Source organism: Thermobia domestica, chromosome 3 (genome assembly GCF_964235325.1).
Source record: "Thermobia domestica chromosome 3, izTheDome1.hap1.1, whole genome shotgun sequence".
Taxonomy (NCBI): Eukaryota; Metazoa; Arthropoda; class Insecta; order Zygentoma; family Lepismatidae; genus Thermobia; species Thermobia domestica.
Window position 1 is genome coordinate 130,205,051 of NC_137456.1, and position 71,132 is coordinate 130,276,182.

The following is a 71,132-nucleotide window of genomic DNA, read 5'->3' on the forward strand; positions in this document are numbered from 1 at the left end:
TGTTTAGTGTATAAAGATCTATCGAACTAGGTATCACTTGACCCGTATTTTCGTTTAAAATTTCTAAGTTGGGCCTGGGCCCCATGAAAGCCGGCCCTGGGAGGCACTGCGACAACATCATTCGATTTGCCCCGTGGATTTAATATTTGAATTTTTGTTTGGTTCATTTATGTTCAACCGTTTTCAAATTAGTGCTACTGGACGTTCATCTGATGCAGGTAACATATCTTGCGGGCTATTTTGAAAACGGTGACAGATATGAAAAATCTTTTGCCACATCGCTTTTTAGTTTTTAAAGACCTATCGAATGAGGTATAACCCGGCCCATGTTTCCATTTAAGATTTTAAAGTTGGACCCCGGACCCCCTTGAAGAGCAGCCCTGGGGGCACCATGACATCGCCATTCGATCTGCCCCATGGTATTTCTTATTTTAGTTTTTGTTCAGATTTATGTTCAACCGTTTTCGAGATATTTCCGTGGAAAGATTAAAATAGGCCACCCTATAGATAGATAGATAGATAGATAGATAGATAGATAGATAGATAGATAGATAGATAGATAGAGAGAGAGAGAGAGAAGACTATATACAACAGCAGAGGATTTTGTTTCGGGAGAGACTTAAGGAACGGGTAACAAACATTTGTGTTGTACAAGCAATGATTACAAATTTATTTCGGGAGGGGCTTGAGCCCGATACCTACCCTCTAAATACGCCACTATACATCAGTCAACCGTTCCCATATTATCTCATACAGCAACTAAACAAATTTTTAGTAAAGGCAAAATAACTATCAATATTCGAGACGAGACCGAGACTTTCGAGACTGAACATGGTCTCGTCTCGGTCTCGTCTCGATTTATAGAGGTCCGTCTCGGTCTCGGTCTCGTCTCGGTATATAAAAGTCCGTCTCGGTCTCGGTACCATCCCTAATTTATGGAGAGGCAAGGGGAAATTGCCCACAGGCGAGGGGTTTATATCGTGACCATCGTCCCTAAAGGACAGTAACCTCCCCATGGGACAGTATTTTTCCATGCCTCCGTAGTCGCCTAGAGAGATAGGGTCTCTTCAATTTCCCCTATGTGAAATCGGAAGAAATGACACCATGTGGATAGTCGGATTTGAAGACAGCGTACTGGGAATGATCAGAGACCGTCCTGAAACTAGCAGTAGTCATGTGTAGTGCGTAAAAGTCCACATGCAACTCTAGTGAACGATCAGCAACAGAGATTTAGTGTGAGCACGCGGTGCGGTATGGTGGATAATTTTGTGGTCGGGCCTTATTTATTACCGGCCCGTGTGTATGGTAGTACGTGCCATTTATTTTTACTAATGTTCTCCCAAAATTGTTAGAACAAGTGCCGTTGAACATAAGACAGCAGATGTGATACCAGCATGACATCGCTCCTGCACATTTTGACAGCAATATGCAGACCTACCTAAATGAAACATTCCCAGATCGTTGGATTGGGAGAGAAGGACATGTGTTATGACTACCTTGCTCACCCTACCTCACGCTCCTTGATTTTTTTAGGGAGTTATGAAACGCCTTTTGTATGCAACACCAGCCACGACAGCCGAAGAACTGGTTGCGAGTTCAGCTGCAACAGTCGTCACCGAAATTTCAGATCGTGGAAAAATTCGCTTCGCCGATGTCATCTTTGCAATCCGGTCAACGGTCGACAATATCAGACTGTGAACTGTTATTCTTCATAGCTGTCTCGTGTACACATACTGCATTGCACAAATACTGACAAGGTACAGTACCTCTGAGTATTTCACAGTTATCCTATTTTGTACGAAACAATAAATAGGTAGTTTGAAACTTTTTTTTTTTTTTTTGTATCATTGTGCAACAAGCGCAACAACTTGTATTTCGTCGAGTTTCATTGCTTGTGCTCGGAATTATTATTCGTAATTACGTATTAAAAGGAAGAAATCTTTAAATACAACTTACATTAGCCCAAAATTGTATTCACATAATTTCTGGTAATCACTGTTATCATGTGAAGATTCCCTTATGCTCTCGTTCATTATACATGATCACCTGACCGTCTTATGCACAGTCTATATAAAGCTAATCTGGATAAAAGTTATTTTTCCATTTTCACACACTCGTAACTTGGACAGAAAGCCGTTCATTTATCATCCTATACCATTAGCCTAGAAGATATTTTTACGTTAAAGACTTCGTTTCATTTAAATTCTTTCGAGAGATAATTCTGTCTGAGATAAAATAGATCAATCACGCGTGTGTATTTCTCTTTCTTCCGAATTCTAAGTGTTCTCTAACTTGAACGTTGTACTATTATTTTTGATTGTTGTTCATTCGAGGCATTTCTACACCCAGGTTGGTCTATACTTTTTGTTTTATCTCGGGGACAGGAATCACCTCCTGACGTTTACTACATTAATTTGATACACCATATATTATAATACGTATTCACGTTTGTATGGGCGCCCTTTTGGTAGACTTGTCCACCGCCCTCGCTAGTATCCCAGCAGGGCCGTGCCATGGGGAGGGCGAGCGGGGCGACGGAACCGGGCGCCGAAGTAAGGGGGTGAAAACTTCGGGAGAAAAAAGGAAAAAAGATAGGAAAAATTGCTTGGAATATATGTATGGGGGCGCCGTCGTATACTCTCGCCCCGGGCGCTGATTTTCCACGGCACGGCCCTGTATCTGTAACTACCTCCTACTCTGTGGCACTAATACTACTACTACTAAAAAGTGTATTGTTACATTGCACGAAGTTCGGAACTACTGGCAACCTTGCTTAAGTTTGATAAGTATTCATACGCCATTTACATGTGATTTTCTTACTGAATTAAAGTATTGTGGATAAAGAAAAAGTTCAGAAAGGGCTTATATCATTTAAAATGAATAGTATAGCTGTATAAGTAGAAAATATAAATAGATTTCTCTTCTGATTTTATTTTTCTATGCGGAAGAAGGATGAGTTTTAAATTCGATGCGAGTAATCGATCTTACCTAATTCGACTCACACTTTCACTTATAAGAAAGAAAGGAAATTGATATTTCGGTGCAAATCTTCGTACTATTTGCATTTGGTTATTTAAAAAATCATTATCAATTTTTATTTAGCAATGGTTTAACAATGGTCCGTCATAAAAATGGCAATTTTACACTTAAACTCCATGAGTGCATACGAAAGAGGATTGTGTAGGATATGAAATTCCACTCGGAGGATTTTTTTTTTTTTTTACTATGTAGTGAACCAGGATTTCACATTTACAAATGTAATCTCACAATTGTGAAAATATTAGAATGCAATAAAGACGACTGAGTTATCATACTTACCGGCGGAGTATTTCTGGACTATTTGGAATCTTGTATTTTATATCTACAAATATATAATTACAAGTGTGAAACCATTATAGATGTTATAACTTTTGTGATTTTATGCGATATCAAGTGGTTTTTCAATTATCTTTGTTTATGCTTGTCCCTCTGTCGTTGACGCGTATGCTCTTTACGCATGCACCCACGTATTACTCTGTGAGACCGGCGCTGCGCTTCTAGTCAGACTCGGTTAGAGAGTATTCTCGCTTTAAGTAACAATGTAGCAAAGTGGGTTTGATACATATTATCAATCTGTACGTAATTATTTGGACATATGCCAATATAGTAACACCTCAGAATGTCTTAGGGAACGATTTAAAGCAAGAAAAGCGAAATAAAAAATATGTTTAATTTGACACACTATTCTCAATCTACACCGTAGTTTTTAATTACTTTCTAAACTTCCAGCCATCTAATTCGTATATGCCAACAAAACATCCAGAAATTTTTCAATACGAAAATACAATTTCATTATATCCAGGGATGTATGCAGGGTGAGTCCTGGGGGTTCGAATTACTCCCGAAATTTCTTCTTTTCTGTAAATTTAGTATAATTTTAGATATAATTTTATTGGGATTCTCCTCCAAAATGCTTTGAATCCCCAGGAATTAATTCTTTCCTGATTTTATCTTATTTTTAAAAATATCATAGAAATTACATGGTTACAATTTATTTCTGCTTTAATTCTGACACCGATTTTACTTTTAGATGCGTTAGTATCTTTGGTTAATTTGTTCATACTCATACGTTCATTTTCGAGACTTGGCAATATTGGTGATGGAATTCTTCTTCCGTTTCCGTTCTGTGCGTGTCTAACTCGTGAGTGAGGTACGAATTAGTGCTAAAAATCAAGTAAGTAAATTAACATCTTTTATATTTTAAGTAGATGGAAATGATAGACAGTAATGCATAATTATATTTTAAAAAAGCTCAAAATTTTTATTGGATAAAAGATGCAATTTCTTGTAAAATGTATTAGAAGCATGTATGTATCCTGAGAAGGGCAGTATGATTTGAATGTAACCTATGTAGTTGGAAATGTTTCTGTAGATAAGTTGCAAAGTAACAGGTGTTGCTTCAATTTTCTGAATTCTAATACATAACTTGGTGTAAGTCTAATACATAAAGTCGAATAAATGTGACTAAAACGTTAAAATATTTTTGTAATGACAATATTTTCCATATTTCTGTCCTGACGTTAGTAACAACTATGTTTATTTTTGTAATGGGACTTAGTCTAGACCTTAGTTTCCTACGTAAAAGTGCAATTAATTTTGTGTATGTATACTAAAATTTTGTGATAGGCGAAAGTGATTTGTGAAAATTATTTTGTGTTGACATTGTGAATGAAGTACGTACGGACTGTTACTTGTGGCACTTCGGGTTTTTGTGTTGAAGTGGTGGATGAAGTACGGACTTCGGCTTGTGAGACTTACGAGTTTCGTTTAAAAATGAGAATATTCAGTTACACTTCAGGTACCGGTGCTGTTTTACAACAGCCCAGCATAAGAATTTTATTTTTGTTGAAATGTAGGAGTGCATTCTAAAGGAGGATTGTCTGGAATATTAATTTCCACTCAGTATTTGCGCAGATGATATGAAATGATAATTTTATAATTATAGTAATGTTATCAGTGTCAGACTATCACAAGGGCTGTTCACTCGAGCAGACTGTTCTATCAGATAAGAAATTTAAAGGCCCGTCTGCTCTAGTAATGTCGTAACGAACCTAACCTAAATGAAAATGTAAGAAGTGTGTCGGAACTTGGTAGAATCTTTTGCTCGTGTAATGCCGCAGCACGAGGACCCTAAGCGAAGGAGGGATTCGCATAAAATCAGGTTGGAGAACTTACGTAACGGTTTCATATGATTCCACTCTAGTAACTATATGTGGACAAAGTTTTCTACATCGTGGAGAAATACTTCGCTGGTTGAAATTAGCATTAATCGTCTTTGATATGCAGTCACTCATTTTAACTCTGGTATAGTTAGTGTGTATATCAAAGACTATGTAATATTCTAATTTCCACCAGCAAACTCAATGTAGGAAACTTTTTGTATACAAATATAGTTACTAGTGTGAAACCGTTACACGTTCTCCGAACTAATGTGATTTTATGCGGTATCATTTTTTTTTTTTTCCACTGTCACTGTTTATGCGAATACCATCCTTCGCGTGCCACCTTTTGCGGTGTCGTTTAAATGGCATACGTCTAGACACTTATTTATACCCGTAAGGGGAAGCACATCAGTTTGCGCGCATATTATCAATTTGTATACAGTTATTTGGGTATGTGCAAGGGTGATGCCCAGAACGTATGAAATCGAAGAAATTTTGTTTATTTAATTGGTTATTGTAAACTACATTGGTTATTGCTTAATACTTAAACTACAATAATGCAGAGGTAGACGTACACTCATGTCCAAAATGATTGTCGCATATCTATAACTGTCTTCTTGTAAGAATATAATTTGATAATTTTGCAGGGTACTTTTAATACCGATACTAGACGCATAAACGGGAAATGTATATTTGTGGTAGATTGCATAGGAAAGGAATTATAAATACGAAAATTAGAATGAGTAAAACAAAATGTTGCCAAATGGACAAGGAGGTTTTATTTTCGGTTTATTGTTCTTATTTACTGCTATTTTGATATGAAATTTTCCACATACATGTCTTTGCCGATTATTCACATACTAACATTAAGAAATACCGGGCGAATTCGTTATCAAATTATATTTCTGCAGCAACATATTTATAGATTTGCGACAATAATTTTGGACTTGAGTGTGTACATAAATTTTCTTTGCGAATGAATTTTCCAGTTGTCATAGTTTTCGGTACAGTACGAGCTTGGTTTATCTTGCCTAGAGTAGGTAATGCTTATGTGGTGGAAGTTGAGGAAGGTATGTTGGGATAGGATAGTTTAGTGTGTTATGTTGACTTATGTTAATTTTGAGAAATTTACCTTTTTGACCCATTTTTGTTGGTGAGTGTATACAATTTAGGAGACTGCGAGAAGTGAAAACTTTAATGAGAATCCTTTATATCGTTTTGACATAATTCCATTGTGCGACACATTGGACTACATACAGAATAGATTGAGAGGTATGATGATCGGATTCTTCGGTGTAGTTTTCAGTGTCGAGACTTGGACCATTCCATAGCGTCTTACCACAAAGCAATGCAAAATTTGCTTTTTGGGGGTTACGTGCCGTAGACGAAGAGTAGGTCCAGAAATGTGAAAAGTACATAAAATGTACAGGAAAGAAAATTTTAATTGGTTGTTTTTCATGATGATAAGAAGTGTAATGCGGCATTTTCAAGTGTTGGCTGAATGAATGCTGTTGGTAGTATTTTGAGTGGAGACCAGGGTTGGCAAAAACCATGGTTTTTATTGAAAAAACCAAAAAGCCAGTTTTTTTTTTTGTTTAAACCAGTTTTTTTTGTTTTGTTTTGTTTAAATAATTTACTCTATGTATTTATATTAAATATGGACAGAAATTAGTTTGTTTCTCCTTGGTGTTATTATGCAACAACAAGGTTATGCTGGAAGGGGTCACATAAGCTTAAAGCGGAATCCAAACCGCTTCTCGGCTTACATCCAAGAGAAATTGTCCATTTGGACACGAAACCGGGATTAATTAGTCACAAATGCGATTGCCGACTCACGACGGACTTCTGATAAAAATACGTTGTACTGATCTTTACATAGGCCTACTTGTTAATATTATTGTCAAGAGTTATTTCAGAAGAACAAAAAGATAAACAGTTACACAAGTGAAAACGTTATACAGAATTATATATAAATCGGGAAGCTACCGCCTTAGCCATTGGGAAAATCCTGTTATTACTTTAAATGTATTTGTATGTGAAATTTTAAGTTCAACGTATCATAATCACTACGCTAAAACTGCGGTATTAAATTACAAATTTGGTATGTATATATCATTCAATAAAATTAAAACCAAGTCAAATCCAAGCTGATGTTGGAAGCTACGTAGGCAGTTGATAAATTTTGCAATTTCTAAAGAAGCCAAGGTTCCTGAAATATATTGATAGAAATTGGCAAACTTTATCGACTGTCTATGTAGCTTTCAACATTAATTTGGATTGGACTTTGTTTTAATTTTATTGAGTGATACCTACGTACTAAATTGGTAATTCAATACCTCAGTTTTAGCGTACTGATTATGGTACGTTGACCTTAACATTTTACATGCTTGCATTTAAAGTAATAACAGGATTTTACGATGGCTAAGGCGGGAGTTTTCCGAATTCTGTATAATGGTTTTGTCCTGAAATGGCTCTTGATAATATATTGACAAGTATGTAAAGATCAGTTCAAGGTATTTTTATCAGGAGTCCGTGAGTGAGTCGTCAGACTCATCGCCTTTGTGGCCAATTAGTCCCGGTTTCAAGTTCAAATGGAGGACAATTTCTCTCGGATGTAAGTCGAGAAGCGCTTTGGATTCCGCTTTAAACTTATGTGACCCCTTCCAGCACAACCCTTTTGCTGCATATCATCAAGGTGAAATAAACTTATTTCTGTCCATATGTAATGTAAATACATAGAGCAAATTAAACCAAAAAACCCTGTTTAAAGAAAAAAAAAAAAGTTTCGGTTGTTTTCAAAAAGAACCATGGTTTCTGCCAACTCTGGTCAGGAAATGAAGCGAAATAATGCAGTAGTGTTAAGGCTCTTGGCTGAGCTCAGCACTACTGTTTTGAAATTAAGCAACTTAAAGACAACGAGAAATACCAAATGTGTAAGAAACGAGTCAGATAATATCTACAAAATACCATTAAATAAAGTAACAATTGTTTCCAAATCTTGATTAATGCGAAATTTGGGTGCCCTGTTTGACTATATAATTGTTGGACCTCTAAATTTATACACTATACGGAGGGTCTTAAACAATCATTACTTCATATAATATCGGTTTGCAGATACTACATGACGTGATACTCCTGATAAAAATACGTTGAACTGATCTTTACTTTTGCTTTTTTGGTATTCATTATTTCTGTTATTTACTAAAAGTCAAAAAAGAGAGGTGACTTTAGGAAGAGCCTTAAGAGGACTGTTAAGCAACAGTTGGATTCAGTGTCCATTCTTATATCCTACGTGTAGCACAATGGAACAGTTCTTAAATAAAATTATAAAATAATAATAGATTTTGGAACTCGAATGCAGATCGTCCGCATTTTGTGCAATTCTGTCAATTGAGCTCCAGCACCACGACCAGTTTAAATCTATTTTGACGTTTTCTACAGATACAGATCAGATCTTTGCAATTTGTGTAAGTAATTTAACAATTGAAGTATATAATAATTAAAGAACGAAAATACAAGATTCTTTTACATTAGGCGTGACATATAACGTCCATGTCGCTGTGGTGGAACAGTTGTCTGGCAAACGAAAGATCGGAGTTCAGTCGTCATTTTTATAACTTAAGGCTGGAGAGAACATGTTTTTGGACTAGATTGAATACTCTTTTGCAAGGAGTTAAGGTGGTTTATTCCAAAATATTTAATTGTAGGTACTGTTTTTTTACACACTCGCACAAAAAAAGTTATCTACAGTATATGGATTTTTTGTAGATTGTAAAGCATCCTTTATTTTGTTAATTTTCATTCATTCACTTTGTTACCTTTTCTTTGTAACATGTTCCTGGGGAAAAATCCCATTTTAATAATTTGAGGGTGATTAAAGTGATATGTTAGTATTGTCAGAAGTTCATAAAATACAGGAATTCATATGTAAATAATACGTATTATGTAAAGCTAGTGATTAGCTCTATCCTTAATCTTACATAATTTAAAAATTATGGATGTTCATATATATGAACTGTCGAAACTTTTCAGTGGCGATTTTGTTTTTTAACCTGTATTTTCTCCGTTTTACTGTTATGAATTTGCACCCTGCCTAAAGTGACTGAAATTATGATTCAAAACATGTAAGATTTAAAACTTTCAGAGGCATTCACATGAGGTCTCTACTTTTCTTTGCATTTACCTACCTGACGTTCTACTATATACAAAATAGTCCCATTGGAATTTAAACTGTACTTAGATCTAATAAAGTTAAGTTGTAATTAATATGTACATTTATTTTTCTTTAGGATGTTGATGCCAAAGAAAAACCGTGTCGCAATATATGAATACCTTTTTAAGGAAGGTGTAATGGTAGCCAAGAAAGACTTCCATGCTCCGAAGCATCCAGAATTAGAAAGTATTCCTAATTTACATGTAATCAAGGCTATGCAGGTATGCTATATCTAGATTACTTCTTGATATAAACTCATATCAGTTTTCCACTGTCCTCATTTTTATCATTTTTTCATCAGTTACAAGTGGGTATTAATAATTTGTAGCTCATTACACCTTGATCAATATTTGAACTACAAAGAGGAACGTAAGTATTTAAGGCTGAAACAAATTTCTGTAGTAATATGAACAACGTATATTGTGCTTTATGTATCATTTAACACCCTTCTGGACTAGTAATGTTATAAAATCAGTTTCTCTTCATTTATGATAACTTGTTTATTTAGTGTGTTGAAATTAGAACATTGTTACAACCGCCTAAGTTTGTTACATAGCTTTTATATGTATAGGCCTATCTCGCATTATGCACAAATTAGTATTCACATTTCAGAATTATAAGTACCTACTTAACTTTAAAACCAGGTGACATTTGAGAATCATTTGCCGTAATTCATATGGGTATCATATACAGTCTAACTCCAAAGTGAATTCGGAAATTCAAAATGTTTTGAGCTACAGGAAATAAAAAGCTTAAATAATTTTTCATTAGAACAGATCATAAATAACTGGTAGCTGCCGTAGAATGCAATTCAAATAGAAGAGAGCACACTTCGCATCCGGTGCTGTTGCATTTTAGTAAAACTTTATAATCTTCAATATTCCAGCCTGCACTGGGGTCATAAACACGAACGCCCCAACTAATGTTGTTGGAGAGTGTAGCACGTCAATTCTGTCGATGTCATGTCCGACCCTTGCAAGTGCCTCGAAATGCCTGACATGATGGATTCTTCTTCTCTAGCGTCCCTGATGGGTTTCTTCACCCTCGTCAAGATATTTCTTTTCATTATTCGTTTATACATTCTCACTGCGAATGATAAAATCATCCTTCTTGACGAGGATGAAGGAACATACTAAGGACGCTGGCGGAGAGGAATTGAGGCGCTTGCAAGAATCGGGACATGACATCGGTAGAATTAACGTGTTACACTCGTGCTCCAATACTGAAAGGGCTGGAGAATTTTATTCGAATTAAAGAAAAATTTTAATACTAAAGTTTACTCTTACGATGGGAATGGGGTATTATTTTGAGATATTGAAAATTCGAGTTATATACACTTAACTGATAGTTCGACATTTGACACAAAGGTAGTGTAATTTAGAAATACGGTATTGATAAAAGTTCATACACGATTTCTCAAAACAGTTTCATTTGTATGTATAGTGGTCTACCCAATTTTCTGTGGCATCTCAGTAGCATAAATCTAATGTAAAACATGTTCAGAAATTCAGTTGCCAAAGCATTTCGTTAAAAGCAGCTACTAATAAATTGATTGATTTAGGCATATTTTGTGACACGTAAAATATATTTTTTGTTTGGTTTTTAGCATATTTATCTTGTTTCAGTCACTCAAATCCCGTGGATACGTCTCAGAGCAATTTGCATGGAGGCACTTCTATTGGTACCTTACGAACGATGGAATAAGGTATTTGCGGGACTACTTGCATCTTCCACCAGAGGTATGTATTTTAATGTTTTTCAGTGTAGTATGCTAGGCCAGCCTAAACGTAATATCGAAATGAAAACACACAGGCTGAAATAACTGTTTCAGAAGCACTTTAGGTTTTTCTTCCATTTTTTTCTTTCTTTCATTTGTAGACTTCCAAACTAAATCCATCCATAAACACCGAGTCTTGCAGAATAATTCACCGTCTGTCGTTAGTTATGAACGCAAAAACTGTAAGAGAGATCGAGAAGTTATTTTTATCAATTGATTCAGCGTCCCAAGAATACGTTCCATCTCCTCCTTTAAGCCTTTACTCAGACCAAAAATGGTAGAAATACGCCATGTTTGGTTTCAAAATTTATCGCCGTAGACCAAAACCGGTAACATAACAATAAGTTATTTTTTTGCAATCTATTCAGTGTCTCAAGAAAACATCACCACGCACAGCACTGGAAACCAGAAGTGGTTTATATTCAGTAACACTTCCGATTTCAGAACTGATTTCCATACGGTTAAAAAATATGGAATTTTTTCTTCAATATGTTTAGCGACTCAGGGATAAGTCTATCTCCTCCACAACTCTGTTCAAATCGAAAACGGAAGAAATCGGCTATTTCCTGTTTCAACATTATCGCCATAGAACGAAAACTGTAACAGATAGCGACAAACTGTTGTTTGCTATCAAATCAGTGTATTAAGAGAATACATCATCAATAAGCTTCAGGAACAGGGCGTAATTAAACTTTACTTGTTCCGTCTTCGTCGTGTTAACCCTCTATTCAAACATGTAATAGTAGAAATCATTTTTGCCCTTTCAACCGGTTGATCGCCATAGAACAAAAGAGGTAATAGTGACAAGCAGTTCTTTGCAATCGACTAAGCGTTTCAAGAGAACATACCATCACCATCACCATCTGCGACACGCCACACATATGTGTTTAAATTAGAAGTGGTGAAAATTATCATTACAACACTAATCGCGTAATGGATAAAACGGAAATAGATTGCGACATGCAGTTTATATATATATTGCAACTTGAAGTGATAGACATCAATTAGCACTTCCGATTTCAATACTGTTCTCCAAAGAATAAAAGCAGTAAAATATATCTTTTTGATGTGGATTAAGTGTGCGATGAACAGCTGTAATCTTTCTTATTCCTCTATTGCAAACAAAAGTTAAAGTTCATTCCGCCAGATTTTCATCATTCACTTTCGTTAAGAGTCTTCACTACAGCGAAATTAAACTACCGCTACTTTTAGTGTGTTTCTCTAATGTCTTCAAAACAAATAAAAATACTCGAAAAACAGAAACGTAGTGAAATAGATAATAGGATTTTGTATGGATAGCGTTATCACAACTCATCTATCTGCTTTCGATTTGCAACTTTAGAAAGATTTTGCATTTTTTGCGGGTTCTGTAAATAGCGAGATACCGAAAGCGGATAGGTGAATTGTGGTAAAGGTATCATATGCAAAATCGTATTGTCTAGTTCACTACGTTTCTGCTTTTCGAATATTTTTACAAAAATTAGCGGTAGTTTAATTTCGCTGTAGTGAAGACCCTTAATCCGGCTCCTTTGGCCTAAAAGGCATAACGGTGGGATGTAAAACTCAATTTCATTTTTTCATGCAATACAATCATCAGAGTGCTTATCTTTGGATCTAATTAGATACTGGCAACTGAATTTAACCCACGCATCATCATGGGTGGAAGTCATACTTCCAAGTTTTCATTGAATTGATGCATTGAAAACATAGCTATGGTCTGTTTCGTGTGGGCTCCCTGAATTTTTTTTTTTTAAAATAAACTTTCAAGAGTTGTACTTATACTAAAGTATTCTTAAACGATTTATTAGTAATATATTCTGAATCAATGTCAAAAGTTGTCCAAGTGTGCAAAAGACCAAATTTTCATATTTACTACAACTTTCAAAAACACTAGCAAACTTAACATCTGCACGCGGCATAGCGAAAATGAATGTCTATGAAAAAGTTTATATATGCATCCAAAACAGATATTCAACTTAAATTTGGTACACAACCATCACTGACGTTTAGAACCTTCCCACCAAATTTCATTAGCTTTGGAAATGGTCGAGCTGAAACCAAGTATGGAATAGGTCCCTTGATATGGAATTACGAAATAGTAATATTATTTTTCAGTGAATTCTATATTATGATTATCGCTATTAAAATTGTAATGGGGTAACGTATTTAAAATCAATGATGATTTTTCCCTGGGTACTTTGAATAACAGGGAGAGGGGAGAGCACTGCAAAAATTTACGTTCAGCTCGATCGAAAAAATGCCCTGGTGCGAATTTCGTAGCTTGGGAGTCAGGGAAAAATACCATCACTGCTTAAAAGTGGCTGTGTTCTTTCTAGAGGAGGAGTAGCAAATGATGATATTGGATAGGGCTTAGTCTGCTAGGGGCAAAGTTCTAAATATGAAAATTTAAGATGAACAATAATTACACATCATTCGATCTATCCTGCATGTTTACGAAATTACCAGTAATACATTAGTACCCTCCCTTCATGAAATATATGGTCGGAATCCAGTTCATCTTCTTTCTATATTTTGAACGTAATTTTTCGTTTGTAAATTTCGCATAAGTGTTGATTTGGGATAATCGTTTGATTAACAAGGTCCTGTACTGCCGAAATTCTTGGATTGTTATTCCGTAAGGCTACTGTTTAGCTTCTTTCACTTCATGGATAGATACAGTTTACAGGTTATAATCATTTGATTTGGTGATGTTTGCAGATTTGCATTAACCATTAGCGCAAGCGTTTGATCTGCTGATATTTCTGATTACTGTCATGATTGTTCAATAAAGTAAAACCCTTAGGTGCCTTTTTCTAAAATTCTTTCAGGATAAGTCCAGTAAAATCTTGATTATGAAGATATATTTTTAATTTTTACTTTTGGCTGACTGGAGTTTATCATTGCAGAAATTAAAGAGATTTTGCTTAGTTTTAAAATTAGTAGCATGTCTATGTGAGAATTTGGTATTGTCGGATGATCTGCAAAACGTTTGCTTTAAAGATTCCAACCAATTTACTCGACAAAGATGAACAGCAGTACTAAAAATAGAACTGAATTGAGTGTGCTTAATTTTCTTTAACTTAAGAGTGCTTAATTTTGTATTTTTGAAATACATTGAAACGTGGTTCTTAAGAGGTTTACTTTAGTCAGTATTAAGAAGTGCTTCTCATCGTGTAACAAAAAAATATAATACCTTTAATTGGATTCGAAGTGATTTTGTGCTGCTAACAAAATTTTGACGAACTAGGATACACACTACTTTATAAATACTTGTTTATTTCAGTTGTCACTGTTTCTAAAATTGATTTACCAAACGGAATTTATTAAACTTTAAACTAGTTTTTAAGCGTTAGTGTATATACGTATGTTCAGTTGGGCGTTTATTATTTGCAAATGTGAACAAAATAGCTTGTTGATATGAAGTGCTTTTATTTCTTTGCAGATCGTGCCGGCAACATTAAAGAGACAGACGAGACCAGAAACTGCAAGGCCGCGCCCATCCGCTCCTCGCGCTGAAGGAGCTAAGCCCGCAGAAGACAGAGCTGCATACAGAAGAGCGCCTGGCGTTGGTGGTCCAGATAAGAAAGCAGACGTTGGTGCAGGAACTGGCGACCTCGAATTCGTAAGTATCCTTATTTTAGATCATGTAAGGTAATATAGTAGTATCGGAAAGAATGAATAAACATGAAGGATTGTCGATCGAAGGAAGAAAGTGTTCGTGCTTAGTGCAATTCCATGAAACTCACGTGTTATACCTAAGCAGCAATGCTGAACATAGAATTGAATAGCTTAGGCCTCAATTCACTTTCATTTTTTGACTGTAAACAGGATATGCTAACACACAATACCAATATTTTGCTCAACAAACGTTTCTATGTAAGATTTCATTTTTACACTGTGTCGGTCATCTCTATGACCATGATCATGTGCATATGCTATGTAAGTATAAACTATCACTTTAATTCCATTGATATAATGTACCGTTTCTGTAAAAGATTGATTTGATTTGATTTTTAAGTTTAGCGTCCTTTCAGCAGCGAGGCTATATGAGACTTGGGCCTAGGCCTACTGCAGGTTAATGTAAGATCCGAACTACATGAGCTCCCACCGGAAAACGAAACCGGGTTTACCACGCGAAAGACGTGTATGCTAAGCACTCAGCTGCAAGGGAGCTGTCCTGTAAGAGAAGTGTCCTAAATATTTCACGAAACTTTTTTTTTATTATTACAACAGGAAAAGGGACCCTTTTTGTTCTTTATCTTTTCAGGAATGTTTGTGGTACTGTAATATTGTTAGTTTGTGCCACTGAATAATAAATATCTTATTATAAGCTTTTGTTTAACATCTAAATTTCGAATACGTAACAACCTGGTGTAGTGCCATTTCGAGTAAAAGGTACGGACCACCGCACGAAACTTTCTCTCCAATTCCTTAAAATATATCATCTTGTTCTGCAGTTATTAATGAACTATTTTCTTGTGAATTACGAACAAAATTCCAAAGAGTTTTCGAGAAATTTCACTGAAAGAAAATTCATCCTCAAAAGTGAACTATCCCCTGTAATTTTTTCTATACAATATAACTTATGCCATATGTTAGGGCTATTGATGAAATATTGGTTATAAAAATCAGGAAACCAAAAAACTTCGTGCTGTTTTTGACAACAGTTACTTTGTCGCGTTAGTGTGTTCAAATTGATTCTGATGACGTCATATACACAATATTGTAGAGTTATTAATGAAATATGAATAAAATGGCTTGACTGGTTATTGAGAAATCGTACGTAAAACTCGCCCCCGAGAATAGACTACCTTTTGTAGATATTTCAGCACAAATGAGTTATGCTATATTGTCAGATTAATAATGAAATATGAACAAAATTGCTAGGGTAGTTGTTAAGAAAATTGTCCCAAGAAACGCCTCCAAAAACAAAACTACTACTCGTAGAGGTTTTCAGGACAAATAAATTGTTAGGTTATTAATGAAATATTTATCTATAAAATAAGAAAATAGCATGAGTAAGGTTTGAGAAAATCGTCCGGGAAATAATCATTTTCAAGAATAAAATACCTCTAATATTTTTTCAGGACGTATAAGTTATGCCATGTTGTCATGTTATTAATGACATATGAAGAAAATTGTCTGAGTCGTTTTTGAGAAATCGTCCGAAAACACTATCTCGAAAAAAAAAAAAAAAAAATCTATCGTATGTTTTTTTTCAGGACAAATGAGTTATGCCATTGTCAGGTTAATGAAATATTAACGAAGTCGCCTGAATCATTTGAGAAAATCGTCCCTCACTCCAAATAATAAACTACCTCATCTCGATTTTCCTAGAGAAATGACTTATACCACAGTATGGGGTTGTTTTTTAGGTAATTGATTTATGAAATAAAATCGTTGAAGCCGTTTTTGAGAAAATAGTGATTTTTGATTTTTACCCTTCAGTAAATTACCCTTATTAACGATAGGAAGAAAATTTAAAAAAAAAACAAAACCCTCAGGATGATTAAATCAAGACCGTAAATTTAAAATTGAGACGTGAAACTGTATTGGACTCTAGGTCAGTGTGCATCACAATGGACAGATGTCGAAAAACACTTTTTCGGTATCTATGGGCCATGAAAGAAAGGAATTCCTAAGCGGGAAAAAAATGAATTGCTTGAAAATAATGGAAACTAGGTCACACTGTAAGCGTTCCCATTAAATTTTACAGATTAGAGAGGAAGAAGTAGTAAGAAAGGTCTTCTTTGCGAGACGTTTAGCGCTCGATAGACCTTGATGTATTTTGTAGTAATTCTTTACGTACGAGTGGGGAAGTTAAATCTAATGTAATATATATATATATATATATATATATATATATGAGAAACTAGTATTTAACATATTTAATGTCATCAGGAAAACCCTACTTTACTACGAGCACAAGCACATAGACTTGATCCTCAACGTCAAAAAGGCTCCGCCGAGCATTATGGCTAAAGCGTTCGCATTCATGGGAATTCAAGCCCAAGAGGTAACACCAAGTAGATTGTACAGTCCCTTCACTCTGAGGCTTAAGAAACCTCAAGGTTGATCGTCGCAAAAACAACAGTAAATCTTACCCATTTAGGTTAATCCACACAAGATTATTACGTCGCTAAGTTTTGTTTTAGACTTCAGACTTTGATGAGTATTACCTGACCAGCGAACGAGTGCGGGCGGCCGGTTTTGGAACTAAAATGCAAGCAGCAGTGTTTCTAACTGGGATTGCTTGTAATTAATCTATCACAGTTCATTTTGTCCTGTTCATAATAAACCAGTTCACGCATATGCTTAAGTCAGGGGCAGATCCAAGGGGTGGGGCGATCAGGACGATTGCCCCCCCTCTAGAAAAGGATATTTTTTATTTTAAAAATAAAACTTAAGAATTTTCACCTTTGTATAATAAATGTAAAATAAAACTTAAAATAGGCGGGCCGTACTTTTTTTTTTTGTTTGTTTTACGTTGCAGAAGTCAAATAAAGCAAGAAATTACCTACATTGGCGTTCTTGCTCAAAAAAATGTCCACCTTCGAAATCGCAGGTGGCCATTTTTGTTCTAGAAATTGCAGACAATAGCTACTTCTCCTTATCTAAAGTTGTTTTACTTTTTTTTTTTTTTTTTTCGCAATACTCTTACGTTGATTTGACTTCGAACGACAGCTTCCCCCCAAACATTCATCCTGGATCCGCCCCTGGCTCAAGTTAAGACAAACAGTTTCAAAAGTTATTGAAGTTATTTCACATCATCTTAAGTAAGAAGCAAAAAACAAGGACAACAAAAAATATACCCTCCATATTAACTTGCGAACAAACTAGCGAGAAGCGTTTTACAGGCTGCTCCTGTTTTATAATGACATCGAATAAAATGTAATCAATTTTTATACAGTCTGCTTAATACACGGTAGAAGCTCACTGAATTGTCAGTTGTGCTATGTTGTTCTTAAATTGGTAATTTCCATTCATATATCACTGTTCACAACACATCTGCATTACTGCAGAAATGGTTCACTACAACCACATAACTTACGGCGTTCTTTATTAAGTGGAAAGAGATTAGGCTCTGCATAACATCCAGACTGCAACTTTTAGAAACCGTTGGATACACTGCAGAGTGAAACTCTCCGCTCCCCTGACCCACTGCGCTTGCCAAGAAACTGCTGTAAACATAACAGCAGCGCCATCCTCCCAAAACCGCACTGCTATCCTGGTCAGGTAATGTATAGAACTGCTATGTCCGTCTGTCACTGTCTATTTAGTGATAATAGAGCATTTTAAATATGTGCACATTTGTATATGGTGCCATTTCAAACAAAATACTTTTATACTGAGTTGGCAACACTTTTTCAAATGTGCACATATTTAAACGACATTTTTCGATACGACATTTTTGTTTTCATATTGTGCACCTTTGCTTTAAGTTTTCAAGATATATCATTCTACGATATATATTTTTTTCGATATTCAAATGTTGAAGCCCCGTAGGTCCTATTCATCTGGTTCATTGGCACCTTGCGTTTTGCTCATTTTCATGATGCTTTATCAGATGTGCAATGTGGCAATCAGATTTGAGCAACAACTTGTGGTTTCTTGCCTTGTGAGATTATTAAACATACGAAATTGGAACAGTAGACACCAAGAGGCATAGGAATTGCGAAGATCTAAAGTTAACATTGTAATCTATGAAAACTTCATAAGCCATCCTTGCTGGTCAAGTAGCTAGCATGTGTGCCGTGGTTGCACGTAGTGAGACATTAAAAAATATTTTTTTCAACTCCTAGTATACTCCTCTTGAAATCAAGCTTTATTATCTATTACGTAGAACGGTGACCTGGGGGTGCTTTATTTAAAATATAGATGTGAAGTTGGATGTTCGAACACATGTGGGATGAAATTCTGTATATGCCACTAGTGTAAAATATATTTTAGTGGCATATTTCGTTTACATAGGATATTCACGTGTTGAGGTCGCGTGATTTGGTTTGCTTTGGAATTTAATATCCTCAAAACCGACGGAAGCCTATAGGTTAATATAGGATACGAACCACATAAGCTGTTACCAGGAATCTGAACCTAGGTCACATGTTAACAATACAGTCACGAGGAAGTGTCCATATCGAGTGAATATCTGTCAACGTACTAAACGTATTAAGTGTATACGATAACGCTTAATACACCAAAATCAGGCGACACCTACGTCCGACATAACAAGCAATTGCTCCGATCTTATTTGTATAAAAGTGTTCCATTATCACTCTGTATAGCAACTGCTAACTTGTATATTCGAGCTTTAGGTGCATGTAAGCCCCATACCGATATATATATATATATATTTTTTTTTAAATAATTCGAAAATAAAAAATAATTAAAATTGTTCAATTTTCTAGGGAACAGAAACTACTACTAAATAAACTAATCAGTGGTTTTGCGATTGTCTTCGTACTTGCTTAGTTTGCTATCTAAGCCAGTGAAATTATAGTTGAATTGTAGGCATATTGTTTCAGAAAACGGAACATATCGATAACACAAACTATTAAACTAAGTGATACTTTCTAACAAGGGATGTTCGTGTCCTCGAACGCTCAGAACCGCACGAAAATTTAATGAGTATAAATCGTTCATCCCCCAAAAAACTGGTGTTGAGCCATTCACATGCAAAACTACGCGTCTTACCACTAAAAAAAATTAAATGATCAGCTATGCAAAGTGTGAGAGAGGAACTTTGGTAACGCGAAGAACCGAAATATGGGTATGATAGGACCAAATATATACATATTGCAATGTAGTAACCGATTGCTATATTTCCCCTCTGCTTAAAATAATTAGGCTATTTGAACAACAAACGTTTTCCATTGACCTAATAGTGTTGCACCGCTATTCAGTTCTCAAAGTGCAGGGGTGGAATTTCAATGAAATGGAACAGAACAAAGTGCACATCTGATTAAAGCCACTTTTTCACATTCAACAGCACTTCTGCATTCAACCAGTCAAATATCAAATCCACATTAATTACATTTTCAATGATATTGGTATTTCACAATCATAACCTGCCACGCATATTATAACATAAGCTTGTACTTCGTGGGGGGAAATAAAAAGTTGATTGTGTAGCATAAAGTCTGGTGAAATGACAATCGTATAACTTTATTTCTAGTTTCTCACATTGTGGTCGTACAAAATCGGCGATCCTTCTCATGTAGAGCTTATATTACTTAAAGATGTACACATCAAGAGGTTGGCAATATTTTATCATCTTCAGCAATATCTTGAGCGTAATATCCTTGTTCGGAAAACTTTCATCTAACGGAGTATGATCTCTCTCTCTAGCCTTAGCAAGAAATCGCACAATAGGCTCTTCGCATCGTCACGTACATGTTCACCAAGGACGGTGGTTAAAAAAAAAAAATCATATGCTCTTTCGCCATTTTGCCACTTTTACTTGCCTTCACACGAATGTTTCGTGGACATATTGCTTGAAGTTTCTTTGAAACATTTGGACCAAAAGTGCCTTGTGGCTAACATTTAGGCCAAAAGTGCCTTGATATAGAGCAGATACAGATATATCTATCTATCTATATATATATATATATATATATATATACCGGGTGCACCATTTATAATGTCCCACCTTTATAACAGAGAAACCAAGAGAGAGAGGTACGAAACTTTGCACAAAGTAACTACAGGAGGGGGGACATCTATCCATATATTGGGTAACATTACCAGGTGAACAGTGTTGCCAACCCAGTATAAAGTTGTTTTTTTTTTAAATGGAATGACCTAAATTTAATTTCATAATTCGAATCAGCAATGAAAACAATGACGAAAGAGATGACACTCGCAGATCAGTGTTGCATACTTTTTGAGAAATAACGTTAAACATGTTTCAAATTTAAATGCCTTTAACACACACAAGGATTGAAGTAGAAACTATTTGTGCACATTAAATGAAATACTGGGAAGAAGTCTTTAAAGTGACTTCAAGTTAGGAAGCATCAGTTAAACAGTGTTGCCACAAGAGAAGAGAGAAAAGTTGAATTTGGAAATAGTGCAATAACTTGGAAAAGTTCCCTAGCACAGTATGGTTTAAAATTCATAGAGCAAATCAGTATGTCATAAGGAGCATTTTCACGTTTATTTGAGATCGATAAGTCAAGTACTAACCGAGATATACGGTACTTTGTAAAAGCTGAGAATTTTGTGCTGTACAAGATGATAACGCTGTTCCAAAATTCCCTTTTATCCCTCTGCGTTGGAGAAATAATAAAGTAGTAATCTGTGACATGCTGAAGTAAAGCAAACTACTTACAATAAGGAAACAGAATATATTTTCTGTTTCACGAATTTTGTTATGTATGTTACGAATAATTGTTTCTTGATAATTATAAACATATATTTCTTTAATTTAATTTCTTTCTCCTGAAAATAAGTTAGAAAAGACAATAAAACGTAGATATTAATAGTTGTCAAATTTTACTTGAAAATACATAGGCTAAGTTCTGCTAAATGGTAGCAAAATTTTTCAGATCATCCAATGTTTATACGTACTGTCAAATTTTAGGGAAACATACACTACTTATTTTGTATTTCATTCACCACGAAATCAAGTACTAATATTTTTTTTTTAAAGTACAGCACATAGAAATATGCCATAAAAGCTATAGTGGAACAAACACCAAACAACCTGTGTTAGGTGCACATTAAAAACAAGAAATGTATCTGATCAGTTAAGAAAGGGAGAACCTGATGGGCCCATGAACGTTTGGATCCGTATTGAGCTGACGAGTAAACGAGTACAGTATAAAGAAAGAACATGATCAAATCTGTGCTAGATGGCCACAAAAAGCAAGTAAGTATTTAACCAAGTCAGGGCAGGGCGGAACTAGTGGAAACTCAAGGTGTCTATAGGAACCAGGCGCGTTAACACTGTGTAAAGAGTATTTCATAAAACTTCTGCAAATTATATGCGACATTGTATTCCTTAGCGCAGGTAACTTTCGGTATAACGTCCCACGATTATGCCATTTAGGTTAAGGGGGACAATAATACAATGATTAAGGCAAGTGACTTATGATACAAGAATTAATGGGATGAGAATGTAAGAGAAAGCGAGAGTACCTTACAACTCCATGAACACCATGTTATCGACCACAAACTTACTGGATCGGGAATCGTATCAGGGACCCTACGCACCAGAGGTAAGCGCTCTACCACCGAGCAACCGTGCCCTCGCAGTTTAACTTTAAGATGGCATAACCACACAATTTTCCTATTATAATCCAATCAAAATCTTTTGCTTTTTGTACAGTCCACAGCAAAAAACCTGCAACATGAACATGTAAGTTTATTATGAAACTACGCCTAACAGCCCAGGGAATCAACATAACGTCTAAGTGGCACGAATCACGCCAGGAGAAATCTCGGTGTCCTTCCCTGCACACTTATTTTGGAGCAAAAGACTTCGTCGTTTCACAATAAACATATATGCTCATGTTGCAGGTTTTTTTTGCTGCTGATTGTACAATGCTTCACAATAATTGAATACAGATTTATAATACACTGGAAAATGATATGTCTGAAAAGTGATTATTCTCGAAAGAATACGTACAAACTTCAAATCATAGTAGGAAACTCACACGGGCTTTTGTCCGTATGGAGGAGGCATGTCAGCGACAGTGTGTTTGCGTGTAAAGGAAGACAAGGGAAAGAAACAAGCACAATCCTGTGCTACGTAGTAATTATGATGTAACATATTCTTGGAGCTCAGGATAAGCAAACGTGGGACTGTGTCCGTAGAAAACAAACACGTCACCACTTGAAAGTAAAACCGAAATGCTTATTTCCGCTTCGTCTTGACGCAAACTATTACAAAGTGAGAGGGTCCAGGTATAAGTACGAGGGTCATTTTAAAAGTTCTGCACACAGCCTATGCACGACTGTTTGAGTCACTTTTAGGTTAGTTGCGGATCAGAGTTTGGGCTTGACGATTGTTTCTGTGTTTTGTAGTTTGCGAAACTGTGTTGAGAAATTCAGTGGTGAACCTAACTGAGGTTGTGTTGCACATGATGATAAGCGTTCCAATACAAAATCAAAACTCTATGTGGAAAGAATCCAGCTGAAATTTACAATACTTTGCGGGAAGTTTGTCGAAATAGTGTAGTGGATCATAGCCCTAGTGAAAGACCATCAACTGCAAGCAAGGATGTTATAAAATAGAGGATCTGCCCATACAACAAAATCGTGAAGCCAAACGTCACAGCTTCGCTACCCATACTCTGACCATTTCGCAACACTAAGATCACAATGTTTCGAGCCAACAATCATGGCGGAAACGAGAGTAGCCAATCAGACGTGCCGGTTGAGATGATGCTTTCTTTTTTTTCTTTTTTTTTTTCTTTTCTTCATTCAGTTCATATGTTGAAGATAAATATGGGCAGATCCTCTATTTTATAACATCCTTGACTGCAACAGACTACACCCATGAGATTATTGTAAATGGCATTTTGAGAGAGGGTCGACGAAAACATGTAAGAAAATTGCATATGAGGCCAAAATGTTTCTCACTTCACTTTACATAATCATTACTGAGAAGCTGAAGATGAACATGAGATGGGTTCCGCTGCAAAAGATTCCCAGAAAAATTGCTTCAGCGTTATCAAACAGAAGGAGATAAGTTTTTCCAAACGACTGTTGCAATTCATGAAACCTTGATACAAGAATTTGAACCAGAACTGAAGTTTCAGTCGTCACAATAAAACAGTTCAGACTCTTCACACCCGAAAAAATTCCGACGGCAACAATCAAACGTTTAACTCACAATGATCTTCGCGTATGATACGAATGGAGAGATGGCTACAATAGAGTGGTACAGGGGACGTCTATATCAGACGCATACTACAAGCTGTTTCTGCAAAATGTTTTGCGCCCGAAAATTATTGAAAGAAATCCTGACATGCTTGCAGCTGTTGTCCTCATTTTGAACGATAATGCAAGGCCGCGTACTGCTCTACAAGTTAGGGTGATACTTAACAAGTATGAATGGGAAATACTTCCCTTCCCAATATAGTCCTAATTTTAACCTGCCAGACTTTGAGTTGTTCCCCCAAATTGAAAGAACCACTCTGTGGAAAACGTTTAGATTCGATTGACGAAATTTTCAGTGAGGTGACCTGAGTGATCAGACACCTCAACAATGAAGGTGCCGTATCCAGAATACAGAATTTGCCAAATGTTGGGAAGCTGTCATAAACAAGTATGGATATTGTATTGAAGGCCTGTAAAGGTATTTTGTACAATGAATTATTTACTTGCATAGCATCTTTCAGTCTGCAGCGCTTTTGAAATGGCTGTCGTACAATATATTGCAAAAAATATTCCGAACAGCTGCTAGGACATAATATTGTACGTAACGGTACATCTAAACACTAAATGCAAACATTAGAAACTATTGGTACCATAACAAATAAGTTTATGTGCCACGCTAAATAACAGTATATGATCTAATTTTGTAATAATGTTCGTAAAATTTGCGGGTCGCAAACGAAGGCAAATAATACAATAAATGTTATAATTGCATACGAAAAAAAAAAAAAGGCCAAACTAACATTTCGTTAACACAATATACTGCAGAGTGAAGCCGTATAAAACATTTTAAGACATTCATTAATTACGACCAAGCAGCTGTGTATGTAAGAGAACTTGAAGCTGTGATTTTTGTGATATTAATGCACAATTCACAAATTTTTACGTTTGCCACAGTATCATAGGAGTTTACCAAATGTATACTAAACTAAGCTAATCAAAGCCAACCTACGTATCTTAACTCATATTTTATGTTCAAGGACAATAAGAAAGAAAAAAAAAACACCTAAGTTTTTAGTGAACCCCTTCAGCACTATATTACAAAAGTTAAACATATCAACTATTGTTGTGCGTGAGCCTGTGTATAGTACCTTACGTCAGTCTTACTACTTTCATTTTGATCAATTTATTTAGCTTTGAATTTATAGTATATGTGGTGCTGGTTTACTTTTGGCGCACGAAATTTTGAAAAATTTACAGGTAAAATTCCGTACTTCGCATGAAAAGACATATTTATAAAGAACAATTTTCTGCAAGCGATAGAGTTAAATACAAAGTAATACACCTGTATTTTATGTTTACAAGTGTAGGTTACTATAGTTCGAGTCCCTCGAATTGGCGTGTGGCATCAGCCAACAAGCTCGCAGTGCGCTGTTACTATACCTTCAGGGAGGAACCTAATCATTCATAATTGTCTACAAATACGAACAAAATTAATCATGAATGATTGCATTCCCTGAAGGTTTAGTAACTGCGCACTGTGAGTTTATTGGTTAATGTCACACGTTAATTCGGGTGACGCCGAGTATAGTGTAAAATCCTTACGAGTACTTTACTACGGATAAAATAAGTGAGTGCATATACGAGGGGCATTCAATAAGTAAAGAGACAAATTGCTATAGCTCAATAAAGATTTATTTGAATCTTTCAAAACTAAGGCTATTTTTCAATATAATCACCCTTTACAGTTATGCATTTGTCCCATCTTTCTTGCAGCTTCCTAATTCCCTTGGCGAAGAAATCTTTCGATTTACCCCGAAGCCACCTTTGCACCGCTGCCTTAACTTCCTCATTGTCTGGGAACCCATCTAGCACACGTTTTTCTGTACTTTAAAATGTTCCTAATGACATTGTGAACAGTTCCAACACTTACTTGAACTTCCTCAGCTATCATTTCAACAGTAATTCTTCTGTTATCACGAATAAGTCCACCAATCCTCGATTCCAACGAAGAACCAGAAACTTCCACTGGACGTCCACATCGGGGTTCATCATCTACACTTGTTCGGCCACTTTTAAACCGATCAACCCACTTGTACACATTCGCACGGTTCATACAACTGTTACCGTACTGTCTCAACATTCGAGAAAAAATTTCACTTGGTTTTACACCTTCTGCGACTAAAAACCTAATGACTGAGCGCTGTTCTTCTAAGGTGCAATCTTCTAGAGGACTTGCCATGATGAATTGATATTTTTGAAGTTATGTTGACATAAAATTACGAAACGGCAGATCAGAGCATATCCCAAGGTTGCTAACACCCCTGAAACAAACAAACAAACAAAAAAAAAAAAAAAATAGTGTTAAAAATAGACTTTGTCTCTTATTGAATGATCCTCGTAAATGATGGTTTTATTAGAAACTATTTTCCACCGATACTCTATTTGTGCACAGTGTACAAAAGTTGTATTTTATGTTTACAAGTGGAACGCTATATGTATGAAACCGTGACAAGTATTATTGAAACTCATATCAATGCCAAAATCCACTCGTTTTCACTATCCTCATTTTTGCATATACCAACCTTCGCTGACGCCCTCCAGCATCGCTCTGTCGTGACTGTTAGATAGGATTCGTGCTTTTTAGTGGCCTACTAGCACAGGTTATTTGTTGTTTTTTGCATTGCAGTTTTTATGCATACATTTGGACGACATATTTACACTCAAATCCTAAAAGAATTTTAATTTTTCATCAAATGATTATGATGGTCCACTTGAAATTTAACTATGCCAATTGACATGTTTCCATGCCGGCCAGCGGAAATAATTTAGTAAACAATAAGAAGGAATTTGTAGAAGAATTGTAAATTTTTGAAATTATTTCGAGTGCTGCGTCAAAAGTAAAGGTGCACGAGAAATATTCCTAAATATGTGCTTAAAACATATCGAGCTTCACATGAAAGGCAGTAGCTCGTTTCAAAATTATTCGTTAAATTGTAACTACACATTCAATAAATGAACTGACAAATACGGAAGATAACGTGCAGTTTGACAAGTTGGCGGCATTTGACAAGTAGAAATTTAAAAAATACACGAATTTTATGGTACATATAATTATGTATTTCCAGAAAAATGCCTATTTCATTTGGGCATATAGGCTACAATTCATACAGCTAACCTTTGCAGAGATTTATAATATGGTAGCAAAATAATAAATAAAAAATTTCAGTTAGGGCCAATGACTAAAATTTTAAGTTCCTAAGTCAGAGTTCATATGTACAATGTATACCACACAAAGAAATTTGTTTCGTGACCTAATGGATAATGTGAGAAACTTTGGGGAATAATTCCGATATGGATTGCGTCAACGCAAAGCAATATTTAACATTTTGTTAGTGATCATCGGCATAGCAGTTATAATGACTTCTTGCATTTCTTGTATGTACAATTTCTTGAATACTGCTTCCGAATGATCCCCTTAGACGTGCAAACGAAGGAAGTGAGTAATTATCTTGGTTACATCCACCAGCTACAACACAGACACCGGACTGAATTTAAAAACAAGCTCACTTGGAGAGGGTCTCCTAGACGCAGAGTGTCAGCACCATCTAAATTATTTGAATGTGCATGTGCTGGCAAAACATCCTTTGTATCGCTTCAATTGCAACAAACTATTACTTATTTCATTCATTCGTGTTTTAAAAAGAAATGGTAACAAGTCGGTAATATTTGCAGGTAATATTGAATTGTTTCGATATTACTCCCCTAAAGTTGCACGAAATTGCTATTAGGTGACTCTCGTAAACGTATTTCTACCATCTTGTTCAAACGTGAATTCGTATTACTAACTCAAGAACAATTTATATCCAAATTACGTTTAATTAGTCCCTTTAAAAACTCAAATGGGTTTCATTTTATTGTATGTCCATTCATTAATGTTTTATCTCGTTTTAATCATTTCTTCACGATTTCTCCAACGCTGAGGGGGAAAAAAGGGAATTTTAGAACAGCGTTACCATCTTGTACAGCACAAAATTCTCAGCTTTTACAAAGTACCGTATATCTCGGTTAGTACTTGACTTATCGATCTCAAATAAACGTGAAAATGCTCCTTATGACATACTGATTTGCTCTATGAATTTCAAACCATACTGTGCTACGGGCCTTTTCCAAGTTATTGCACTATTTCCAAATTCAACTTTTCTCTATTCTGTTGTGGCAACACTGTTTAACTGATGCTTCTAAACTTGGTCATTTTAAAGAGTTCTTCCCAGTATTTCATTTAATGTGCACAAATAGTCTCTACTTCAATTCTCGTGTGTTGTTAAAGGCATTTAAATTTGACACATGTTTAACGTTATTTCTCAAAAAGTATGCAACACTGATCTGCGAGTGTCATCTCTTTCGTCTTTGTTTTCATTGCTGATTCGAATTATGAAATTAAATTTAGGTCATTCCATTTAAAAAAAAAAACATAACTTTATACTGGGTTGGCAACACTGTTCATCTGGTGATGTTACCCAATATATGGATAGATGTCCCCCCTCCTGTAGTTACTTTGTGCAAAGTTTCGTACCTCTCTCTCTCTCTTGGTTTCTGTTATAAAGGTGGGACATTATAAATGGTGCACCCGGTATATATATATATATATATATATAATGAGAGAGAGAGAGAGAGAGCATATTAGCTAATTTGCCACTCACTGATAAAGCCAGATCAGTTGTACAGCTGTGTGTAGACTACAACACTAGCTGTAGTTTTCTCGCCTCTGTGAAAATGTTGACAATGAAGACATTTCATAAGTTGACTTTAGTCACTGTTCTAATAATTTTGTTTGTCCACACTCAGATCTGTTACATGTTTACTTCCTCCACAAATTCTTGTACCTTCTGACTAATACTATGATCATCTTGTATGTCCCATCATGTGACGAATGTAGTAATATGCGTGGAAGAAATGCCATGTTCAGCCTTAAGTATGTTGATAAAAGTAATCGAAGCTGTGAAATTGTCTAGACCAGCCTCTTTAGATGCTTCTAGTGCCCACATTTGGAGATGCCAATAGTGAACACCAGATCCATTTGTTCTTAACTAACTCACTCACTCACTCACTCTGTCCTATGGAACCCTAAGGTTCAATGTCGCGTTCACAAAAGCTCTCCACTGACTTCTGTCCTTACCAATTGGATCCAGTTTCTACTTTGTATTCCTATCTCTGCGAAATCCATCTTAATATTGTCCTCCCATCTGCGCCTAGGTCTTCCTAATGGTCGTTTTACGATTGGTCTTCCAGTCAAGACTTTGAAACCGTTTCTACTTTCTTCCATTCTAGCTACACGACGTGCCCACGTCTCTCTCCAAGACTCTGACCCTAAACAGTGTTTGGTAAACCGTATAAATTATGAAGTTCCGCCATTCCATTACTCTTGGGTCCGAACATTTGAACAAATGGAATGGCTTGGGTCCATTCCTATTCCTCGTGGGTCCGAATATTCGTCTCAGGATCTTGTTCTCAAATCCTTTCAGTATATGTTCTTCCCTCAGAGTAAGCGACCATGTTTCGCAACCATATAGAACAGGCATGATTATAGTTTTATATATTTTAAGCTTCAAATTCCTCGACAGAGTTCGCGACAACAAGAGATTTTGAACCGAATAGTAACACGAATTCCCTGCTTTTAGTCGACATTTAATTTCTTCGTGAATATGATTTTCGTCTGTTAATACTGATCCTAGATATTTAAAAGTATCCACTTTATCAAAAGTATTACTTAATATTTTAACGTATCCATAATTTGCTGTATTACGGTCCCGACGCACTTCCATGCATTTTTTCTCTGCATTTACTTCTAAACCCATGTTCCTACAAGCGTTTAATAAGATCTCTGATTTCTTTCTATTGTTCTCCTATCATCCCCTATTAAATTTACATCATCAGCATATGCCATAACCTGGTGAATACCGTTCAACTCTAGGCCCTCCTTGCTATCTTTGATTTTCCTTATCGCGCATTCCAGAACAAAGTTGAATAACAATGGCGACAACGCATCACCTTGTTTCAGGCCATTTTCGACGTGAATGCTCGTGGACAAAAATTTTCCTACCCGGACTTTACTTTGGGAATCATTTAAACACATCTTAATTATTAATGTAATTAATTAGTTTTCTTGGTATTCCTAGTTCTGTACGAACGTTGTATGATGTTTCTCTCCTAACCGAGTCGTGGGCCTTCCTAAAATCAATAAATAGTTGATGTACTGGGGTATTGTATTTTCACTTCTTTTCGAGTATTTGTCGAATGGTAAATATTTGGTCGATAGTTGATCGATTTCGTCTAAATCCGCACTGATAATCTCCAATAATTTCATCTGCGTATGGGGTCAATCTTCCTAGTAGAATATTTGAAAGGATTTTTATAGGATGTTGACAGAAGAGATATGCCTCGATAATTATTAGTCAGTTTTGTCGCCTTGTGAATTGGAACAATGATTGATTCTTTCCACTCTTGTGGCAACTCTTCCTTGTTCTAGATAAGGATAATGAGTTTGTGTATCTTGTTCCACAATTTTTCGCCTCCAGCTAAAATAACTCAGCTGGAATTTCGTCTACACCCGGAGATTTGTGTTTCTTTAATTTCTTTACAGCGGTTTCTACTTCTATTCGGTTGGGTTCTGGAATATATGGTTCTGCGGTGTGTGTCTCCTATTCTCCATGCACATTAGCTTTTGGCTGAGTGTCAAGCAAATTGTAAAAGATCCATCTGTTCTTGCCCTATGAAATTGTTGCATTACATACTCTTTTATCGTTTTTAATTGTGACAGTTTGTTTCCCTTCAAGTGCGCTCGATCTCGCATTTTGCCAGTCATATAATCTAATATTACCTTGCAATTTCATTTACTTCGACTGCACTTACAGCGCCTTATAAGTTTGCTGTTCGAGTTGAAGCCACAATTGTAATAGTCTTCATAAATATTCTCCAGTATGTTGTCTCAATATCTTGTAATATACTGGACCTCGACATTTTGGGTGGGCATAGTTCATACTCACTTTCAGTTGAAGGTTCCTCTTGCTCTGTAAATGTCTTGTACTGCTGGACGGGCTACCTTCAGGTACGGGCTCTGCCTGTCCTTCAAGATCACGTCCTTCCTGTTCTATCCAGTGTATCTTCATGCATTTCTGCGTCATTCCCATTGTATTTGCGAATTAATATGCTATATAGCATACTCGCGAGGTCCATATCCTCGTTTTCGATTACGTTCCGATATTCAGGACGTCTCACGTCAGCTTTGACTCTTTAACAGTTCGACAGTATTCATGGGATTAATTCGCCTCATGATACCGATGTACACTCTTTACACTCTAACCCACAACCCGAATACTCCGAAAGGCCTCCTACTGCTGCTATATTATTCATACAACTAGAGTAAGTACTTGTTCGTGGAAGTACAATATGCCACTCTCGAGTTCTTTCGTGGCTAAGCGGTTAGCGTACATGCCTTTGGCGTAGAGACTCGGTTTCGATTACCGGCGGGAGGTCGTGGTTCGGATTCCACGTAATCAGTAGGTCCTGTCTCATATAGCCTCGCTGCTGAAAGAAATTAAAATCAGCTCAACTCAGCTAGAATGGCACGAGCAGACAATAGCTGCGTTTTGCATGGGAATGACTCGTACCGGTTTTTGGGATTGGGATAATCTAAGCACATTTTCGTGTGGTTCTGAGCGTTCGAGATTATACACATCCCTTGTAAAGTACTGAATACAAGTAATACGTAGATAAATTAAGTAGTTAATTTTTACTTCTGCAATATTTTGAAAAATTCAAAAAAAGTGGGGTGCGACTTACAAGCACCCAAACGTAAGTTCACAAGACATGAAAAAGCAGTGACCGTAAAGTTGGGCAATTGAAAAAGACCAAAAAAAAATAATAATAATCGTGATTATTTCAAAATATTATAGTATATTTTTTGTTTACTTTTATTGACACGCAAAGACCATTATTTACTAATATAAAACTTATGGCTTGTGCAGAAATACGGTACACTTCCAAACGAAGATTTTTTTTTACAATTACTGCAATTGCACATCAAGGAACAAACTGAATTCTTCAGAGAATGAAAAGTGCATTGAAGGGTCAGGACGATTTTGCACCTTCTTATTTGTTTCAACTTCTGACAAAGACTAGCAACTATTGCTTCGTCCAGATCATACTTTCCGCATGAAACAAGTTGTTCCTTGGCATGTGTGTGATGATACTGTTCCATTGTTCTTTTCAGACCTGTCCGATGTTTTTCTATCGACCATTTTTATAATTGCATACTTCATTGCTTCATAAATCAGTTAAACAATGTTATACAAATACTGTAATACTTCAGCTAATATTTATAGTATTGACAGAAAAAGATCAGATAAGATTTGATATGTTTTTATGTAGGTCTGAATCGACGATACCCTTGATCTTCGGAACGAAGTTCCAAGATTCAGTGCTGAATATAAATAGTACCATTTGTGAAATTAACAGTGTTGACAGTGGAAGAAATTTAGCAAACTCTTATGCTTCTGATTTAATTATTTTACACTGTTATTTAACAAACATGTTGAAAATAAATTTATCAACACTATTTCCTCCTATGAAATCTTTGAATATGTAAAGAAAAACGAGGTATTTTTGATAGAATATCATTTACAGGGTACGCGTGTTTTTTAATACGCTGTGTCGAAATTGTTTTGTATATAAATGTTCAAATTCGCAACGTGGAGATGATTTTACCCCACTTTGTCTCCCTGATTCTTTATAAATTGCAGTCCCAAGCAATAGGGTTGTTTCTGTATGTCGAAGGTAGGCACATACCAACTTTCGTTAAAATCTGGTTTTACAAGTTACCGTGTGACAGATGGGCACACACATGCCAATCGAGTCGAATGGCAGAAGCTTTCCTAACTTTCTTCAACAAAATTGCTTTTTTGATCGGATAGATTTTAGAAATACCACTTCGAAGCACGAGAATTATGCTCAAATTTTATAATAAAAGTAATAAAACTAATGAAATCCAGGTATTCTAATATTAATCCTTGCCCATTAAGTACTCGGTTCAATAATATATGCAGAGGGTAGGTATCTGGGTTTTAATTTCTCCGTGAACAAGATATGAAGAAATAAACCGTATATATTAAGGTGTATATATGAACTTACATGAACTTGGGAGCTTGAACACCTCCCGCCCTTCCCTTCCACTCTTGATGAAATTCTGCGACTCTGCTTAACTTAAAAGAATACTGCACTCAAAAATGAAGAAAAAACAAAGGGAGAATGTACTTTGTAAGTATATTCCTTTTAACTAAATAGAGCATAAGTAATACTTTATATGTAAAACAATAGCACATTTGTGCATAATCTGTCATTAAGTAGCACTTTTCTCAAATTTGCTAGGTTGCTGTACATATCGTATGAACTGTTAGAGGAAAATGAGTTGGTCTACGTAATTTGACTATGTGGAGAGCATGTAGTCATTTTGAACTGAAGTAGTTTTCTTTCAGTAGATGTATCTGCATTAATCATCCAATAAGATGCTACTCATTGTAAAAGTGCTTGATTTTTTTTTTTTTTAACAAAATTCCATGTTTATTTCAAAAGAACGGTACATTTTATTGAAAGTATTGTCCTTCGAAGCTACAATCTTTTCATACTTCTTAAGGAACACATGGATTCCGCAATAAAATAAAATTGTGATCCACCCATCGAGACATTTTTTATCTTCAAAAGATCTGAAGTGTTGCTCAGAAAGGTCATGCTGCATCGATCGAAACGTGATCAAGGAGCGACGTATGATAAATAGATGAGTGAAGTAAAACATTGCATCGAAGTTTCTGCAAGCTTTTCTCCAATAAGTTTGCAGTATGTGGTATGGCAATGTCATAGGAAACAATAAATTTATCTTGTCTTTTGGCATATTGCGGGCAAATTTTTTGAATACTATTAAAATCGAGTAATTGTGTTCGATAGCGTTCATCATTGACCGGTTGCATCAACTTATAATAGACTACACCGTCTTTATTTCTGCAAATGCACAGCATGACCTTCTTTCCATGAATATCCTGTTGTGGCGTTGATATTGATGGTTCGTCGAGACGCACCCATAATTCTTTTGCGCGTAGGATTGTCGTAATAAATCCACTTTTCATCGCTGGTCACAATTCGATGCAGAAATGGCGTCCGTTCTTGTCTTTGAAACAACAATTCACAAATGGTTAAACATTTCGCAACGTCTTTGTCAATTCATGTGATACCCAGTTGACGCATCGACATTACGTGCTTCAGATAACTCTGAGATGAATCTTCTTCCAGTAATGCCTCTAATTTCCTATCTTCAAACATTTTCGGCGATCCAGGACGATTTGTCACTCACGTAAAAATAAAATAAAATAAAAAAAAAAAAACCTCTTTCAGTAGCAAATTTCTTTATGAATGCAGAACTATATAAACAGATAGATACATATACAAAACTCAAAGACAATAAGTAATTTAGTTTCACTCTGAACCAAGATCACACACTGATGTTAAATCCTATTGATTATACTTTTATATGTATCTAGTGTCACTTTTCGCTATTGAAACAGCACAGCTACTAACCAACCTCTAAAATTCAACAGCGAGAATTATTTGAACCATCTAATATAATGTTGGTGATACTGTGTTTTAGTTGCATCATAGATATGTTCAACCACAACCAAGGTTTCATTTATTATAATAATTATTATTTTCTGCTTTCAGAGAGGTGGATTTGGCAGAGGACGAGCCGCTCCCCAATAACAGTGGATGAAATTTTATGTATATTGCTTATTATAAATAAAAAAAGTAAATAAAGCAGGCATGTGAAAACATGCTTTTTGCAGAATACTAGTTTCCTTTACCCAAGTGTAACACCTTAAATCTTCCTTGAATGATAGCTATTTGTAGCTAAATATTCAAAAATCCATAGGGGCAATTCCATAGTTACGGACGTAACATTTTGAAATTTCAAGACAAAGTATTTAGGACACAAGTAAAATAAGCTAGCAATTTTTTCTACATAAAATACCTGCTACCGTGAACAGTTTACAGCCAAGTTTTCAAAACCATATTTTTATTCTGTATTGAGTGGACAATTACAAAAGATGTGTTACGGACGTATGTCAGAAAATGTGACAACTTACAGGTACAGATGGCAAATCCACTTTTTCTCTGAATTATTGAACTAAACCAAAAGCGTTTAAGTACACATAATATGTGGAAACCTGAAGCTGTATGGAGCTACACATCAGCAAAATTTAGTTGTACAACATTTGAAAATACAAGATAAAGAAAATGTTTCGGACGTAACATTTTAGTGTTACAGGTGTAACCGTTCTGAAATCTGTTACAAAATATCACTGTTCAGTATAGATGTTGCCAAGAAAAGTAAGAAATATTCATACAGAAATCATGTTAATTTTGAAAACTTTATTTTTTTATATTTGAAAGTTAGTCTCTGTTATCCATATCAGACTCCTGTAAAATACATACTACTTGTGAGACATCTATTTCACTGATATTATTATATTCTGGCCCCACACTTTATGAGAACACCTTTATCAGTTTCACCAACTACTTGTCTTGCAAATTTGTACAGATACTCCCTTCTGATTTAATGTTGACAATAACCTGTAACAATATCTTTGTATTTTCAGTGTAATTCTAAATATCTTTTATTATACTTCTGGGCAATGTGTGATTTTAAATTATGCACTAACTAGTTAGATGATGATGATACGAAAAAAGAAATAGAATCAAAATTTATTTTAATGTTAATTTGATGTCATAACAACGTTTTATAAATAAACGATATAATAGTTCACGAACCATTTTAGAAAGTATGTATGCGCAATCATAAAAGTGTATTTTATTTCAATAATTGTGTGTCATCATAAAGCACGGAAACACAAATACAATATAAATTATTTTTGAGTGAATTTAGTGATATAGCTAAAAGTATGACGGAGGACCTGTATATAACAAGTTATGCTGTTATAAACCCACTGACCAAAGGAAATTGATGTGACGTTCATTTGGATGACTTCATTAGTTGAATGTTTTTTCTTCACTACCTAGTCCACATTCTTTGAAAGGAAACAATGTGCCATCCTCCTCAGAGGACAATCCAACTTTCACCAAATTTGTCGATAGAACGTACATAGTGTATCTGATGTATGTTAGGAATACCTCGGATTCCATCCCAGCGTTTTGCCAAGAAATTAGCATATTGTGTAACATTGTTCGAACGCACATGTATGAAAATCACTTTTTCGGCTATAGATTGAGCACATTCAAGAAAAGATAGTAATGTATATGGGTGTATCTTGTCTTTACAATTTGCCACACATGGTGTTTTAGCATTCCTCTAACACAATCAACTTTTTACATGCAGGACGTACTGTCCATTAAGGCTAGAAGGCTTAGCCTATCCATTTATTTATACATCAGCCTGAAATGTTGCTTTTGGACATTGATCCAATTAATTTTATTCAAATAATTTATTTTATAATACGCTGCTTCAACATCAAGCGAGTTGAAGCGAAGCTTCTGCAAGGATGCATTCCGCTTTTCTCATGGAATTAGAAGAATGGGGTGGTGACAATCACTTTCCCGCCACCCTCAGCAGACGAAAACTATTTAAGATATACACAAATCAACACGATGCAACGAAAGTGGACGAATGGTGACGAAGGCTAACCTTTCGGGTGTTTGGGGAAACAAAAGCGACAGGGCGCGGTCTTGTAAGAAACTACAGAACAGAGACTATGAAAAAATTAGAAGCTCGCATTCAGTAACAAGTTTTACCAAGAAAAAAGAGATAGAAAATAAAATTGTTGTTGTTATGAATAGTATTAATATATCAGGGACCTTATTGCATACTGGTTTGCGTTATCACAGCGTAAAATTTACATTTTAGTTGGTGATAATTGCCATAACAGTTATAATTGCTTGTACTTTTTGCGTTGCGCTGCTATCCGTAAGTTTTTCGAAGATCGATGCTGATCTATACTATACCCAGATGAGGTATAATTTTTCCTTTTTTTTTCTTTCTTTCTTCATACTTTAAATGTAAAAGTAGCTTTTTCTGCTAAAATCATCAATTAACTGAGCTGCTGCTCCACTGTTTTCCAGTACTATGCTGATATGTGTTGTTGTGGGTGAAGTGGTTAAGATTGTGTGTATGATTTCGGGAATTTACAATTAATATAGCCATATATCCGGTTTTGTTTGTTTCTTTGAAACAGTATATGAAATTCTTATTACTTCATTTGTTCATTTGTTACATTCTTGAAATAATTGATTGGAATTTTTTAGTAATCTATTGACTGTCTAATAAATTGGAACCGTATATGTAAGGAGAGTATGAAGCAGAACCACTCTTATACTGTTTCTTGCATTATATGATGAACATATTGCATGAATTAGCATTTATATATATATATTAAGCATTACAGCCAGGTCCCTAGGTAGTTTAATAAGGACGTGATTTTTTTTTTTTTTTTTTGTGGGTTTAGGGGTAACTTGAATTCACTTTACTCTCATTTATACATACAACAAACAATTGCAAGTTTGAGGGGACTGGGCCCCTCCTAGCCACCCTCTAGCTACGAATCTAATTTCAGCCTACCCATTTCTAAACTTCACGCTACGTTACTGTTTACATGTAATGTGCAGAAAAATGCCAGTTCAAGAGATCACTGTTTATTGCACCGAAAGTAATGTTGGTCAAGGTAAAGCGTTGTCTGAGATGTTGATTAGCACCATCGGAAAAAGTCCTTTTCAGTTTAGGATTCGTACTTCAAACAATTTTGGATTGAATGAATGAACAACTAATTTATCATGTTGCATATAATCTGGTAAGATGGCATATGAACGTATTCCAGATTGTGTGTGTGCTACTCCAGTGTAAACAGTTATTTGGACATTGGACTAGTGTGTACTTTGTACTCCATCCTGGTGAACTATGCAAAAATTTTCACTGAAATTAACTTGTAAAATACACCGTTCTTCTGACGCTAGCTCAGACTTGGCTTTTTCAAAATAACTACCGGTACTTTGATTCTTCTATACGAAACAATGAATTAGAAAATGTAGCAATTTGCTCTCCAACATTTCTAAAGCATCTTAGAGCCTTCTGGACTGTTTTAACAATCCGTCCTTCATTGTCAGTTTACCACTGGAACTAGCTAATTGCTTCATCTGAAGGGTGTGGCAAAGGTTTTAAGAGTTCTTCGTTTTTTTTTTTTTTTTTTTTTTTTTTTTTTTTTTTTTTTTTGCCAAACATGCATGGCTTTCTTTCATTATCATAAACTATTGCCTCTATGAGTTGTTTGCTTTTTATTCGAAAGTTGTTAATAGCTTTGGTGACATTAGAAAGAAGAAAGTCAATGTTGGCATGGTAACTGCAGACACAGACATTGGTTGGAATTTCTGATGAAAGCAGTACATGGTTAGATCGAAGTGCAGCTAAAGATGAAAAAACAATTTTAACATCTGTTTGTTCTAATTAAAGTTCACTCACTGTCATGTACAGGTATTTCTTCTGTCACTTCTTCCATCAGTGGCGGAGCCAAGGGGGGCCAGGCCCCCTTGCTCAAATTCTTGCCCCCCCTAGTGCTCCCCCCACACAGATGATGCTACGGTGAGTTGCCAGTGGCTACAAGTGAAACTACTTCCGAAACATCTCTCGACAACAAAGTTACGAACTGCAGAATACCGTTGCGTTCCGAATAAAATAGCTCCACTCGTTTTAGTTTGTAGTACGGGAAGATCTAATTCACGGAAATCTGTGGGATGCTTGCATTGACCTCGCCACCTGGACATTATCTAGTTATCTCCTTTGTTTTTGACAAACAACCAGAAAAATAGAAAATCAGTCGGCATTCTCATTCGCTTCAATGTTGAAAGTCATACTAAAATATGATATGCATACTTACAAATAACATGCACTGCAGTAAAACATTACACTTGTGTTGGACGAAAAAAGTCTTCGTACACTAAGTAATTGATTTCCATTGATTATGGCGACATAGAACAAATGCATAGCATCCATTAAATAATTTGGTATTATTATTATTATGAGTTTATCTACCAAACAACTATTTATTGATTAATAAAAATGATTAATCAATTATATTTAGTTACGTATGGTAGATGACTTCAGATTATATTATTTACTGACCGACAGTATCCTACGCTGTCGTATCTGTACATAAGAGGTAAGTTCTAATCTTTTCTTAGTGGAATTTAAGTAAAAGAACTTGTTTTACCTCGAAATGCTTAATTACAATTTTATTTACACAAAGACAATTCTAACATAGAAGATAATATTAACGATGCTATTTGCATATACGAGTTACTTGTCACAAAAACTAATTACGCTAGGAAACTAAAACCGTGCTCAAAATGTCTTTCTTAGCTAACTTTTACCAGTGGTAGCAATTGAAACTCACATGAGTATATGGTAACCTCTCACCCGAAGTCCAACGTTAATCTCTTTGCACATGGCTAAAAAAAAAAAAAGTCTCTGTTGCCTCCGTTTTTACTCTCACTCTCTGCCAGCCTGAATCCCCATTATATTACCAAATGTTATCAATCTTTAATTTCAAATTAAGTGCTTTATGATTTTTTTGCAATTATAAAGTCTCATTAGTTCCTATCACCGTTCTCTTAGGACAAGTTATTATAACAAAGGAAAAACATTAATGGTTCCTCTTGATTACTTTTCAAGGCTTTTTCTTATAATTCACTTAAGCACTATTTTTTTTTTTTTTTACAAATTATCCTTTCCATTTATTCCTTTTTTTTCATAAAATCTGTTTTCAACACATTATATTACCATGCGGTATTAAAACAAATCTCGAACTTCTGATATTTATTTACCTCCATCATTCCATCTGGAAAATCAGTGTAATCTGTACACGAGGGACTGTTTTCGGGCTGCTAAAATTAAGATTACTGGTGCCATCCTATAACTTTGAGTTTCGCCTTATCTCAAGTAGATGCAGACATGTAGAAGGTTTGATCCTTGTAGACACACTAGTTCAAACGCTGTCCAAGATGAGGTCTGGTAAATATGACTCTCAACGAACAGTATTCGAACAAATTTATCAAAAATGTTCGGAGATATGCAAAGAAAATGGTCTCGAATTCCAGAGCCGGAAACAAATAGAATATAGGGGTTCCTCGTGGAAACGAACTAGACATCCGCCATCGAAATATCACAAATTCATTTTGGATGAATCTTTTCCTTCATTGGATGCAGAAAACGAATTTTCTAAAGATAATATATCTATCAAGAGACATTTTTCTCCCTTCTATTGATAGACAATCTCTGATATGGAAAACCACTTTGTATCATGTTGCAAAATCATCAGATCAATCACCACTCTACATCCAAAAAGTAAAAACTTTTTAAATTACAACATTGTCGAGCCTATAACCCAGCATTATGGAGTGATCTGCAAACATTAAAGTGAGAACTCAAAATCCTCCCAAACACAATTAATAGAGCAACCCAAAAGCATATAAAGCATAACAGCAATTTACACATATGGTTGGTACCTTGAATATGATTGATTGTCTAAGGGTCCAGAAGAAACTAGCATAATTTAAAATATATAGCACAATTCTTGGAAAATTCTCTTTAACTGAAAGTTTAACATACTGTGTTAATATTTTTTAAAACCAATATTTACAATGCAAAATCATTGAGAACATAACAATGCAACAATGAAAAGCTTATTTTCATTTCTGTAAATTTTTGGGTGTAATCCTTTGATGTGGAGAAATCATAATCATCATCATCATCATAGGTATTCTGCCTTTATTGGCAGGTCACTTGCCGCAGCTGAGAAGCTTCCACGGTCCTCCGATAACCTTTTCGTCTTCGCGTATGATCTTTCTGTTTTAATATCATCCATTAATTGTAGTCTTCGCCCCCTCCCTCTCTTTCCCGCCACCATACCCTCTAGGACGTCCCTCGTGATACAATCTCTTCTTAGGCAATGTCCCAACCAGGTTCTCTTCCTCTTCCTAATAATATCTAAAAGTGTTCTTTTCTTACCCACCATTTCTAACACACTCTCATTCATTTTCCGCTCGACCCAACTAATTCTTTCCATTCTTCTCCACACCCACATTTCGAAGGCTTCCAGTCGATTTTCGTCACCTTTACGTAATGTCCACGTTTCCGCCCCATACAGTACAACATTCCACACGAAGCATTTTATGAGTCTTTTTCTCAACTCTTTGTTCAAGGTCCCACAAAACAGACTTTTCCTCCTCCTAAAGGCTTCTTTCGCCATTCCTATCCTTGCTTTTATTTCACGTTCGCATTTCATGTCATTACTAAGAATACTACCCAGGTATCGAAAACTATTCACTTGTTCTATTTTCTCCCCTCCTACTTTTATATTTGACACAGACCCCTTCGTTCCAATCACCATGGCTTTTGTCTTTCTAACATTTATTTTCATCCCATATTCTTCAAAGCCCTTTCTCATTTTTTCTAACATTTTATTAGTTTTCTTTTCAGATTCTGTAACAAGCGCCATATCGTCTGCAAATCTTCTGCATCTAATCATTTCTACCTCCTACCGAAATGCCATCATCATCATGTAGGCTCTTTTTCACTATATCTTCTAGATAGACATTAAATAGTGTTGGCGAGAGACAGCATCCTTGTCAAACTCCCCTTCCAATTGCACTCTCTTCCGTCAGTTCTTCCCCTATCCTAACACTTACTTGTTGGTTCATGTATAAGTTTCTTATGAGTCTTCTATCTTTCCATTCCAACCCTATCTTTATAAGAACTCCCAACAACAATTCCCAATTCACGCGGTCAAAAGCCTTTTCTAGATCAATAAATACAACATACACCTCTTTCCCTTTTTCTATAAATCTTTCACCGATCACCCTTAATAATCCAATAGCATCTCTTGTGCCCTTGCCTCTTCTGAACCCGAACTGCTCTTCCTCAACATCTTTCTTTGTTCTTCCATATAATCTTCTGTTCAGTATTCGGAGCACAATTTTAGCTGCATGAGATATGAGACTAATAGTTCTATAATCCTCACATCTCTTTGGATTCGATTTCTTAGCCATCGGTATCATGATCGTTTTCAGAAAGTCTCTTGGCCATTCTCCTGTTTCATATATTTCATTGCTTAGTCGCCACAATTCTGTCTTTCCCTTGTCTCCTATATTTTTAATGAATTCGATTGGTATGTTATCTATTCCTGTTGCCTTTCCATTCCTAAACTCGGATATAGCCTTTTCAAACTCATCCCGAAGAATACTAAATCCTTTATCATCCTCGCCTACTTCATTTTCCACTTCATCATTTAGGCTACACGGTCTATCCCTACTCTCATATAAGTCTTAACGTATTCTTTCCACCTTCCTATGACCTCATTTCTCTCGCTGACTACCTTCCCATTCTTATTTTCTACTGCCATCATAATACTCCCTTGTTTCCTTCGAAATTCCATAGATTTCACCTCCTTGTACATTTCCTCATATTTCCCAACTCTTTCTAATTCTTCTATGTCCTCGCATTTTCTTTTGTAAAACTCTTCCCTCGCTCTGTCTGTTTCTCTTCGTAATTCATTATTTAACTTTCTGTACATCTTTCTGCCCTCTTCTGTATCAACCTGTTTCCACATCTTCCTCTCCCTCATTTTCTGCAACATCTGTTCTGTAACCCATGGTTTCTTAGCAGTTTTGTGTTCGCGGTAACCTACTGCTTCTTCTGCAGCCTGCTGTAAGCAACATTTAATATGTTCCCACCGTGCGTTACTACCTGCACCTATCGTTTCCTCGTTTGAACATTTTTCTTCTAATTTTTCAGCGAAAAGATTTCTTATTTCCTCGTTTTTCAACTTCTCAGTATTCAACACTTTTTTACCTACTTTTCTTCTGCCTACATTTTTCAGTTGAATATCTACTTCGGCCAGCACAAGATTATGATCAGAGAAATATCAGCCCCAGGAAGGGTCTTCGCGTTCTTTAAGCTATTCCGATACCCCATAAGCACTCCGCCAGCGGGCCGCCGTAGGCCCATCAAAGTGCGAATGGCGGGCCGCTGGCGGACGCCGCCGCCGTGCCACCTGCTCGATTACACTAATTACGCCTTCGTCCCGCCGGCGGGGTATCCGCCATAATCCCGCTGCTCCCCCGCCTTTAGCCGATACCCAGCCGCTGAAATCCCCCCATGTATTTCCACATGTGCAAGACGTAATCGGATCTACCGCAAACCACGGCGGATTGCCCCCAAAAATTTCTCTTCATGCCGCCTTTAATCATCTACTCTTAATTTTGGTAACAACGTATTGGCACATAAGCGCTGAAACCTTTATACCAATACATGGTTAAAATACAAAGATGGGAATGGATTTCTTGGGAAAAAAATGAAGATTTAACATTTTTTTTCAAGAAATCCATTCCCATCCAGGGATGAGTGGGCTGTAGAAGGCTTTTTTTTTAGGCTAGCCAGAGGCTAGCATCCTTTTAGAGGGCTACACCCTCTTTTAGGTATAGGATGTGAGAGGATAGTTTAGGTTCATAGGAACAATGGTTGGGCTAAGTGGTATTCTTTAGGGATCCTTTATTATTCTTATTTATCTGAAACCAGGACATTATGATCTTTACGACCATAATCATAACGTTGGGAAAGGTGTTCTACGTTATTAGACAGAACTTGCAATGTAGATTAATTGGTGTCACACAGAAAGATATAATAACAAGGACTATGAGAAAATACAGACAATAACAACTATTAATGTAAGCGCAACATAATGGGATACAGTAAATGATTATTATTTGATATGAACACATACAAAATAATTAACATATAAAGTATTAATCAGATAATAATGAGGGCGAAGAATGGGATGAAGTGCGATACACGGGACAACACAGCGTTATGTTAGGAAAACGAATGAGTGTTACCTTCTGCCTAGGGGCATCTCTTGGCTGATGAGGACGATGGGAGCCCTGTTAGGCACAAGAGGTATCACTGTGCAGTAAATGAAGGGAAAATGTGAGGTAGATGGGCATGAAGTTGATAGTCTTGTAACAGGACTCGATCTGGATGATCGATGGCAGAGTGTAGCAGTAAAGTGTGAAAAGGAGACAAAGCGGAGAGTAAACGTACCGAGGACGGACAGGATGAAGTTCATGAAAATGCATACTGGCCATGAGTAATGGATGCTGAGAGCTGTAACGAGCGGAGATGAATTTCTGTCGGAGAGACTCAAGATGATATGTGATGCTGGGGAATTTGATGAGTTCATAAAGTTCTCTGGTGGGGCTGGGTAACTGAATACGGTTGGTTATGCGGAAAGCATGCCGTTCGAGAATTCGCAGCTTTTCGTAAAAGGAAGCTGGTGCAGAAATCCAGGCGGGGAAGCCGTAGCTGAGAACTGGCCGCATAAATGCTTTGTACGTATTCAGGACTACGGTCGGTTGGAGTCCCCAGGTCGTACCAGTGAGGCGCTTCAGGAGATTTAGGCGTTGGTAGGCTTTGGCAGCGATGTGCTGTAGGTGAGCTTTCCAGGTTAGGTGAGTATCATAAATGATACCAGGTAGGTGACTATTCTGGTTGGAATGATGGGAGTATCGTGAACCCGAAGTGTGAGTAACGACGGGTTTCGATGGACCTTAGAACGTTTGCGAGGTGGAATGAAAGTGATAGCTTGAGTTTTCGCTGCATTAATAAAGAGGTTCCACGTGGTGCACCAACGAGTGAAGCGATTAATGGCCTCTTGCAGAAGCTTATTAATTTGCCGAATAGTGTTACCCAAGGCTAGAAAGGCAGTATCGTCCGCATATTGAAATAAATAAATGTCAGAAGGAAGCGAAGGAAAATCGGCCACAAAAATGATGTACAACAAAGGTGATAAAGCAGAACCCTGAGGTACTCCAGACAGAAGAAATATAGGATGAGAGAGCTGATTGTTGATGGAGACGTAAGAAAGGCGACAGACCAGAAAATGATAAATAAAACGAACGTAAGCAGTGGGAAATTTAAGGTGAATAAGCTTGTAAAGAAGTGCAAGGTGCCATACCTTGTCAAAGGCTTTCTCCAAGTCAAATAGTAAAAGGCAAGAGGGTTTGACAGAATTGTAGTGGGTTATGATTAGACTGGTGAGGCGAAGGAGTTGATCGTTGATGGAGTAGGAAGGTCGGAAGCCTGCTTGGTGAATAGGAAGTATACCTTTAGTTTCGAGATACGGATGGAGCCGCTTAACAATGATACGTTCTAGAATTTTACTGAAAGTAGATGTTAACTGGATCGGACGGTAGGAGGATGTGTCGGTTGGAGGCTTATTGGGCTTTAGAAACATCAGAGTTTTAGAAGTTTTCCAATCTGTTGGAAAGAAGCCTGTGCGAAGAATGAAGGTGTAGATAATGGCGAGCAGATTCAATAATAATGGAGGACCTTCTTTGATATGCCTATATGTAATGTCAAAGCCAGGGGCTGAATTTCGCTTACGGTTAACAACAGTAATGATTTCATCGGTAGTGATGGATGTTGTGAGTGGATGATTTGGTAACGTATGAGAGACGTTAGGCTGTAAGTCAGGAGATGCAAGACTAATGCGGTTAACAGGGTGTGCATTGGTGAAATTGGTAGATGGTGCAGGTGTAAAGATGTCCTGTAAGTAATCAGCAAAAGCGTTCGCTTTCTCTTTGTCAGTTTGGAGCGGAGCGTTATTGTGAAGAAGTGGGCAATGCGGCTTGGTATATTTGCCACACAGGGCATTAAACCTTTTCCAAAATTTTGTGGGGTGGCTGGTTTCATTAAGAGCATTACACGTTTTGACCCATTGTCTTAGTTTATAAGCCTTGATATAGTTTCGAACGGTACGCTGTAGTTGGGTATGATGATGAAGAGTATCAGGATTTCTAGTACGGAGGTATTCTCGGTACAATTGACGGGAACGGCGAATCATAGGTAAGTATTGTGGGGGAAGACTAGGCTTATACGGTGTGGAGAAAGTGGATGGAATGTAAAGTTCTGATGCATGAGTGATAGTTGAGTTAATGGTATTAATGCTGTCATATAACTGGTCTTCTGTCGCAGGAGGTTGCAGATGATGTAATGACTCAGAGATATGGTCACGGTACGTGTCCCAGTTGGCTTTGTCGTAGCGAAGAGTTGGCCGAAGATGTGGTGGATTGGTAGAGTAAGAGGCCTGAGTATGGCGGTACGTCAGCCGAATAGGTGTGTGATCGCTGCCAAGAAGTGCAAGCACATCAACGGTACAGTAGGAGGCAAGAGTACTAGAAGTGATGACTATGTCGGGTGTCGTTTGAGAGACAGGACGAGATGGTGGTAGATCATGAAGAATGCCTGTGGTATTGGAAGTAACAAATTGAGTGAAGGTGGTGCGTTCATTATCGGTACGGCTATGGAGATTGATATCTGCCATGATAATATAATGCTTGTATGTGTTGGAAATATGTTGGAGGAAAGCAAGAGGTATCGGATGTCCTGGTCTTATATAAGTGGTGACGAGAGTGATGGCAATTTGAGGGAAATATAAAGTCGTGATAACATGCTCGGGAAGATTTGTTAACGGGCAAGTATGGTGCCGAGAGGGAAGGGTATGGTAAAACCCTATGGCGGCCCCACAATTGGCTCTCTGAGCGGGAAGAAGGTTGTCGTGGCGATGGATGTTATAACGAGCGAGGTGGATAACGTCCGATCTTTTAAGGAAGGTTTCGTTTAGGAGAAAGGCGTTTGCTTTTTCTTCGAGCAGTAGCGTTTCGAATAGTAATTTGTTTTTTTTTTTTTTTTTTTTGAAAAAGATCGAATATTAAGGAATAAGAAGACAAGAGCCATAATTAAGTGCAAAAGGTGATGGCAGTTAAGAAGTGGGTGAATGATTTGTTGTGTGAAAATGAGCATCTGTATTAGAGTAAGTTGCGTTGAAGGAAACATGAAAGATAATGCGAGCAGCGTGAATGATTTCCTGGAGGATATGAGGACGAATGAAGGGGTGAATATTTTGTAATGCTAATGTAGTGAAAGCAAGAAGTTTATCGATGGTGACAGGAGTGGAGTCGACGGGAAAGTCAGTGTTTGTGGAGGAGTCGTGAGTCCGGAGTGGAGCTATTAGTTCAGGACGAGAGGTTTCCGGTTGAGGCTTTCCTTTGCACTTATAGCTATAAGTTGGATGCTGTTCATTGCATGTAGCACAGAGAGGCGGAAGTTGTAAATTGGAACATGTGCGGGTTGAGTGACTACCAGTGCAGTAACCACACACAACTGTGTTGCGACAATTAGCAGTGGTATGCTGATTGTAAGCTTGGCACTTTTCGCAACGAAGAGGAAGTGGGGGTGATGAGCGAGATGGTTCTACACGGTGCCTCTTTTTATAAATCAGTGCGCCATGAGTAAGCAATGAATCAATCGTCTCCTGTGATGGGGTTAAGATTCGCATCATGTATGTGGGCCCCTGATCATTGCGAATACGAAGAACTTTTGTTATATTGAAACCTTCTAGGTGCAATTCTTCGTGAACTTCCTCATCTGTGTATGAGGGGTCGACTCCCCTAATAACAACAGAGAGAAGAGGAGGTTTCCTAGGAGATGGTGGTTGCTTACGTCTCGATGAGCTGAGTGTTTCGATTTTGGCAGTTTTCCCAAAGATCTCGAAGAAAGCTTTGTTCCGGATGGTGATAGCAAAGTTGGGATCCGGCGATTTCAAGATTATTCCATTACGGGACTTCACTACTTGAGAAAGAGCGATGCTCGGTAAGTACTTGCGCAGTTGAAGAACCACGTATTTAATGTTATCGTACTTTGGATCGAAGTTTTGGAGCAGAAATGAATGAATCTGTGGAGCTGAAATGGATGAGATGCCTGATTGCGGATGAGATTGATGTGACGACGATGAATGAGAAATAGCGGTATCCATGGCAACGGAAGTATCTGTTTGGCTCAAATGTTGCTTCTTTGCTGGCGGTGAGTTCATGACTCGCTCAGCATAGCTTTCTGGATGGTGTGGTGATCTAGATCTGCTGGAGGCATTAGAGATTGTGAAGGCTGTAGAGCGCTCTGAAGCTCGGCGGTGTCTATGACCATCCTTCCGCTTTTCCACTTTCGAGGGACAAGAAAGACTGGTGGTAGACCTCCATGATGACCATCTATCTGAGAGCCTGCGACTGAAACAAGATCCGCCATGGAGTGTAGATGGTGGGCCGAAGCCCAAACCAATGAGATGTGACGTAATGAGATGAGATGAAATGTGATGCAGGTGAGGTGACCCGCTCGGATAGTCACCAAGGTTGGGACAGTTCTCTGGACAAACCCGTAGCACTACACACCCTTGGCTTGAAAAGTCTGGAGAGTAGTGCTCAAAGGGATGACAGAAAAAAGCCCGGGGTGAGGAACAGGAAGGCAATCAAAAATCGCTATAGCCAGGCTATTGCGGTTATCGCTAACAAAATCGCTAGCGACCGAAAGTATCGTGTAGAAGGCAATACCTTCCAAGCATATCTGAACTACTATCTCGTAATTGTCAGTGAGAATTGTAATTTTGGAGTTGATTGTTTGCAATGAGCAAAGCTTCAAGCAGTATATTTGCCATTTTGCCAAGTAACAAATAACGTAACATGTTCTGCTCTAACCTGTCACGAAAATAGTTTTGTAAGCCAACGAACTGTCTGACAATAGTTACTTGAGTACAGTTCTGTCACCTGTTCCTCTTATACCCTAGGTCAGCAGACGTTACCGAGTTCTCTTCTGTTCATATGAAAACCAGAACAAATGACGTTCACCACGCGAAGAGTGAAGAATTGTGGGTAATGCAAAGCCGATCCGTTTCCGCCACACGACCGTAAGCAGCGACAACCGCCACGATCAGCGTATGGTCCGAAGGCTACATCCGTCGCAGTACCGCGTTCGCGGGTACCCCGGCAAAACCGTCATCGGTCCGCCAGTGGTTGCAGTTACTCAACCGACTCGATGTCCCGCCTCGTTCCCGCTCGAAATCCGCTTATATACCGCCATAGTAGCAATCGGCCCGACGATGTGCGGCGGACAATTGCTCATGGAGTACCTGTCCTGAATCATAACATAGTCTATCTGTATCTTCCGCCGTCTATTGGTGATTTCCATGTATATCTTCTTCTCTTGTGCTGATTGAACCAAGTGTTCCCAATTACTAGTGAATTCTGTCTACAGAAATTCACCAGTCCCTCTCCCCTTTCATTTCTTTCGCCTAAACCATATTTGTCTACGATACTACCTTCCTGTTTTTCTCCCACAACTGCATTGAAATCTCCCATTAGAATTATACATGCACCCTTCTTCTCCCTATCTATAATTTCTTCTATTTTCTCATAATTTTCCTCTACTTCTTCATTTGCATGCGAAGTCGTCGGTGCATATGTCTGTATCACCACTAGATACTTCGTTTTCCCTTTAAGTCTTAACATCATAACTCTGCGCTTTCCAAGAATTATTCCTACGCCATTATGACCGCCCTTTTCATTACCTGAGTAAAACATTCTATATCCTTCGCTGTTCAATACCCCATTACCTTCCCATCTAACTTCACAAACGCCTACCAAATCTAAATTATTTTGTTTCATTTTTTCTTTAAGATTTTCTAATTTTCCTCCCTGTAACATAGTACGTACGTTCCATGTCCCTATCCTAAATCTTTTGCTCTTCCTTGTCTTTCTTTCTCTGTTTGTTTTCTCCCCATTATTACTTTCTCGTCCAATAGTCCTTCCCAAGCCATCCCCCTCCCGGAGATCCGAATGGGGGGATATTCTACCTCCGGAAATACATTTTGACCTGCGAAAGACCATTGTTCATATGTTCTCTTTTTGCTGCCAGCAAACTAGGGAAAATAGAGTGGTGGTTTCCCGTTGCCTTCCACCCCGCAGTATCCCAGCCGTTAAAGTCACTCTGACCACGCCTGGAACTATTGTCCAAGTTGCTGTACCAATCACTATGATTTCCGCCAACTTGGCTACTGGAGAACTGCTGCCTTCTCCCAGAACACTCTTCGTCTGGCTACTCCATTTAGACCAATTCAGTATGGGTCTAAAGAGATGTGGAGAAAAGAAAAAAGTAAAAGAAGAAATTTTTCCGCCAACAATGAATAGTATGCAAGAAATCCATACTATATTGTTATGTTTACTTTTTGAACTTAAGTACTTTCTGTACTTTTTGGTGGCATCTTTTACTTTCCCTTTCTGTATATATGTACCTGTAAGGCGCACACAAATGATAGAAAAAAATTATTCGAGCAAAGCACATCTCTTTACAATGAATTAAGTAGAAAGTTCATTAAATATGAGAGAAACTAGTTGCAAAAAAATATCAATAAATAGATCAAGATATTTAGAATATTTAATGTATAATAAATATTATACATTATACATGATTAATGTAAAATAATCATTGAAATCTATATATATAAAAGAGAACGTACAAATCCTTTGTTAGCTCATCACGCTAATACGGCTGAACCAATTTCTTTCATTTTTGGGGGGTTATTAAGATTTGGACCCTAGATGGTTTTTATCATATCACTTTAATTTTCAATTACCAGTGTCTTGAGATAATTGACCATTCAAGTGTCCATAACGTACAAATCCTTTGTTAGCTCATCATAGCTAAATCTAACCGTATTTATATGCAACCCACATGACCGTGTCACTCGGCGGGTTAACATAAATGACAGGCGATATAATGTTAACATTTACTGCAATCTTCTATGGTTTTTATCATATCACTTGAAAGCGAAAAAGTAAAAATTATCTAAGTAACAAAGTTTATTGCGTTCCGGGGTGACCCCAGCGAAGCGGGGTGAACGCTGCTAGTTAACTATAAAGCATAATTTTTTTAAAAAAAAAAGCATAATTAAACAAGAAATAAAGCATAATGGGGGTTGCTCTAACAATTAAGTTGTATGAAGACGAGAAGAAAACCAAAGCTGATACCTTAACGAATTTCGTTGATCTTTGTGTCTACAAAAACGCATTCCTAGAAACCTACAAGCTAGGTATCATCTCTGTGATTATATCAGTTTCTAGTGCTACATGTGAAAGGTCATTCTCTTCTTTGAAAAGATTAAAGACTTCAAGCACCAGAGGAGAACGCTCTACCACTGAGCCACCGCGGCCCCTTCTTTAATAAAATCCGCCCCCTTTATCTGAAAAGTCCTGTATTATGAAATTCAAAGACAAAGGTAATCGTCTTTAACTAATTATATTTGTATTTCAAGTATTAAAATACGCTACATGTGGTTGCAAGAGGTTGGGTGTTTGTTTTCGGTTAATACTGAACTTAGGTACCTAATATTGGTACTCATCTTCTTGATGAATTGATGTAAGCAGCCGCGTGATTTCCAGCAAATTATTTCATCACCAGATCTTTGAGCAATGAGATAACAGTGGAAAACAAAATTCGTTCTTCTCAAGCTTGATACTTGAAAAACTTATGCAAGTAGTTTTGTTATTCGGATACATATTCACCCTAATCAGTTTCAGAACTAGCATTAATCTTGTAATAACGTAACGGCTGTAAGAATTACCCTCAAAGTGTATTTTGTATGTTTTGTAATACGTAATTTTTATTTTTTGAGTTTCACTGGTTATAAGGAACGTTCAATTAGTGATGTCAACCGGCTCAGCTCGAGCTCCGGTTCGGTTCAACTGAGCCAACATTTTGAATATTAGGGTGGTCCTTATTTATATGGGGAAAATAAATTTAGGAATTTCCTTGGACTCACCCCCTAAAATGGTTCCATATATATATTAGGGTGGTCCTTATTTATATGGGGAAAATAAATTTAGGAATTTCCTTGGACTCATCCCCTAAAATGGTTCCATATGGGACAAAATTAAGCCAGGAGAAAAATCAGATACATTGAATAATTTTAAATGGTGCCCCAAACGACCTAAAATTTTGAATGCGTTTACAATACATAGTATATGGGGAAAAGCTGGAATAGAGAATGGAATGGAAAGGGAATCGAAAGATGTCTTGGATAATGGAATTAGAGGAAATGAACAACCTAATTTTGTATAGCATTATTATGGCGGCCATCTTGAAGTCCGCCATCTTGAATTCAGGTCAAACTTTTTAAATAGGAAGAGGGTCATGTTACATATCATTTTGAGGTGGCGTTTTCCCAGAAGCACAAATCTCGTATTATTTTCAAGCTACCAATAATCTTGTAAGAGTTATTACGTGTGAAAAACGAAATGCTTCGATGTAATATTATTTTATTGTAGTTATGGACCACAGATTTCTAAGAATTTTGGAAGTATTTTACATAAACTAGAAACAAACTACTAGAGAAAGTTAAATCTTTATTTCCCCATGAACTACAAATAAGTTTTTCCATCAAGATGATTCATAGACCATTATGAGGAAAAGAAAAAAATATAACATGGAAAAATTGAAATATCCCTTATTTATGTAGTACTGTAGCTTTTCAATAGGCTTTCAATCTTATATACTACATAGTTCACTTTTGTCACATCTAGGAAAAGATTTGAGAATTCACTATGTGCAAAAGAAACTGTTTCTCATACTCATTTTTCGTAAAATAATAATAATAATAATAATAATAATAATAATAATAATAATAAATAATAATAATAATAATAATAATAATAATAATAATAAAACGATTTTGTAATCTTCTGTTAGTTTCACTCCCCTTTCTGCTGCATCGTTTATTACGGAGATGAATTTAACTATTGTCTTTCCTTGAAGATAGTCATTGTTATCTGACCATGAAATCGGATCACACTCAAGAAACCCTTTGGGTATTTTAAATCTCACGAGAAAAATTGTTTGTTGTATCAAAATCACTGATTTCTCTTTTCGCAAGAATGTTTATGGTATTATCCTTGCGTCAAGCCTCTTTGCTGCTTCACGGTTTCTCCTTACAATATTAATTCTTTCAACCAATTTTTGTTTTTCCACTATGTTAACTTCATCATCAAAAAACTCCAATGTTACGTATTCCTTCTTCAAGTACCAGAGATGCCGAGAAAATTTAGAAAGAGCCACTTCAGATAATTCATTATCTATTTGCCTATAACTGTACAAAGCTTTCAAAAATTCCAGGTCTTGTAATGATGAATGGGATACTTGATCACATTTAAATCAAGCTTGGACATACAGTCGTATCAGAAAAATTCATGTTCTCCGAAGACCCGTTTCTATTTGCTTCGTTAAACGAAAATGTTGGCAAAAGAGAAATATTTTTAAACAGTATATTGCTTTTCCCATCTACCTTGCATGGTGAATTGCTTTAGGAAAACGAAAGAAAACTCTTCAAGGAGGTATGCCATCCAAGAATGTCAGTTCTAAAAATTTACTGTAATCTTCTCTGCGGTGTCCTGCTTCTACAAGTTTGATAGCAAAATTCAATACTTCATTTCTTACATCTGAAATGTTGTTCCTTACGTCATTATCATCATCAATTTTGGAATAAAGTTAGTGCAATCTATTTTAGACCAATCGTTCTGAAAATGCTTAAATAGGGGAACGTCCGGTCTAGATGCAAACGAAACACAACACTTGTCAAATACACATTTTAAAACCAATTCATAAATGTAGTATCTACAACGAAGGTATAGAAGATCATTTTGGAGCATCTTCTAGCAGAATGAAAGCACCATTCACATGACACATATTGCAGGGAATAGTGTGACAACAAACTGCCTGCACGAACTTTATGAAGTTCCATTCTTCAAGCTAATGAACTGTAGCAGAAATAATATGTTCGTTCTCCTCTTCATGATGACAAACTGAGAACACCAATTAGCCTCTCATGAGCATCTCCTGTAATAAATATTGATAACCCGTCGATAGTCTCTCTACCAGTCAAATTCGGCAGTAGTTTTCCGTCTCATTGCACAACTAACGCACTTGATGCACTCCGAAATTGTATTTGTGGTCTTATGCAACTTCGCTACGGATTTTCTCTCAGCATCGATGCATATTTATTACTAGTCCCTTTACATTATGGTCTAATGTTTTTGCCGTCGCTGTCAGAATATGTATTCTCGTTCTATCAGTGGACTTGTATCGATCAAAAGCAGCAACCTGTCTTGGAGTTTTAAAATTAGTTTTTCCCCTTTTACATCTCTTGCAGGGTCCGGGCGCACACAGGCACATATTTACATTTTATCTTACATACTCAACTGGGTTTTCCTCTTCATTTCTTGAAATGCTTACCTCCGTGTATTTTGGTGTAAATTCATACAAATCATTTTCAGAAGTGCATTTTTCTTTTTCGTTCCTCTTTCTAATGAAGGCGCGCATATCCCTCTTGTTCTTTTCGAGCCAAACTCATGTCTTTACATTTTGTTGTGTAAGAGTTATTACTTGTGAAAAAGAGAAATATTTTCACAGGTAATAATTCTTAGACGACTAAGGCTATCTTTAAAATAGTGCCAGATTTGTGTTTCTGGTGAAACGCCACCTCAAAACGATATGTCACATGACCCTCTTCCTATTTGAAAATTTTGATCTGAATCCAAGATGGCCGCTGTGACAATACTATAAAACATTAGATGTGTTTCTTCCTCTAGTTTCATTATCCAGGGCATTTTTGTGTTCCCTTAAGCCGTTTCTAAATTACAAGATTTTATTCCAGATTTTTCCCATATATTATGTACTGTAATCGGATTCAAAATTTTAGGTCGCTTGGGGCACCATTTAATATTATACAATGAAATTAATTTTTCTCCTTCCTTAATTTAGTCCCATATGGAACCATTTTAGGGGGTGAGACCAAAGAAATTAGGAAATCAAAAATTAAGGACCACCCTAATACATATATATATATATATATATATATATATATATATATATATATATATATATATATATATATATATATATATATATATATATATATATATATGTACACGAGGTGTATTCCAAAACTAAGGGCCGTTTGATAAGAAAATACAGACGCTTGTGCGAAATGGGATTTATTGCCAGAGATAGGTGCCTACGGAGCTACTTCACTTTTCCATATAATCACCATGCCCTTTCAAACTTTTCGTAACGCTGCACCATCTTCCATAAACCCTCTGAATAGAAATTTGCCGCCTGGGATTGGAACCAGTTGGCAACAGCAATCTTGAGATCCTCGTCGTTTTCAAACTTTTGTCCACCAAGCCACCGTTTCAAATGCAAAAAGAGGAAGTAATCGTTGGGGGCAAGGTCGGGACTGTATGGAGGGTGGTCAAACAGGTCCTAACGAAAGTCATGAACCTCCTCGATAACGGCAGAGGTATGAGGACGCGCACTGCCGTGAACGAGAATGATTCCGGATGACAGTTTCCCGTGGCGTCATTTTGAATCGCACGTCGCACTTTGTTGAGCGTGTCGCAGTATACTTTAGTTGTGACTGTTGTTCCACGTTCCAAGAAACGAACCAACGGGACGCCCTTGTCGTCCCAAAAGACGGTAGTCATCAGTTTGCAACTCGAGTTCGGCGATTACTTAACTTTTTGGTTTGGGGGAACCTGAATGGCACCACTGCATGGACTGTTGTTTGGATTCGGCGTTGGTGTACGAGATCCACGTCTCATCGCCCGTCACAATGTGGGAAAACGAATCATCTGTTGTCGATAGCGATCCAAAAGCTGTTGAGCACTGCACATTCGTTGCTCTTTGTGCTGATCCGTTAGCACTTTCGGCACCCACTTTGCACTCAACTTATGATATCCAATTGTTTCTGTGACAATCCTGTAGATGGTAGTTTGTGCAACGTGGGAAAAGTCATGAGCCAGAGCACTTATCGTCAATTGCCGATCACTTCGCAGTTTTTGGTCCACTTGCTCCACGAGGTCATTCGTCTGAACACTAGGCCTGCCACTTCGGTCTTCATTGTGCACGTTGGTGCGATCATTTGAAATTCGGACACCATTTGCGAAACTTTCCTGCACTCATTACTGTAGGCAGGGGTGCCCACAAGGGGGGGCTATGACGCAAACTGCGTCATTGAAATATTTGGGGGGGGGTTAAAATCTATATAAATATGTTTGATGAGGGGGGGTAAAATTAATCGAAAAGAAGATTTTTTTCATGGAAGAACACCTACGGATAGACAATTGGGGGGGGTGCGTCATAGACATAAGGGGGGGTGGGCACCACTGCTGTAGGTTCATACACTAGGCACAATTCCCAATGGATATCAGCAGCAGAAGTTAGTTACTTTTGCAAGCAAAAATCGTATCACACTGCGCACTTCACAACTAGCGGGAGAAACAATTCTCGCAGCCATTCCGACCTGCCTTCCACGGCTGCCAAACTCCTGCTGACTCAAGACAACCACTGCAGTGATTTCATCAATAGTCCGTCATTGGCGCTGCATGCATGAAATTGTGTTCCGGCCTATCCCCATTTCACTATACGTCGACGGCCCTCACTTTTGGAATACGCCTCGTATATTATATATATATATATATATATATATATATATATATATATATATATATATATATATATATATATATATATATGAGAGAGAGAGAGAGAGAGAGAGAGAGAGAGAGACGGTTGTTAAAAAATAGAATAGCACCACTGCCAAACCATGCTAAATAATGACAGGTTAGACCGTTGGCGGCTAATGTAAGTTACAGTGTTGCACAACGACCGAAGTATTAAGAAAGAATATTATTAGCAGTAGTAGTAAAGAACAGAAAAAAACTTTCTAATACTCTCATATATACTTTAAGTGACATATTTTTGGATCAAAAGATCCAATGTATTTCAGGCAAAAATTTTTCTTCTAGGGCTTATATCTCGAGAACTAAATATAGTGTACCCAAACAAAAACTAACAGTTTACTTAGTACGATGTGCTTATTCCGTAAAATATATGAAAAATCGATTTAGGGGCCGTTCAAAAATCTTGTGGCCCCTGATCAACAAAATTCATTATATTTCATTTAAACATTTTCTTGTACGCCTTATATTTTGAGAACTACATATAGTGTAGTTAAACCGAAACTATCGCTTAACTCAGTATGATGTGGTTATTCCTATGAAAACTCGATTTAGGGGCCGTTCAAAAATGTTGTGGTTCCTGATCCAAAAACTAATTATTGGCCAAGTTCACGATCTTTTGATGCATTTGTTTTGAATCATATCCAAAATTCTTGGCGAAGATCGCAAATCTTTTGATCTATTTTTGGACCATTCCTAAAATTCTTGTTACTTCTATAACTGTTCGTTTCGTTAATCCATTTTATAAAGCGAAAAACAATCCGCCACAGAGTCTCTATTTTATATTGCGTTGCACCGGACATACGACAACCAGATTTCTACAGCGCGGCAATTGAAGCGAATATTGTCTCCTTTCCCCTATCTCAGTAGTTAAAGGCTCTGGTCGTTGCAGTGCTTTTGGAACGCTGCACGGTTTTCAGTGAACGAGAAAGTTTTTCGCGCTAAACAAGATTTTTGAATTTTATTTCACTACCAGTTAATAAATTTATCTTTATGCATTCATATTTTTAAATTACGGGTCTATACTGAAGCAAACCAATATAATAACAGTTAAAAAATGGGTTGCAGAAATTACGAAGTAAGAAAGTGCGTAATAAAGCAGAAAACAAATTAAAGTAAACAAGCATTTACAATTTAATTCGCTCAGTTTATATAGATAATGAAGGCTTCTTGTACAGTAATTTGGGAACCAAATATTAATAAGTCGATATATAGAATCTCCCCTCCGTGGCTAGCATTTTAGTACATATATATTTATTTTATAAAATAAGTGTATTTTATACTCTTGACAACATTCCACATAAAACTCTAGAGGAAAGGGGGGCAAAGTGGATATATGAGGCAAAGCAAATAACGCAATTTACAGTCAACTGAAAACAGAGGGCAGGAAATATTTGCCCCAGTTTATCACGTCACTAGTGAAATAAGAGGACATTACTGTTTTGTGTGTACGTGTTGTTGTTTAGACGAGAGAGGAGAGAAAAAGAAAATACGCATTTTGCTAAAAAAAAAAAAAAAAAAATTCAAGAGGTAAGGATTTTGAAATATTTTCTTACCATTCGTAGAATGTTTGCGAACACACTATGTATGGACAGGGTGGGATCTTACCTTTGTTATCATGTTTGAAAATTATCGTAAATACGTCGTCCATATGCTGTAGACAGTCTTTTGTCTCATGTGGTAGTGTGGGGCAAAGAGAATAATTTTAGAAGGGGCAAAGCGAATAGCGATTCACTTTGCCCCAAGCATAATGCAGTACTGTTTTAGAATATCTGTTTGGCACTAAATGTGGTATTGGCGGTACGTATACGTTGCAACACAGCTAATTTGAATATTAAAATTCATATTGAATTTGTTCCGTTAACACTCGCCGAACAAAAACATAGCAGTAGTAATAGTAGTAGTGGTGGTAGTTGTAGTAGAGTAACATCAGTAGTTGTTGTAGTAGTAAGTTGGGTTAGGATAGGAGTTCAGTTAAATAATCGCCGCGGCTATTAACGCAACTTATCCTATATTAAACTATGTAATTCTATACCACTGTTAGGAAACTATTAGTTTTATTTTACATCTTATAAAATGATTTTAATTAACTTCAGTTCTTTGTTTCGTCGTTTCTCTACTTTTTGCTCGAATCAATTTACGTAAAATGTTCCCTACATGTTCAGTACTAATGACTACAGTGGCGTACGGTGAAATTTTGTTCGGGGAAGGGGAAGCTTGAGTTCTCTAAGTGTAGAGGAACTAACGAGTACCCCTATCAAGGAATGTTTAAAACAGAAGAGTTCGAAGAAGTATAGCAAGTCTACTATGTCTACCGAACCAAGTACTGGTGCAACTTCCGTAAACGAAGTACCAGATAAAAGAAGGAAATCTACCATTCAAGGTTCTCCTGCAAGAAGAAATGTTTTGTTGCGGCTATAGCTTTCCCAAGTACATCTGGAATTACAAAGAAAAAACATTCAAAATCACCAGAAGGAGACGGTAGTTACCAATAAAAGTTCTGTCATGAATATTATTCAGATCCACTTAATGAAAACTGGATTCAGTGTTCTATTTGTCTGTCATGGTTTCACGAAAACTGTACCGATTATTATAAGGGACAAGACATTTACATTTGTGATCTGTGCAAACCAAGCGTGTGATGTGATATTATTTTCGGCCCTAAGCCTTATTGTTGTTTATTTTAATGTTTGCTACTACGTAGATTGTACTCATTAGGGTTACTATAGATTGAAAGAAACTAGATACTAGATGCCTACTTGATAAGAAAAAAAACTTCTATGGACTTGAACTTTTTAAACATATTTAGGGATCATGTGTATGCAAGCTTTGTCTAGACTTAATTCTATATTTAAATGTGTTAGGCTAATACTCACAAAATATTAAACATTTTAATTTTCTGGTATGTAAAGCAGTTCATTTAGGTGTCATTCTATGATCTTAGACTGTGTACACATATATTGTTCTTCTATACAATTTCTATTTTGCATATCTGTATTAAACACTGACTTTTAATGTATGAGTTTTTGCTTATTCACTTTGCCCCACTATCATGATCCGCTTTGCCCTACCGGTGGGGCAAAGTGAATAAATTGCAGTAGTTCAGTAATTAAGCAATATCATTTATGTAAATGCATTCTCGTTATTATTGTATTGTTATTTGAAAGTTTAATAATCATAAAATATTTCCTCAAAACTTTGGTTTCCTAGTCTTAATTTTAGTTGCCATTTGAGGCCCTTGAAGTTAAGTGATCCGCTTTGCCCTCCTTTCCTATATAATGGGAAACGCCACATTGAATTTGGGACTAGTTAACAATGCTCAGGGGCGCAGCCACGAGGGGTCCTCCCAAAAATTTCGAAACTCGACTAACATTTGTAGACTTTAAGGAACTACACTTGTTCAACAGAGAAATGATTGATGTAGGTAAATATTTTATTTTACGCCTGGATCCCTCAAAGTAAACATTTCGGGTTGTAGAACTGTCATGTTGTTTGTTTCGACATTCTTTGACTTTTGGCTTCTGTTACATGCTGACCCTACATGACAGGTTTCAAAGTTTGCTTTCCAGAACGTATGACATTGAAAAGCATTGTTTCGCCTCATGTAGAAGTATGATATATTGTGTTCGTCGTGAATTGTTTACAACCAAGACGGATGATTTGGAATGTAGTTTTTCTTTTACGCGCGCGCGCGCGTGTGTGTGTGTGTGTGCGTTGACTTTTGTATATGTAACATTCACAATTTATATATAGCTCTTTTGTATCAGCTGTTCTGGTTTTTAGTTATTAGATTTACTTGCATTATTTGTGTTCTAATTCTGTAAATAACCTACAAATTCTGAATGAATTCTATACCATGACTTCTGTAACCTACAAAAAAAACACTTTGCCCAGCTTTCAACTGAGGAAAAACTTGCAAGTAAGGCTTAGATAAAACAAGTAAAGGGCAATTCAAGAGTGTGTTCGAAGAAAAAAATCCGGTTTAAATTCACAGGACATCTTATGGCAGCAATTTTGTATGCAGATATATTTTCACCCTTTATTTTAAATTGTCCAAGATAAACTGTGAATAAAGCGTTCAATTTAAATTTTTTATAACAATCTCTGCCACGAACTGTCGCAGTCTACGCTGCAGAGGAATTTGGATCACGATCAGGGACTGGGTTTGCTAGAATGAATTGCTCGCAATAATCTAGATAAAAAATATTTAGTGAATCTACAAAGCTTCTTAACTGTGCCTGTGACGTCAGCAAAAGGAGAAAGGCGTTTTTCTACATCGAAAAGAAGTGATATTTTAAAGGAATTGAATATCACAAGAAAGGTTATCGCCATTGGTTATGCTTTCCATCGATAAAGACCTGACAATAAGAATACCAGAGTTCAACCAGCATGAATTAAGCAGATTTGCTCCAATGAAAGAGAGAATTAACTTGCTAATTAAATAAGGTGACTAATCGGGTAAAATGTTCTGCATTATTATTTTGTAAAAATATAATTTTAGCATGCATGTCACATAGCATTTGCATCTAAAGTTATGCTGATTAGTCAATGGGTCCAGTTTGTATCTTTTGTCTCCGATCGTTCGTATTGCAACACCTGAAACTACAATCCACCGGCTGCCACTGGGTTAGACATCAGAGAAAGTTATCTAATCAGGGGCGGACCCAAGACTCCTTCGGAGGAGGTTAGGAGTATGATGGTGAAAGATTATCAGTTTGCCTCTCACCGGACCTTGCAGCACATTAGAATATGATATCAATGCAAAAGAATTTTGTCACTCAAGACTGCTTAGACAACCGATCGGAATGATCGCAATTTCGAAGACATCTTATCCCAAAACTACAGTAGAACTTGCTTTAAACAATGAAAGTGCAGGATGAACCAATAGCTCGAAATACAGCGTCTGAAGGGTTTGAGCGATGTGGGCGGCGGTATGTAGTTGCCCATTGTAATGCAACACAAGAACGCCTTCTAACAATCGACCTCTACGTTTATTTCGGATTGCAGGCTTCAATTTGCTTACCAGCATATCGTTGTACCTCTCAGTTTATTGTTGACTCTTTTCCAGCAGTTTCAGGATTGGCCCTTGTGAGTCCCAAAACACTGTGAACATCACTTTTCCTAAGATTGACTATTGGTGGATGATTATTATTTTTTTTCTTGATAGAAGATCCGAGGTGCTTTCATTCCATGTTCTGGCGTTTGCTCTCTGGTTCAAAGTGACGAATCCCAGTTTAATCTCCAGTGATGATTCGCCTGAGAAACGCTTCACTTTCGTTAGCAAACGGTCTAGTAGGTGTTGACAGATTCTTACATGGTTTCGCTTGTTCTCTTCATCGAGTTTTTTCGGAACCCATCTCGCATAGACGTCGTGAAAGTTGAGCCTCTTATGCATGACCTCATATACAGAACCATGACTAATCTGCATATGGGTTGCCACTTCATCCAGTCACGGACTCGTTCAATAATGCCATCAGTTGTTTCTGCAGCTGGATGCTCTACTCTTTCCTCATCTTCACGCTGGTTCAACCATTTTTGAACTGTTCAATTCACTGGCCACTTCGCTGTAGCAACATATTGTCCCCGTATTAAGCTAGAATTATTCTATAAATTTCCGCTCCGGATACACCTTCAGGACACAAAAAGCGAATAACAGAACGCTGTTCTTTGCGCACAGAGATTGGTGTTGCCATCTTTACTTCCCACTAGCGTAAAGCGGACTGATGTGATAACGCTGCAACCTACCACAGGCAAAACCAATAGTAACACCTAGCATTTGGTGAGCACACAATGCCGTAGAGCCAACCTGAAAAGAAATTTAAATAAAATATATATTGGTTAGTTACTAACTTACCCTTGTAATTTGTAAAATAAGAGGAATTTTTCTTATCGCACCAGCAGTTTAAGCTTCACACTGATAAGGCACCATACGTTAAGAAAAGCAACGTTGCCAAATCAGAAGCTGGTCCTCACCACACTAACTGTACACTATTGCTGGAAAACTGATTCAAGGTGTTCTAGATTCCTCACACAACAATGCTCACGTACCGTTCTAACAGTGCTGAACTGTAAATGTTTCATTTTCAAATATGGGAAGCCTTCCTAAGTGGAACCCAAACGGTGGTGCGATTGGAAATTCCACAACTTTGGATTGGAAACCATATTTTCCCAATACCTTTTCTACCTTTTGCCCCTGGAATTTGCCTATGGGTCCAAGATTTTGATATTTTAGAAAAGACGGGAATACAGATTTTATATTTTGACTATAAAATCAAAATATTTATCTGAATTATTCTGTTCATGCTAATAGACAGGCCTCCGTTAAATTTACAGAAAAAACCCATACGCCGTAAACATTCTCGTTCATATTATAGTATAAAGAATACTAATGATTTGGGCATTAGCTTTTTCATCGGCCTCTAGAGAAAACAAACACTAGCAAATGGATGAGATCTTTAATCGGCAGTAAAATTAGCCTATATACTCATAGTACGTGAGTCAATGACATGAAATGATTCTAATTAAGTGATAATGGTTATAGCTCTCAGAAGCTTAAGATACGAACTTTCAAGCAAGAAATAAAATTGTACCTTTAATACTGGCATTGAGTGGAAACAGGCTTTTTATACAGGGTGGCGCAAAGAAACGGGAAATTTTGAACGCGAGAGTTGGCATCACTGTAGTGAAGGCAGTTGTTCGGAACTGATGCGTGGTCGTTATGAACGCGTTGCCATTTAGTAATCATTTAGAGCCTTTCTAGTTCAACTGTGCCCTTTGTGGCGCTGCTGTCGATACGTGATTTCCTGTACCTCTCTCGAAAGAGGAGGGCAAGTTGCTGTGGGGCTGACATCTTGCAGTTGTTGGATGCGGAAGATTTGTCACAATGAATTATTTCACGGACTTCGCTGTGCTCTATCTTATTAGCCACTCAAAGTAGCTTACGATCTTCACTCGTCACGACCAATCGACTGAATGACAAATTGGCAAAACAGCTTAAGTCCTTCACTTCTTTTCCCTAAGAGGGAGGTTTTCATCCGAAGTATAGTTCGCATATTTTCCGAGGGCACAGCTGGAATAGACTCTAGTATTGCAGTAGTGTGGAACGTGCTATCGCTGTGAGAGCGTTTTACAAGCAGGTGACAGTGTGACTGTTGCGCAAAGGGTATTTCGACGGCATTAACAGCTAGGACGTCATGGACGTGTTCCATCTGTTCATGCGATTACAACGTGGATGCGTAATCTTGAAGAAACTGGTTCAATATTGAACAAGAAGCCTCCACGTGGTGCCCGAACGACACATACCTCAGAGAATATTGTAGCTGTTCTAGTTTCCAGCGAGAGGAGTCCTCGTTGCTACGTCCAACATGCATCTGCGCTAGATTGGGCGACGAAGCGTACAAAGAACACTGCACGAATTAAAAGTTCTATCCGTGTAAATTAGATTGTGCAGAATTACATCCACGAAACTGTCGCGTAGAGAGTTTGGTAAACGGGTGCAGACTAAAATCAACGAGGACGCCCATTTCCACCTTGAACAAAATTTCCGTTACTAGGCACAGAAAAATGAATCTTTGTTTTACGTCCCACGTTTATGCCGGTTAGGCTAAAGGAGACGGTGATGACGAGAAATGAATGAACTGGTGGAATGAGGAAAGTGGGAGAACCCCGAGAAAACCAACGAGCACGGTTTGTCCACCACAAAATCCATATGGTGCGAGCTGGGATCGAACAAATGACCCCAAGCACCGGAGGTGAACACACTATCACTGAGCCACCGCGCCCCTACGAGGGCGGGGTGAAAAGTTCTCGACCTGATAATGAAAGGCTGTGAATTTTAAGTTAAAAATGATTTTATTTTCCGACAATCTCCCTTAACTTCAATACACTTGGTCCAGCGTTTCTCCAACATCAGTATTCCTTCTCGGAAGTGAGAGTCTGGAAGGTTGTGAAAATAGTCATCCACGACCCTTTCAACTTCTCCATTCGAAGTGAAGCGCTTCCCAGAAAGAAATTTCTTCAAGTTTGGGCACAGACAGACATCAGATGATGCCAAATCAGGAGAATATGGGGGATGGTTGAGCAAATCGTACCCCAAATCCCGGTTTTCCCATCACCAACGCACCCTTGTGCACAAGTGCGTTGTCCTAGTAAAAGATTATTTTCTTCTTCTTCAAGCCAGGCCTCTTCTCGCGAATTTTGGCATCCAGCTGGTCAAGAAAGTTGGAGTAATATTCGCCTGTAATTGTTCTTCTTTTGCAATCAGATCAATTAAAATTATCCCTTTCGCATCCGAAAACACACTGGCCACGACCTTTCCTGCCGATACGATCGCCTTCGCTTTCTTCGGCGCTGCACCTCCGGCTTTTAACTGCTTGGAATGCTGTTTCATTTCTGGCGTGTAGTGGTAAACCCATGTCTCATCCATTGTCACAAATCGCCGCAAAAATCGGTCGGATCCCTTTTGAATCGGTCCAAAGATTGCTGCGAAAATCGTTTTCGCATTTGCTTTTGGTCGGCAGTCAGCAAATGCGGCAGCCATCTTGCGCAGAGCTTTCGCATCCCTAGTTCTTTGTGCAAGATGTTTTGCAACCGTCTCTTCGATACCCCCACACACTCAGCTATCTCACTCACCTTCACTTGCCTGTTGCCCAACACGATATCATGCACTTTTTCGATTGTTTCCGGTGTGGTTGCAGTTTTCGCCCTTCCTTCACGTGGGCTATCTTCGAGGGATATGCGACCACGTTTAAATTCAGCTCCCCACTTTTTAACGGTTGACATGGAAGAAGCAGAGTCCCTGTAAACTTTTGTTAACTTCGGATGGATTTCCGTAGGGGTTAATCTATCCAAAACGAAAAATTTGATATTCAAGTTCCATTTTCACAATTGACACGCAAGACGTCCAACTGCAACAATGCCTGAACACAAACTACTTGAGAGAACAAGTTGACATTTGTTATACGAACAACTGAAAAGCGCCTCCAAGCAAGAACAAAATTTTGCTAATTGCAGTGCCATCTTAGGGTCAAGCTGAGAACTTTTCACCCCGCCCTCGTTTTACTAGGCACAAGAAAATCCCCAAGAGCTTCACGAGCGTCCATTACATAGTGTCCAAATTACAGTATGGTATGGTACATCATGTAAAGGTGTCATTGCCTGTTACTTCTTTGAATGTAAGAATGGAAATAAAATGAAATCTTTGAGTTTTACGTCCCACGGTTATGCCGGTTAGGCTAAAGGAGACGGTGATAATGAGAGATGAGTGAAATGGTGGAATGAAGGAAGTGGGAGTACCCCGAGAAAACCCACGAGCACGGTGTTTGAATGTAAGAATGGCACTGGAACAACAGTAACATCCGTCTTGTACGTTATATCTCAAACGTTCTTTGCACACAGATTCCACGATCTTAACATCTTAAACGTGTGGTTTCAGCAGGACGGAACCCATCACATACTGCTAGACAATCTATGGTTTCTTCCTGTAGGGACATCTTAAAAGGTAAGATGTATCGTACATGTCCTGCAACTATCATGAACTGAATGATTCCTCCAGACATGCTAAACCGAGCATTCCGGAGTTTTCATAACTGGCTATTAGAATGTAAACTCCGAAAAGGAGCACATCTTTACGATGTCATCTTTGACAAGTAAAGAGAGAATTTATGACATTCTGTATGCATGCACTTTTTTTTAGTTAAAGTACTTTACTTCAAAATTTCCTGTTTCTCTGCGTCATCGTATACCTCAAACGTCGAATTAAGTTTCCACCCAAAATTCACATTATTTTTTGGTCATGGTACGCTGCCCTGGCGCAGTCAGAGGTTAGCGAGTACTACGAAGACTTCATTGTTGATTATACTTGTCCTTACTTCCAGAAGTCTGAACATGTTTTCTTTCAAATGCAATTCTAAATGGTATTGTATATTTGTTCTGAAAGCAAGATACGTATCGCAATAAACCACTTTAACTTATATGTAAGTTGTAACAACCTTTTTTGTATGTTAGTGTGGGCGAAGGCAAGTAGAAAGAGAGTAAGAGGGCACTTTAACCCTTTTAAATTATGGCTTTTTTGAGATATTTTGTAGACTTTCACTCAATCATCTATTGCATCAAGACTATTTATCGTAGGATCATGGTTCATACCCCGTTATGGTGAAGAGAATGAGATACAAAGAGTGGCCCTGGGATGAATAGTTTTGATGCTACAGCCGATTTACATATTTTCCCTTGATAATACCTTTTTAGTGAATTTCTATACTACCATCATCAAGACTGTTCATTGTGGGAACATGAATTGCACCTCATTTTCTTTGCCATGAACCAGTCTTTCAAACGGAACCACTCGCATGTCTCATAGTGGAGAAAATTCGCAAAAAGGAAAATCGGGGGAAAAGGGATTTTGACAAAAAATTCCTTTTTTCGCGAATTTTCTCCACTATGGTTCATGCCAAAGAAAACGAGGTACAGTAGACGTCGATTATCCGAAGTAATTGGGGGACATGGGTGTTCGGAAAACTGGTTTGTTCGGATAATCGAACTGTACATGTTTATTTGCCAAAAAGTACTGTACAGTAAATTTATTCATAAAAACAGGCATCTCTAAGTATTACAAGCTGGCGCAGCTGTTGCTGTGAACAGCTTTGATAGTGCCGCTACTTCTACAGCCAGTGCCAAACCGAAGAAGTATGCTGATTGTTGAAACACAGCGACTGGCGGCTTGGCCGGTCAGCAGCGCCTTATGAAGGCCCCATTAGAAGCAATGTTCCGCCAGCGGTGGCTCAGTGCGGCGACTACTGTGGGAAACTTGGTTTGGGAGTGAGGGGGATGATGGACGGTAGGGTGGGAGAGTAACAGGTGCGAGCGAGTACACAGTTCGGTTAAGCGGTCGTTCGGCTGACCGACGTTCGGATAATCGACGCTCTACTGTAGGTATCATGACTTTAGAATAAATAGTGATAATACTGTAGATACTTTACTAAAGTAATTGAAATGAAATCTTTAAGTTTAACGTCCCACGGTTATGCCGGTTAGGCTAAAGGAGACGGTGATGATGAGTAATGAATGAAATGGTGGAATGAAGAAAGTGGGAGGAAACGGGAGAACCCCGAGAAAACCCACGCACACGGTAAAGTAATTGACTAAAAATGTGTAAAAAATGAAAAAAATAAAGAAATAGAGATTTTTTTGACACACGTCTGTTGACTAGCAACATAAGTGTCACCTCATTTTGTTCAGCGTAAGGCAGCCTTTCAAATGGTACCATTCAAATTTCGCTATCATGTACCTGTAAAGAGAAAAATGGGGAAAAGTGACATTTTTTCTTTAAAAAATCCCTTTCTCCATTTTGGACGATTTTCCCGCTTCTGGTATACAATAGGGAAATTTGAGTGTCTCATAACCAAGCCAACGAGGTACAAACCATGATTCTAGGGTAAATAGTAATGTCAGGGATTTTTTGAAAAAGTTCTCAAATATACCCTTTTTTAAACCCATCGTCCCTGTTTGTGACGTCACAGCCCCCAGACAGAGCACGCGAGGCTGCAAAATGCCCATAAAATATGTTCTACGATGCTTCCATATTTGAATGAATGCACAAAAACGGTCTACAAAGCTTTACTAAAGCATTCCTTATAAAGCAAATTCCGAAGGTTGGCACCATGGCATAGGTGTTGTGGCATCATAATTTAAAAGGGTTAATGATCTTTTTTTCTGAGAAACCAGTTGTAGAAAAAAAAAAAAAGCGTAGTCAACTAGTTTTTTTTAAGCTGGTTGACTTGCATGTTTATTTTTAAATTGTTGGAGAAGGAAAAGTTATGAAACTTTCCATCAACCCCTCCCCCCCCCCTTTCGTCAAACAACTTAAGTGTGAAAGCATGCAAAAGAAATACATGCAATTTTTCTTTAAGGCAAACTGTACGTGTGTGATGCCTGCCACGAACATATGCATGTAGGAGAGTATTTCGTGTTTCAGCACACCAAGAACTAAGCGATAACCTTTTGCTTTTGCTGCGAAGAAATGTCATTCTTTTTCCATTCCGGTTCCCTAATTACCATGGTAGAGAGTTTCCAACTCAGGACTTTCTCACTAAATAACAGAAAATATGTATAATTATTTCAGTCCGGATAGATAACATGTGCATTTAGAATGACCATTTATGTAATATAAAGCATATTGACAGCACTTGAGAACAAATTTCCAAAGGATTGCTACTTTCAATATTTGATGGTTGAGAGAGGAATTCTGGAACAAAATACAAATAACGTAGAGTCAAATGGTTTCTGTTTCGTGTTTCAAACCAGAATCTTAAATATTTCAAATCATGTACAACTCTGAAACGTGTGTTAAGAGCCAGCCTTACTAAAAATAATACAAAATTTACCATTTTTCTTTTGCTTGTTTATTCATCAGTGAAAGGAGATAATGAAATGCAAGTCACCACAATCATAGATAATGCTATTCTACAACAGAAAATATGAACCTGAAGAATGTTCAGTGTTATCATCCATAGAAATTACAGTGGTGCCAGAAAAACAATTTCCCTAAAATCTAAGTTAAGGCAGCGAGTAGAGGAACAAACTCAACTGCATTTGGTTACTTATCATATTGTTTTGGTTTCCTGTGAACTACTTTTTAAATAATAGTTGTATTTAGTTTGTAATAAATAAAATCGTTTTAACATACAGTTATTAAAACTAAATAATAATGTTAATTAAAAACTAGTTCGTAAGAAACCAAAACAACATGGTAAGTAATCAAATGCAGTCGAGTTCATTCCTCTATTCGGTGTCTTAACTTAGATTTTAGGGAAATTGTTTTTCTGGCAACACTAATTTCTATGGATTGCAACACTGAACATTCTTCACGTTCATATTTTTTGTTGTAGAATACCATTATCTATGATTGTAGTAACTTGCATTTCATTATCTCCTTTCACTGATGAATAATCAAGCAAAAGAAAATGATAAATTTCGTACTATTTTTAGTAAGGCAGGCTCTTAATCATCTCGATTTAAATGGCTTTCCGTCATTTAAAGGTTGAAAGCGGGACGTTGATTTAATACATATTCATGTTCAGTGGAGGTAATTGAATTCGAATTCTATTCCGCTGAAGGCATAATCGAAGTATGCATAAAGGGAAATTTTCTAACTAAACTTTAGACTCAGTCCACCGTGAGACCTACTATCTCAATACGTTTGTTAATAATCGAGGCAGATCCATGAGGCTAACTGAATAACACGCCTGACGTAATTTTTTGTTAAGCAGCATGCCACCACTTTATAAGGAGGCACGAGGTTGGCTTCCGCCACTATTATATATATATATATATATATATATATATGCCGAAAGATGCTCTTGAGACATGCACCGCCTTATGCAGAGTAGTTTTGACGTATGATTAGCATCAATGCTAAAGGCCTGACTGCTGCAGGAAACATGTTAGTTGAACTCTCTAGTATGGTACTAATCGCGTCAGATCGACTGCATAAGGCCAGCCGTTCTGACGCCTGCTTCTGAGTTCGAATAACATGTGTTTCCTGCTGTAGTCACGCCTTTAGCATGACGCAAATCATATCGCCTGTTTATTTCAAGAACGACATAACTCAAAATTCCTAAAATTTCAGAAAAAACGTTTCGAAACGCAATGAAAAATGGGCGCAGGAACGACACAAAGTGCTCTGTAGCGCCCAGTTTTGGAATCACATCTATGAAATTTTTACCAGAGATAGACATCAAGATTAGCTTTCATTTTCTGCCCTTAAGTCAATAAGGGTAATTTCTGAGTTATGTCAAAACAACTCTGAATAAGGCCCGCAGTGTTTAACTTCGTATACAAACCTATCCATACTCCGTTTCCGAAACAGTTCACGATAAAATTACTCATTCTGATAGAACATACACCATTTTCTGGCTACATTGCAACTAAGTCCTAATACAATCGGAATGGAATAGATAGAAATGGATTTTCTCTTTTTCGTTCTATATAATGTCCTTAGGACTAGTTTATAGATTAAAACCCGACGAAACTAAACCGAAGAGGATGTATGATTAACTGGGATCACTGTGTTCAGATTTTTGTTATGCATACAGCGAGGACAGAAAATGATTTAACACTATGCAATTAACTGTCAGCCATTTGAAACTACACAAGGATTAAAACTGACCCAAATTGTCAATGAAAGCACACTTCAAATTTCAGATGACTATGAAAAAGACCACACAATGGCTATTTGTAATAAACCATGAGAATCTTCTATTTACTCTAACGCAGAAATCAATTTTGAAAAGGCTGGGTTGTTCGGGCAATTTATTACTATACTTTGTACTCGGGACCTAATGGCAAGTGAAGAGCAGATCCAATAGAACTTTTTTCTGAGCTGTGGTATATTGAGTATTCAAGATGAAGGTAATTTGTGAATGCTAGAAATTAGCCTACGTATCCAGAATGCGCAAATCTCGAATCATTTTCATGTATTCAGCTGCGTTAGGTTCATGCAGGAGGTTCGAAATTAATTCTACTTCTACAATATCATGGGAGACCTCCCCGCTGATCTACTAGGTAG

General features: G+C 37.1%; 1 protein-coding gene across 1 annotated transcript; it reads left to right on the forward strand.

Moving 5' to 3' along the window:
- The first annotated feature begins 4,055 nt into the window (after nucleotides 1-4,055).
- On the forward strand, nucleotides 4,056-34,904 carry LOC145680736 (small ribosomal subunit protein eS10-like). The gene is made up of 5 exons (XM_081751694.1): nucleotides 4,056-4,213; nucleotides 9,491-9,635; nucleotides 11,040-11,153; nucleotides 14,634-14,813; nucleotides 34,781-34,904. Exons 2-5 carry the CDS (start codon nucleotides 9,492-9,494, stop codon nucleotides 34,817-34,819), a joined length of 477 nt encoding a protein of 158 aa, XP_081607820.1. The 5' UTR covers nucleotides 4,056-4,213; nucleotide 9,491; the 3' UTR covers nucleotides 34,820-34,904.
- Nucleotides 34,905-71,132: the final 36,228 nt, after the last annotated feature.

Bases quoted from the DNA above. Each gene is read 5' to 3' on its own strand.
- LOC145680736 (XM_081751694.1), top strand. From the start codon at position 9,492: ATGTTGATGCCAAAGAAAAACCGTGTCGCAATATATGAATACCTTTTT. The intron at 9,636-11,039 runs GTATGCTATATC...ATCTTGTTTCAG, and splicing joins ATGTAATCAAGGCTATGCAG to TCACTCAAATCCCGTGGATA. The intron at 11,154-14,633 runs GTATGTATTTTA...ATTTCTTTGCAG, and splicing joins ACTTGCATCTTCCACCAGAG to ATCGTGCCGGCAACATTAAA.